Raw genomic sequence first — 72,089 nt, 5'->3', positions numbered from 1 at the left:
GGGGCCACTATGGGAAATAATACTGTGTGCAGGGGCCACTATGAGACATAATACTGTGTGCAGGGGCCACTATGGGGGATAATACTGTGTGCAGGGGCCACTATGGGGGATAATACTGTGTGCAGGGGCCACTATGGGGGATAATACTGTGTGCAGGGGCCACTATGGGACATAATACTGTGTGCAGGAGCCACTATGGGACATAATACTGTGTGCAGGGGCCACTATGGGGGATAATACTGTGTGCAGGGGCCACTATGGGGGATAATACTGTGTGTAGGGGCCACTATGGGGGATAATACTGTGTGCAGGAGTCACTATGGGACATAATACTGTGTGCAGGAGTCACTATGGGACATAATACTGTGTGCAGGAGCCACTATGGGGGATAATACTGTGTGCAGGTGCCACTATGGGGGATAATACTGTGTGCAGGGGCCACTATGGGGCATAATACTGTGTGCAGGTGCCACTATGGGGGATAATACTGTGTGCAGGGGCCACTATGGAGGATAATACTGTGTGCAGGGGCCACTATGGGGCATAATACTGTGTGCAGGGGCCACTATGGGGGATAATACTGTGTACAGGGGCCACTATGGGCATAATACTGTGTGCAGGGGCCACTATGGGGCATAATACTGTGTGCAGGGGCCACTATGGGCATAATACTGTGTGCAGGAGCCACTATGGGACATAATACTGTGTGCAGGACCACTATGGGACATAATACTGTGTGCAGGGGCCACTATGGGGGATAATACTGTGTGCAGGGGCCACTATGGGCATAATACTGTGTGCAGGGGCCACTATGGGCATAATACTCTGTGCAGGGGCCACTAGGGGCATAATAGAGTGCGCAGAAATGTGGAGGAGGGGGTCGCTTGAGGTCTTCAGCTGTCGCCATTCCTAGTTACGCCACTGTTTTATACTGTATAGAGACATAGAGTAAGATGCCATTATATGGGGTACATAGGGGCCATAAAACTATATGGATGCATAAGGGGGCCATTATACAGCATGGGGGATATTTAGGGGGCCATTATAATACATTGATACAGTGTTGGCCAAAAGTATTGGCACCCCTGCAATTCTGTCAGATAATACTCCTTTTCTCCTTTATGTCTCTGGGTAAGAAGTGGGGTCTTCCTGGGTCTCCTACCATACAGTCCCTTCTCATTCAGACGCTGACGCTGGATAGTACGGGGTGACACTGTTGTACCCTCGGACTGCAGGGCAGCTTGAACTTGTTTGGATGTTAGTCGCGGTTCTTTATCCACCATCCGCACAATCTTGCGGTGAAATCTCTCGTCAATGTTTCTTCTCCGTCCACATCTAGGGAGGTTAGCCACAGGGCCATGGGCTTTACACTTCTTGATGACACTGCGCACGGTAGACACAGGAACATTCAGGTCTTTGGAGATGGACTTGTAGCCTTGAGATTGCTCATGCTTCCTAACAATTTTGCTTCTCAAGTCCTCAGACAGTTCTTCGGTCTTCTTTCTTTTCTCCATGCTCAATGTGGTCACACAAGAACACAGGACAGAGGTTGAGTCAACTTTAATCCATTTCAACTGGCTTCAAGTGTGATTTAGTTATTGCCACCACCTGTTAGGTGCCTCAGGTAAGTAACAGGTGCTGTTAATTACACAAATTAGAGAAGCATCACATGATTTTTGAAACAGTGCCAATACTTTTGTCCACCCCCTTTTTTATGTTTGGTGTGGAATTATATCCAATTTGGCTTTTTGACAATTCTTTTTGTGGTTTTCCATTGAAGACAAATTAAATGAAGATAATAATACCAAAGAATTTGTGCTTGCAATCATTTTCTGGAAGAAACTGAGTATTATCTGACAGAATTGCATAATATAGGGGGACATTCTACTTTGTGGGGTCCACTGGTTTGACATTCCAGAACATCTACAGCCATTCCAGTCGGCCTACCACAGCAAAAATCTGGGTGCTGTTTGCTACGGGAGCTTTTACAGGAATAGGGTGAATTCACACTGAGTAAACGCTAGCTTATTCTGAACGTAAAACACGTTCAGAATAAGCGGCGTCTAAAGCAGCTCCATTCATTTCTATGGGAGCGGGGGATACGAGCGCTCCCCATAGAAATGAATGGGCTGCTTCTTTCACTCCGTGCAGTCCCATTGAAGTGAATGGGGAGTGCCGGCGTATACGGCAAGCTCTGCTCATGCCGGAGCGTACACGCCGGCACTCCCCATTCACTTCAATGGGACTGCACGGAGTGAAAGAAGCAGCCCATTCATTTCTATGGGGAGCGCTCGTATCCCCGCTCCCATAGAAATGAATGGAGCTGCTTTAGACGCCGCTTATTCTGAACGTGTTTTACGTTCAGAATAAGCTAGCGTTTACTCAGTGTGAATGCACCCATAGACTGCAAACATAAATTATGCAGAAAATGGGCCCGCTGAGGCTTTGTCACCCAAGGGCCAACACAAACCCGGTACTGGCCCCGTCCCGTTGGAAACAATGCCTTTAACTATAAGACACAAATTTGCAGATGTTGCGATCTACTCAATGTTCTCCTGGTTCCACGTCTTATCCTGTCTCTTGTCTTAGAAGAGGAAGAACTTTCACGTGACAGATTGTCTATCAATGATCCCTTCTCAATGGTCAATGAAGCATGGCTAATCCCTAGGAAGACCAGAAGGGGGGGCTGTGATAGAAGTGCCAGAATTCCCTATATAAATCCCATCACAATCAGAACATGATAGGCGGCTTAATCTATTATCTTGGTCTCCGGCAGATACTTAAGTGTGAGATCCGGATCTGAGTTAAGGCCTTGCTTAGTCTCTGTATATTGACTCTGTAAGGTGATATAGTCCGCAGGTAAACAGCTAAGGTCATACCAAGGGATGGGTGTAAAATATACTAAGAGGTAAAGCGATATCATATTGTTATTTCAACTGGTAGAGTTTCGGTAGACTGGCATGGCTGCCAACCAGTTTTTTTCACTTACAGACGACAAATTGCAGCCGCAGAGGAGTAGAGAGCGTAAAAGGAACATCAACCAGATAAAAAGTGAGCAAAAATCAAAAATAATTAAAAAAATATGAAGGCCATTAGGGGGTTTGGGGTTCCTTCATACAACTGAGGATTAAGGCCTGTAACCTTTCACCTGGCTGACCTGTACCCTGCAGCGCCCTGATACGGGCAATAACCCCGAAATAGCTTCCTGCGGATGGGGATCTCCTCCTCCTGTTTTTGGTAGTGTCCTTTGGATCCTACTATTTGAGTCTAGTGCCGGGTTTTGGTAGTGTCCTTTGGATCCTACTGTTTCAGTCCAGAGACGGTTTTTGGTAGTGTCCTTTGGATCCTACTATTTGAGTCCAGAGATGATTTGGACGTTGCGATGTCCTCTGTGTTTGGACACCTCTCTACCATACCCAGCAGTATATTTTTCAGCATTTTTTCCTACTCTCTGCTCCCTACTCCCTTGAGCCTTGGATACCCATCACCCTGTCGCTGGATCACTGGACAGCCTTTACTAGGTACTAACCACTGAATTCCAAAAACACCTCACAGCACCTGCAATTTTGAAGATGCACCGACCCAGTCACCTGGCCATCACACTATGACCCTCGTCGTGCTTGCTCAGATCCTTCCACTTGACCGTTTTTGCTGCCTCCAACACATTGACTACAAGAACTGACTCTTCGCTTGCGGCCTATTATATCCCACCCCATGATAGGTATTAATGTCAGGAGATGATCAATGTTCTAAGAAGAACCCCGCTAAGACATTGCCTGAAGCTTAGATCCCTTGGAAACCCCTTCCCCGTTTCTCCGCAGTTTGGCAGCAGATTGTGGAGATGTTTCTAACACTCACAAGTACACTTTATTACTTACACTTGTTTTTTTTCTCGCTTCGGCTGAGAACTCTAAAGCTTCTCGAATCTGTTAGAATTGCGCATGATGGTTTAGTATATACCCCCGGGTGACCAGCAGGTGGCACTGGTGATATTTCTAAAAAACAGACTGAACCTTTAACAAAACGGTATGAGTATCTATGTATAGAGAGCAAACACGCCGCATTGTACTGTATTATACCGTAGTACGAGGCTCGTCTGCTTAGTAGATAACCTGGAACCATGCAGAGATATGTAATGGTATACGGAGCCCATTAACCCCTCCAGGGCCAGCTGACAAACAGAAGGGTCCGCTTGGTGCCATGTATTCTGATGTAAGTAAAACACTTGCCCATAGGATCTTTAAGATGGTGGCCGTGTCCTCGACCGTGCAGGTGTTCAGTACCGGCGGACATCCATAGCCGGCAATTTTCGTTTTTTTTATTTTTCCATTCACGGAATCCAATGGCTTAATTTTTGTGGGACAAATTGTTCTTTCTAATGGTCCTATTATTCTGTACGATGCACTGAGGAGCTGGATAAAAATTCAGAATGGGGTGTAATTGGAGAAAAACTGCATTTGTGCGATTTTCTTACGGGCTTCGTTTTTATGGTGTTCACTGTGAAGCCAAAATGACATGGCATCTGTATTCTATGTTTCGGTACGATTTCGGGGATACCTACCATGTTTCCCCGAAAATATATGACCTGTCTTATTTTCGGGGGATGTCTTATGGAACGGCTGACAACCGGCAGTCATGCCGGCACTTCCTTAGCGGAAATAGGTAGTGTAGGGGAGGGAGGGGGGGGGGAGGTATGCTACTTACCTTCCCCATCTTCGTAGCAGTGCTGGTGCTGCTGTTCATCACGGCGGCGGAAATGGTGGGCGGGGCTTAGCGAGGCTTCCGGCAGTTGCGCCGGAGAGCCTCACTTCATGGGCATTGCAGCCAGCTGAACGCTGTGTGCTGTGCTGCGTGTGCACAGGAAAGCCGGCTGCTGCCTCTGCTGTGATACCACTGTTCCTGCTGCGGTGGGATGAGCTGGGAGAGTGAACTCCCCGCAGCATGCAATACTTACCCTAGTGTATGCACAGCGGGTGTCACAGCAACAGGAACAGCGGATACAACGTACGGTATCACAGCAGAGACAGCAGCCGCCATACCTGTGCACACGGAACATCGCACAGTGTTCAGCCGGCTGCAATGGTTTTTGGGGATGTCTTACTTTCAGGGGGTGCCTTATATTAGGCAATTCAACAAAAACCTCCCCCATGCCTTACTTTCGGGGGGGACCTATTTTCGGGGAAACCCGGTCATTTATACGGTTTTATTTACATTTTAACCCCTTAACAAAAATCTAAAACTTTGCAAAAAAAAAAATATTTTTTTTTTTGAAAAGTCGCCATATTCTGACACCCATCATTTTTTTTATATTTCTGCATATGGCGTCTTTTTTTTACAGGTCCCGGTGTACTTTTTTTAGTTATACCTTTTGGGAATTGGCTATTGCTTTGATCATTTATTATTAACGTTTTTATCAGAAGCAAAACAGCGAAAAAAATGGCGGTTCGACACTTTAATTTTTTTTTTTCCCACTACGGAGTTCACTTTATGGGAAAAATATTATCTAAGTTTCTAGAACGGGGCGTTTTTGGTCACAGGGATACCTAATGTGCTCGTGTTTCATAGTCATTTTTAAACTTGTATATGTATTCTAGGGAAACGAGGATGATTTGAACTTTTTTATTTTTTTAGTATTTTTTTTTATATTGCATTGCCTCACATGACCATTGAGACCAATCACCGGCCTCAGGAAGAGACCCGTGATGTCACCAGTGGTGACACCACATGCCATGTGCTGATTGGCCTCAGTGGGTAGCGGAACTCCGAAACACAGCAGAAGAATCGGAACGCATTGGGTAACACTGGAGCATCGGAGACAGGTGATTATGATTTTTTTTTAAAAAATAAAATAAAATTTCACTACCCCCTCGGCTGATTTAAAAGTTTGAAGGATTGTCTATATTTGCCTGGACAACCCCTTTAAGCTATGGACTTCCCTACGCCAAGAGATAATACAATCAGATATGGCAGCCTTAAAATGAGAAAAATATTCATCTCCCGATGAGCGATTTATCATTAAAATAGGAAATGATGTCTTAATGAGTCCGGGGAACGTCTCCCTCTCTATATATTATATATCAGGCAGCAGATCATAATCTAATGTATCATTGCTGTGATTTATGTCCCCTGCTTTACATAGTGCTACACAGATACGTATACAGTATACAGAACGCTGCCTGAGCTCGTGTCTCTCTTACAACACTGCACTTGGCGAAGCTCGCTAAAAATAGACTAAAACTACAAAATTTGAGAGCGAAGAAAACATTAAACATAAGTATTTGTATATCGCCTTGGCGGTGACATCATCCTGCAGTACAGTGCGGAATAGTTACCTCCTTATAGAAGTCTGCGTGTTCTTTGTCTCTTGGGATGGATGGAGTATATAGGAGAGGACGCAGATATCTAGTATGGCTAAAGAAAAACATAAAGAAACATGAAATGAGGGATTAATAGTAATGTCGTATAGCAATATCAGAGTGTCGGACCTATGTGGGCTCTGACATCCTGTGTTATATCTGCACCTGGGGCCCAGCGATAGCTGCTACCGCCGCGCTTTTTTTACTCTTAACAGGTCGTTACCGATACTCCAGCCGGGAACGGGCCGTATTTACTTTATTAATATACTCAGGGGTCTGAAAATTACGATTGGAGGCCTGGGAGAGGTTAAGGAACATAAAAAACACTGTTACTTACCTCTCGGTGCTACATACAGGCATCGGGCCTAGTTGTGTGACGTCCCTGACGTCACTTGACAGGAACCTGCGTCCCGGGTCATGTGATGTCCTGACGCCATTGAAGATGGCTGACACCACGGAGGAGTGCAGCGGAGCAGGAGATAGGTAAGTAGTGTTTTTTTATGTTTGTATCCCCCTCGGTCTCTGATTATTATACTCTGGAGTCGGAAAAGTATAATAATTGCATACCTCCCAACTTTTGAAGAACCGAAAGAGGGACAAAATGTGCGGCGCACGTAGCGCACTGCGGCAAATTTAACCCCGCCCACTTTTGTGTTGACTCCGACCATTCTCATTCATTTTTCATGTGCCCGCACAGTATAATCCTCCTACAGTCACCCGTAAATTATATGTCCCCCCTCTAGCTATCTCTCCCTCAGTTTCATATACACCCTTCATCTGCCCCCAGTTTCATGTCCCCCCCCATCTCTGCCCCCAGATTCATGTCCCCACATCTCTGCCCCCCTCTGGACGCAGATCTGAGTTGAAATCGGGACATACCTCCCTCCAACCGAAATTGTGAATGTCCTGCGTAAATCGGGACGGTTGGGAGGTATGTAATTGTTCATGGGTGTTCATTAAGGGGCATAATACTGTGTGCAGGGGCCACTATGGGGCATAATACTGGGTGCAGGGGCCACTATGGGGGATAATACTGTGTACAGGGACCACTATGGGGCATAATACTGTGTGCAGGGGCCACTATGGGACATAATACTGTGTGCAGGGGCCACTATGGGACATAATACTGTGTGCAGGGGCCACTATGGGGGATAATACTGTGTGTAGGGGACACTATGGGGGATAATACTGTGTGCAGGGGCCACTATGGGGTATAATACTGTGTGCAGGGGCCACTATGGGACATAATACTGTGTGCAGGGGCCACTATGGGACATAATACTGTGTGCAGGGGCCACTATGGGACATAATACTGTGTGCAGGGGCCACTATGGGACATAATACTGTGTGCAGGGGCCACTATGGGGGATAATACTGTGTGCAGGGGCCACTATGGGACATAATACTGTGTGCAGGGGCCACTATGGGACATAATACTGTGTGCAGGGGCCACTATGGGACATAATACTGTGTGCAGGGGCCACTATGGGACATAATACTGTGTGCAGGTGCCACTATGGGGATAATACTGTGTGCAGGGGCCACTATGGGACATAATACTGTGTGCAGGGGCCACTATGGGGGATAATACTGTGTGTAGGGGACACTATGGGGGATAATACTGTGTGCAGGGGCCACTATGTATACTATACTGTGTGCAGGGGCCACTATGTATACTATACTGTGTGTAGGGGCCACTATGGGGCATAATAGAGCACGCAGGAATGCCCGGGGGGGGGGGGGGGGGGTCAGTCGAGGTTTTCGGTGTCGGTCCGGATGGGGGGGGGGGCATGTCAAAAGTTCTCCACAGGGCCCCGCCATTCCTTGTTACACCACTACTCCAGAATGTCTGACTACGACTACAACTTTCCGATCCCAGTTTTTTCGGCGTAATGTGTACGTGTCCCTATACAGTTGTCCATATAGTACAAATTTCTTTGGGGTTTTTTGAGGACTTGTTTAAACATTCCCCTATTAGTAAAGGTAATAGAGTTCTTATCTTTCCTCCATAATCATACAGCAGGGGCACATGTTGTTTCTCAGGTTCTATAATCTTGTTCCATAGGAAAAACATACATTGTACTAAGCCTGTGCTGTATATAGTGTCAGAGAGTGTACGCTTCATAACAGTCTATACATATACTCACTGACAAAAAATACTGCCCCCCAAAAACAAGGTAGAAATGTCGGATTGGTGTAAAATTCATCCTGCAGATATCTGATTATAGATGTGGTCTGATTATACACTGGGCCTTGCCACAAGAGGGTGTCAAAGTCCTATTGAAAAGCTGTCAGAAGCTCCTTTTGGGTAGTGTACCTGTAGGGAGAGGTCGGTGACTGCTCAACACACACAAGGGATGTCTTACACCAGATTACAACAGATTCCTGGGCCTTTCCAATTGGCAGATTTACGCCAATTGGTTATTTATAGGACCGGTCGAGACACCAGATTTACCAACCTATCAGTATATAGGATCTACAGGCCTGGCTGTAACATCTGTGGTAAATGTACTGCTATATACCATACAGAGCCTGTATATACCTCCATGTCCTGCCGTATCTCATCTTGTATCCAGACTACAGGTGTAACATCTGTGGTAAATGTACTGCTATATACCATACAGAGCCTGTATATACCTCCATGTCCTGCCGTATCTCATCTTGTATCCAGACTACAGGTGTAACATCTGTGGTAAATGTACTGCTATATACCATACACAGCCTGTATATACCTCCATGTCCTGCCGTATCTCATCTTGTATCCAGACTACAGGTATAACATCTGTGGTAAATGTACTGCTATATACCATACACAGCCTGTATATACCTCCATGTCCTGCTGTATCTCATCTTGTATCCAGACTACAGGTGTAACATCTGTGGTAAATGTACTGCTATATACCATACACAGCCTGTATATACCTCCATGTCCTGCCGTATCTCATCTTGTATCCAGACTACAGGTGTAACATCTGTGGTAAATGTACTGCTATATACCATGTAACACCTGTATATACCTCCATGTCCTGCCGTATCTCATCTTGTATCCAGACTACAGGTGTAACATCTGTGGTAAATGTACTGCTATATACCATGTAACACCTGTATATACCTCCATGTCCTGAATTAAAGTGTCATGATGGTGACACACCCCATGTGACTCCTGAAACCTAGTCACAGACCTTAGTGGTCCCTAGGGCCTGTGACGTCATCTAGGAGACCAGAAGAAGACCCCAAGAGGTGGCCGAATGCCATGAAAAAAAAAACATGAGTATAAGAGTTTATTCCTATTCCACGCCTCCCCTGAGCCTCCACTTATTATTCTCTGGGGTCTGACAATCCCCCTGAGTTTAATAGCAGTTCTTAGGTGCCAAAACTTCTGAACAAATACAGTTTGCTCAAGAAACAAAACAGGTGGACAAACCTTGAGAATGTTTGTAACACTAATCTCTCAAGGTTCGCCAATCTCTGGTCGGGACTTGTGTAAACAGTCAGATGTGACTTTTCTATACTGCTAACATGACTTCTGTAGAGGTAAATAGGGAGATCCTGCACTCGTGATGGCGAACCTATGGCACGGGTGCCAGAGGTGGCGGTCAGAGTCGTCTCTTTGGGCACCCATCCGTGGAACAAATTATACTGTGTGGGGACCACCGTAGAGCGAATTGTACTGTGTGGAGGCCACTGTGCAGCAGATTATACTGTGTGGGGGCCACTGTGCAGCAGATTGTACTTTGTGGGGGCCACTGTGCAGCAGATTATACTGTGTGGTGGCCACTGTGCAGCAGATTATACTGTGTGGTGGCCACTGTGCAGCAGATTATACTGTGTGGTGGCCACTGTGCAGCAGATTATACTGTGTGGTGGCCACTGTGCAGCAGATTATACTGTGTGGTGGCCACTGTGCAGCAGATTATACTGTGTGGTGGCCACTGTGCAGCAGATTATACTGTGTGCTGGCCACTGTGCAGCAGATTAAACTGTGTGGGGGATCACTGTGAAGCAGATTGTACTGTGTGGGGGCCACTGTGCAGCAGATTATACTGTGTGGTGGCCACTGTGGAGCAGATTATACTGTGTGGGGGGCACTGTGGAGCAGATTATACTGTGTGGTGGCCACTGTGCAGCAGATTATACTGTGCGGGCAGCACTGTGCAGCAGATTGTACTGTGTGGTGGCCACTGTGCAGCAGATTATACTGTGTAGGGCCACTGTGCAGCAGATTATACTGTGTGGGGGCCACTGTGCAGCAAATTATACTGCGTGAAGGCCACTGTGAAGCAGATAGGACCTCATTCGTATGACCATATTTTGCAGGTCTGTAACAGTCCCCAATTGTGGATCTGCACATTATTAAAGTTAAATTGCCGTGTTGGAACTTTGTGATAAATTAGTGAGTTTTGGGTTGCAGTTTGGGCACTCGGTCTCTAAAAGGGACATTATTCATTATGAATGGATTATCTGGATTATAGGACAGCTCAGTGTATTAATAGATGGGTCTGCGGAATATGATGTGACGATATTAATATTAATACAACACCGAGGCATTATTGAATGTTACTTCAGTTTGTTACTGACAGATAAGCCTATGGATCAAGTATTAAAGGTATTGCAGAATATCCGCCATCGCTTCCTACAATAACAAGTAGCGGACACTTCAGTGGATATATTCAGGTGTAATAGTCATCACCTTAGACATAGCCCCTTATACAATGACTATAGGACATGGTGATCTAATGAGGGGGGTCGACGGCTCCTAATCCCTCTCTATTAGTTAGAGCTGAGATCATCCATGAAGTCATTGATTTTTCCATTGATTCCCAAGGCAATGCTCATAATCTCCTGTAGTGATGATGTGAAGAAAATAAGATCTGTAGTGCACTTCACCCTTCTGGTAGTGCAAGACCCTCATCCCCCTGCTTTTAGTAATTGGTTTTAAATTGAAAATTTTCTGTGATGTATCTGAGAGCAGGATGTGATAGAGGAGAGAAGCTGAGCTGTGTGATATATAGGGTTATAGGATAGAGGAGAGAAGCTGAGCTCTGTGATATATAGGGTTATATGATAGAGGAGAGAAGCTGAGCTCTGTGATATATAGAGTTATATGACAGGAGAGAAGCTGAGCTGTGTGATATATAGGGTTATAGGATAGATGAGAGAAGCTGAGCTGTGTGACATATAGGGTTATATGATAGAGGAGAGAAGCTGAGCTCTGTGATATATAGGGTTATATGATAGAGGAGAGAAGCTGAGCTCTGTGATATATAGAGTTATATGATAGAGGAGAGAAGCTGAGCTCTGTGATCTATAGGGTTATATGATAGAGGAGAGAAGCTGAGCTCAGTGATATATAGGGTTATATGATAGAGGAGAGAAGCTGAGCTGTGTGATATATAGGGTTATATGATAGAGGAGAGAAGCTGAGCTCTGTGATATATAGGTTATATGACAGGAGAGAAGCTGAGCTGTGTGATATATAGGGTTATAGGATAGAGGAGAGAAGCTGAGCTCTGTGATATATAGGGTTATATGATAGAGGAGAGAAGCTGAGCTCTGTGATATATAGGGTTATATGACAGGAGAGAAGCTGAGCTGTGTGATATATAGGGTTATAGGATAGAGGAGAGAAGCTGAGCTCTGTGATATATAGGGTTATATGATAGAGGAGAGAAGCTGAGCTCTGTGATATATAGGTTATATGATAGAGGAGAGAAGCTGAGCTGTGTGATATATAGGGTTATATGATAGAGGAGAGAAGCTGAGCTCTGTGATATATAGGGTTATATGATAGAGGAGAGAAGCTGAGCTCTGTGATATATAGGGTTATATGATAGAGGAGAGAAGCTGAGCTCTGTGATATATAGGGTTATATGATAGAGGAGAGAAGCTGAGCTCTGTGATATATAGGGTTATATGATAGAGGAGATATATCACAGAGCTCAGCTTCTCTCCTCTATCTTATAACCCTATATATCACAGAGCTCAGCTTCTCTCCTATGTTATATAACCTTATATATCACAGAGCTCAGCTTCTCCCCTCTAACATATAACCCTATATATCACAGAGCTCAGCTTCTCTCCTCTATCTTATAACCCTATATATCACAGAGCTCAGCTTCTCTCCTATGTTATATAACCCTATATATCACAGAGCTCAGCTTCTCCCCTCTAACATATAACCCTATATATCACAGAGCTCAGCTTCTCTCCTCTATCACATAACCCTATATGTCACAGAGCTCAGCTTCTCTCCTCTATCATATAACCTATATATCACAGAGCTCAGCTTCTCTCCTCTATCATATAACCCTATATATCACAGAGCTCAGCTTCTCTCCTATGTTATATAACCCTATATATCACAGAGCTCAGCTTCTCTCCTCTATCATATAACCCTATATATCACACAGCTCAGCTTCTCTCCACATTTTACATAATTTGACACAACGTTGTCCAATACACTATCCAGTGACATATTCAGACTTTATATCTCTTCTGTATTTTTATTATAATTTATCTCCTTGAAATACATATGTAGAAGTCAATGTGCAAAATACTTCAAAACATATCGACTTTAATCTGTACAATTGAATAATATAAATCTTACAAAGATCTGGTGAAAAACACCAAATTATTTCGATGAACCACAGTATAAGACAACACCATGACCTTCCTTATATTACATGCCCCATTTACATTCATTCTTTCAGAAAAGCAAACTGCTGCCTGGTGTGTATATACAACATGACAAAAGAAAATGAAGGATACATCCCTAGTCTGCCAGGGGGAAGGGGCCCCACAATAGGGCCAGTCTATTGGTATGGGTACATGACACCATAACCCTCCCTGTCCTAAAATGGGAGAGTTTGGCACTTGTTTGCCATGTCTCCTTCAGGAAATAAGGGTTACAGTTGCATATTCTCCTTGGGCGCGGAGCCTTTTACAAGCAGTCCCTCCCATGAGGAACCAAGACTCCCAAAGACCTAAGAACTATGCATTTTTTTTACCAATTTGGATAGGCCATGCTACCCAAACCCAAGCCGTAGAGTGATATACTCTCAAGGTAGTATCCTTATATAAGGGAATATTATTATATTACTATTATATATACAGTATGATTCGATTGACATTTTATACACTAAACTCTATCATAAAACAAAAGTCTATAACACACCGGGCACAAGTTTGCTTTTCTTTCCACTGACGTAAAAAAATAAGTTTCTGCGAGTCATATTTGTTTCACAGCTACCAGTTTTAAAATGACATCACAAAAAAAAAAAAAATACAAAGAAGCGGAAAACACTAAAATCACAGAATTTGTTACAAAAGTGAAAACTGTACAAACAATTATTGTGAAATGTTACACGAAAAAGGCTTGATGGAAGGCGGAAAGGTGGGAAATGAGCATTACCTAGGGTTGTATGGGCTGATGTCTTTAGGGTCCCCCGGATCACATTTGCATTTGGGCCATTCCGTTCCCGTCCATATTTTTCGTGCGGAAACTGAGTGGAAACCACATGGACCCCATTATAGTCTATGGGGTCTGTGGGTTTCCTTAGGTCACCACTTTTTTATGCAGATTAGGTTTCTGTTACCTAAACAAAAATCCATGAACAGATGTGAACCGGGCCTAAAGGGTCACTAACTTTTCAGCAAACTTTGCATAAATCAATAGTACAGGTGATAATGATAAGCTATAATATAGCTTATCACAGAAAAAAACTTTGTTCTCCTATTATCAGGCTGTTTCTCTGCTCCTCCTTCTGCTAAACTGACTTTCACTCTGAAAATTCTGCTATATTCATCTCAAGATGGACTGAAAGTCACATGACTTAGATTATGCTTATGATTATGTTTGCAGTAGTCTATAGAGCGGTAGTAAGGAGGAGCAGAGAGGGACACCAGAAGCTTTCACTTAATTCACAAAAGTACAGTCAGTACTTCTCTATATATGTCCTGCATTGTCTTGAGTTAAAGAGAGCAGATTCTCCTCTACTTCCTGTGCTCTGTATATGGCAGCTAGTCTCCACCCACCAGCTCAGAGAGAAATGCAAGCTACAGATAGAGCATGTTGTGGGGGAAAACTGCCATATAATGCATAATAGAAGCCCTATAATGGCCAGAAATAATGTCCTATTGGTTTAGGCAAAGGTTATAGAATAGATAGGTGTATATTTTAAGTATCTTTACATAGAGCATTTTGGAATATACAAAATCAGTGACAGGTCGATGGCAGGATGATTGAATTTGATATTAACCACCCAAAGATATTGTTATCACCACTTCAATAGACTAGTCTAATTTTGTGTAGAAATCCCCTTTTTCACATCCCCTATTATGGCATTTGGGGTTAGTAGAGATGGTGGTTGGGTCAATAGTCGGGACCTTTATGAAATAAGCAGGGCAAATAATGCCCCAAGCAGATCCTGCCATGTCCATGTCAACAGCTTATTGATATAAGTGACCATGATGTAATACCCCATGTGTCCTGCGGAGGTGCTACACTAGATGTTGGATTCTTCGCAGATCGAAGTCGATCACTGATTGATCATAACCAGTCATGAACTTATTTGGAGATTGTAAAAAAGCAGAGAATCCATTCTATAGAATCTTGACTTGATATTGGGAACAGCTTCATCTAAAAAGTTTACCCCATTCTAAGACTGAGATTGGGCGTTGGCTTGGGTTTACATTGGGTTGAGAGGATTTGCACACGTCCAAGATCCTGTACTGTGCTTGAAGATCACAATTTTGTCTTTTAATTTCAATTTTCGCTCAGGGAACAGAGAGGATTCTGGGTGGTATTAGGACGCCCCGTTATTAAGCTCGCGGCCTCATAACTACATCACTGTACCGGTATAATTCACGTCAATGGGGTTTGGGTGGTTAAGATTATTGCTTTCGACATGGAAAATGTAGCCATGAACATAAACCTCCTAGGTGTCCTTATGGTATGGACTGACCAAAAGGACAAACCATATCCTGAACTGAAACGTTACCAACAATGGCAATACACCAGGAAAAACAAAAATATGATGTTTTTGACAACATTTTTTTTTAGTAAAATCACACGTATATACAGATTCGTTGCCGACGTCAAGACCTCTCGGAATTATGGCAAGGGAAAGTCTCGTGTAGTAGTCTATGTGAGTCTTCGGGTTAAGAGTAAGTTCTTCTTGCTCCAAAGTTGTTTTTTTTTTTTTTTTTTTGGGGGGGGGGGGGGTCACCACAGTTGGACTCCAGAGCAGATAGTAAGGGTACGGGATAAAACATTTGCTACAGCAGGTTTTGACATAGTCAAGATGAGCCGTGCCCTTGTATAAAGCGCTTGTAATATGGAAAGTGCTAAGACCGAGAAACCGATAGAAATGAGAAAAAAAAACAAAAAAAAAAAAATTATGGTAAAAAAAGAGACATTGCAAGTCTTTTTTCTTCGTCCAGTAAAGTGCTGATGACAGAAGTAGGTTGGTATGTGTTTAGTGCTACTCGGCAGGAATGAAAGGTGTCCATGTGTCTCCATCACCGGTCAGGACCTCACACGGGCCCGTGACGGGCTTCATACTTTGCCAAAATGTTTTTGCATTTGCCCAGCTCTTTCCGGAGATCGGCGACCTCCAGCCGTAAGGCAGAATTCTCCTTCTCCAGGAACGAGGCTCGGATGGCGATCTGGTTCTCTTTTAGCCTGCGGGCGTCTCTTGATCTCTTGGCAGCCATGTTGTTCTTTTTACGCCTTGCCCAGTATTTTTCATCCTGCTCATTTGTTCAAAGACAAAATGGAACATGTTAGATTTTGGGATACAAAGGAACGTATGCGACAGAAAAACATGGCTGAGTCTAGGTGGCGACTTCATATCGACAAACTTTCAATTGGCGACCACTACCAAGGTGGACATTGAGTTTTTCTCCGCTCTGGTAGACCTCCCACCTTCTCTATTTCCTTCATCTTACAAGTAATACATTAGTCACCTGAGCCATGTCTACCCTTATATTAACAAATTGCTGCGGTAAATCCTTTAATCCTGGCCTGCTCCATCCAAGGTTGGCAAGACGACATCACGCCCTCCAGCGATTGACTGGCCTAATCTCCTTACCCTATCCCTAGAACCAAGCCGCCATTCAGCCCTCTGTAATAGAGCGGCAGCCGGGATTAAGTACTCCGACAAGAGACGAGAGCAAAGGATGTGATTAAAGCAGAACGCAGTCTCTCGGTTACATTGGCACGAGTACTTCACCGGCTCACTGGTGTTAGAAGATAACATCTCGTCGTTACGGCAGCGCGTGCAGTCACGTTCTTCTAAAGGAATTAACTTTACATGAAAATAAAGGGTTAAAGACTAACATGTACGCTCATGTGAGAGGATTAGTGTTTTCAAGGCTAAAAATATAGATGACTTATCCTAAGCATAGGTTAAGGATATCGGATCAGAGGAGATCTGATGGAGCAGGAAGCAAACAACGCTGTTCTCTGTAAGTGGCCAGACCTGGTACTGCAGCTTAGCTCTCATTGAATTGAATATGGCGTAATCTGATGGGGCCACGAAACAAAGAAAGAGCTGCCCGGTGGGACCATGAAACAAAGAAAGAGCTGTTTGTTGGACCCTCACTAATCTGATACTGATGACCAGTCCTTAAAACCCTTATAAGCTATGAACCATTTTGGGATACAGTATGACATTACAGAGACTCTTTTGTGTCTCTTCCAAAAATCCTAACCTATTACTACGCGATGTGTAAGATGGTACCAATAAAAGGGAAAGTGGAAGGTCCTCGTGCTGGAGCTGATATTAGCTTGTGAAATAGTTAGACCCTGGGCTTGGGTATGTCTCAGCACTGGGATGTCCTGTAGGCCGCTGGAGGGTTGGACATCAGGAGTGGTGGTGGACTGGAGGTCGGGCACTGGAGTTGACAGTAGACTGGAGACCAAGAAACATGATGTGTGGTCTCAGGAATACTGTGCAGGGGGTTGTCTAGGATGTTGGATTATGGGGATAACGTCTATCCTTAGGGAGAGACCACCTTCCACACATCTTAGGATGTTGGAGTGAAGCTCTGGATGGGGAGACACTCAACAAATTGTACCTTCCAAACTATTCGGCTACTACCCATCTGAAGCTCTACCTAAGACCCTATCAATATATTCACTCTTTATTCTCAAGATGAGATAACCTGATTATTGTTGCGTTCGCTCTTTCAGATCGTTATAGTACAATGTTGGCCTAAATGTGTCTATGGGACAGTGGTTAGCATATCTACTGGACCTTCTGAAGATTCATTCGTGGTCGCCTTAGTCATCTTCTGTAGATAAACTATGGTTATGTAATATCTCATCAGATTGACTGTTTCAATATCTATAGAACATGGCCACGTCTATCACCAACGTAGAAGTTGGTCAACATCGGGCAAACCATAACCTTTACTGATACTACTCATGTTGTTTTATGACATGATCATGGACAACGTTCCTTTGTGTCTCCATAGAGATTGAGACAGAGAGTAGGACTATTAATATCTCTGAGGGAATAATGAAGAGAATAATTCAAAGGCGCCAGTGACTTACTGTACAGGAATATTCTCCGACAACACAAGCGCCACCTGCCAAATTTTTATTTCCTCCTCAAATGCCCATCAAGGAACTAATTTTGTAGAACATACATATGTATGGCCCCATATGTTCAATCCTCAACCACATACAGTAGAACCGAGGCTCGGTGTATTTCCATATGAAGGCAACACACAGACAAGGAAATCTGTCGTGAAAACTTCAGACACTAAACCACCAACAGGTCCTTATGTACCAATGGCTTAGGGTCCCCTAGAGAAGGTCTGTCTATGGTGGGTTTTTAAGTCTTTCAGAAAGATGAGTCCATGTCCGTTATCCACTGGTCCACAAGGACCTTATGATGGTTGACAGTCCAAAGTTAATGGGATAGTTTAAGGCCAAACTTTTTAATATGGCTCCATACGAGAGTTGACTATTGGGGTTAGATCCTAGATAAAAGCAACAAAGTTTTGTTTGGGTAAGGTTCCCTGATTTGTCCCCATGGTATCCAACCATGAAGAATTGTCCTTCACACCAAGCTTTATTACAGTCACCTGAATGCAACCCACAAAAACATCTTGTACACCGTTTCCAACTTACCTTCAGATCCTCCGGTATGAAGACCTTGCGGGCCTTCTTAATCATTGGCTGAGGCTTTAGCTCTTCTTCTGAGAACTTGCGTTTCCTAGGATCGAACATCTCTTGACCAGGGATGCTGGACAGGGCAAGATCTGCTGGGTCCGGCTCATAGCCTACAGCCACTTGGATGGTCTCTGGATCTATTGGGCTTGGGGTGTTGCGGTTACCAGGTAAAATCTGACCTGAAAGATATTACCCAATAAAATGACTTAGATTAAATTATAAAATAATCAAAACGTTTTGTGTACTTTGTAGAGAAGCAAAATGAGATTAATGTTGGCCGACCCACTGGTTTTAGTTGGACCAGTCAAACATCTGATGTGTATGAGTGTGTATTGTGTAGTGTGTGTTAGTATTGGGCATATTGACTGATGTGTATGAGTGTGTATTGTGTAGTGTGTGTTAGTATTGGGCATATTGACTTTCAACATGCCTGATCACTTTCTTACAGTAAGCTGAATCAGATCCTCACGGCCTATTAAGCAGACATGCATACTCAGCTTGACCAAGCATGCACTTGTATGGGGTAGTCAAGAAGAACAGCTATTAGCCAAAATAGTACAAGGCTAAAGATTTATGGCCTCCTTGTCCCGCTGCACATGAATAGACTTGACCATACAAGTCTATGAGGTTGGACAAGTCATGTTGCAGATCGATCATACCCATGCAATGCGATCATGTTTCTGGCGGCCTACACATCCGATTTTTAATTTTTACGGTTGTGTGCCTATAGCAGTAGCGTACAAAATTAGTATTTATTGGTCATAGAAACAGAAGAACGGACTGAACTGTAAAGACAGATCCCTGTCATGGTGGACGCCAACAAATCCCAAGGGACTCTATGGACTATGATGGATTGGGTCTGGTATCTGTTACGTTCTCTGTTAGACTCCATTAGGCTTTCAACGTTCGCCATCTTTATTGCGATCGGGTTCAGAAAAGATCGGATCCCATTCGGCGATCGAGCAAATTTCACGATCAGGATCGGCTGGAAAATGATCGGAAATCGGATTTTGAAATCTCAAGATCGTCTCAACCCCAAAAGTGATTTTTGCCATAGAGAAGCATTGACTAGGGTTGAGAGATCGAGATCGGGAAAGATCGGATCCCGATCGGCGATCGAGCAAATTTCACAATCGGGATCGGCTGGAAAATGATCGGAAATAGGATTTTAAAATTGATCCTGAAATCTGAAGATCAGCTCAACCCTAGTTCTTATAGAAAGGTTTGGGCTCGTCTGTGGACTATTTTATCTAGTACATCATATATTCATATATAACCTTTATATATGTGCAAAATATCCAAAAACCTGCATTAAATGTTATCCCATGGAACGTAGAGACAGAGATACAGAGGAAAGAGGAAATCTAGTGATAAATGTATGTGAGATGATGGCGGTCTTTCTATTCCGTCGTGAACCGAACAGCGAGACAATATGAATAATACACACGGCTCCGCACGTCTTTACGGTACATTTAACCAGGCTGCTGTGCTATTTTCTACCTTGTTGCTATGGGATATTCTCTGGCCTGGACACACTCGATGCAGAGCTGATGTCCTTGTCTTCTCCTTATTTTGCTGTATTTCCCCGTCCCTTTAAGTGGCCGCCTTCGGTGATCTACATTCTATATTTGCAAATAATGTTCTAAATATATCTTACATCTATTTTGTTGCTTTCTAACTAGGGTTGAGCGATCGGGATCGGGAAAGATCGGATCCCGATCAGCGATCGAGCAAATTTCACGATCAGGATCGGCTGGAAAATGATCGGAAATCGGATTTTGAAATCTAAAGATCGGCTCAACCCTAAAAGTGACTTTTCCCATAGAGAAGCATTGACTAGGGTTGAGCGATCAGGATCGGGAAAGATCAGATCCCAATCAGCGATCGAGCAAATTTCACGATCAGGATCGGCTGGAAAATGATCGGAAATCAGATTTTAAAATCGATCCTGAAATCTCAAGATCGGCTCAACCCTATTTCTAACTTGATTTCTTGTGACGTAGGCAATAAACATGCTGCTCGTGCCCTTGTTTTGCACATAAAGTGCCCAAGTTGCACGTGGAAGGCTCGTCTAGGAGTTCATCGTTTGCTCCTTTTTTTTTTCGGGAGCCTCCTGGACTTTCCAGGACAGTTAACGAAAAACAGCGTTTCCACAATTTTTCGTGAAGTCATCTATGTTTTTTGTTCAGCATTGCAACAGCTACGTGTGAATTAACCCTTATTCAGCCATGTTTGTTGCAGAAATTTTTGTGCCTGAAAATTTAGCAAGAACGGGAAACCAGAAGAAATCTTTGCACCGATCGCCGTTCCCTGCTTGCTGTTTATCTCAGAAACTCCTCTACCAACGAGACACATTGAAGTCCTCGGCATGCAACACCAGCGCCTGCCAGTAGAGGACGCCAGTCAGTTAGTTTACGGCCCAGCCACATCAATGAGCTGAACTGTCATTAAACAGCTGAAAATCCTGATTAAAAACCCTTTATTCTGGAGGCAGCAATCAGACCGAAAGGGTAGAGAAAGCGGCTGATTAAGGAGTCGTCCAAGTGCTTGATTGGCGTGACTCCGAAATTTGCCAGTGACAGAAATAGCTTTGATGAAATCACGTGATCTCCTCCGAGATTGGATACATTTTTTTTTTTTTTAATCCAAGTTTAACTCCTTCTACAACACAATAATGGCAACCTAGAAGCAAAGAGACACATCAGGATCCGATGCTGACCTGATCCAGTCTATGGACGGCGCCGCTCTTGATGAATAATACCTCGACCTCTGTCTTAGAAAATTAGAATTTTTGAAAAATAATCACTAGTAGGGTTAAGGAAGTTCTGGCGTCCCATCCATGGGGCAAATAGAGACTGCAGTATGTTCTGGCATGGTATGACCTGCTTAGTATGCTGGGACGGACACGTGTAACACCAGTGGATAGTCCGCCACCGGTTAATTAGTCCGCTTCTATAGGTTGGCATGTAAACAGGTAGCTAAATGCGGAAAACAAAACAACATTGTGCCCGGAGATTTATCCAAGCCAGTCCTCATAGCCCACTACCACTGGAGGTTATGTCTCATACATACATGACGAGGTACACCCTCCTCCGCGGTGTGCGCCTGCAAGAAAGTCCATAACACTTCATAGCTGGTGTAGATTTCCACCAAATTTGACACCAGATGGACCTTGGCATAATCTTACCATACCAACTCACAAAATGATGTCTGAAATGTGTGATGGGGGTCTAAAGATTGGTGAGTCCCAGTAGCCAGACCCTAAGTAATCAGGACTTTAACTTCCAAATAGTAAATCTACCCATCTGTAGTTTGGGAAAGTAAAAATGATTTTGGGAGCCATATTAGTTTTACCAAGATTTCCTAGAGACAGGTAAACGTATGGGCCTAATAGAATATAAAGGTAAAAAAGAACTAAAGGACCTCTGTAGGACTGAAGGACCTCTGTAGGACTGAAGGACCTCTGTAGGACTGAAGGACCTCTGTAGGATTGAAGGACCTCTGAAGGACTGAAGGACCTCTGTAGGACTAAAGGACCTCTGTAGGACTAAAGGACCTCTATAGGACTAAAGGACCTCTGTAGGACTGTAGGACTGAAGGACCTCTGTAGGATTGAAGGACATCTGTAGGACTGAAGGACCTCTGTAGGACTGAAGGACCTCTGAAGGACTGAAGGACCTCTGCAGGACTAAAGGACCTCTGTAGGACTGAAGGACCTCTGTAAGACTGAAGGACCTCTGAAGGACTGAAGGATCTCTGTAGGACTGAAGGATCTCTGTAGGACTAAAGGACCTCTATAATGCTAAAGGACCTCTGTAGGACTGAAGGATCTCTGTAGGACTGAAGAATCTCTGTAGGATTAAAGGACCTCTGTAGGACTGAAGGACCTCTGTAAGACTGAAGGACCTCTGTAGGACTGAAGGATCTCTGTAGGACTGAAGGACCTCTGTAGGACTTAAGGATCTCTGTAGGACTAAAGTACATCTGTAGGAGTGAAGGACCTCTGTAGGACTGAAGGATCTCTGTAGGACTAAAGGACATCTGTAGGACTTAAGGACCTCTGTAGGACTGAAGAACCTCTGCAGTAATTAAGGACCTCTATAGGACTGAAGGACCTGCGGAGAAACCGATATGTCCTAGTGAAATTTCTTCTAATTGTCCATGAATCTCCATATTGTGGTTCATCCGGGAGTCTCTCCGTGGTGTAAACATGTTCTTCAGGGCTTATTTGTTGGCTCCAGTCATTCAGGGTGGAGTTGCTAAAAGCAGTTCACAATCCCAATTTTACTTTTAATCCTCTCTAACGTTAAGTCTTTACATGCAGGAACAGGGGCCGCACAGCAGATAGGAATAAGCAGACAGGTGGCAGATTAGATGCGGCTTATGATGTGGGCACGGCCCGAGAGACACGACCAAGCAGCGAAATATCAGGGGTTCACATGGCCAAGTGATAAGTAATGGACGTTTCGAGACCTCTGGACCAATTGGGGTGCCAAATAAATGGTAGTCACTTAGGTGACTTAGGTAGTCACTAGGACTTGTTGTCAGCTAAGGACAAAAACAGCAAAGTAGATGAGATGTGAGCAAATCTTAAAAAAAACCACAAGTTAATTTGCAAGTACTCGGGTGGCAGAAATGCGTGCAATACTGGCATTATGTTTCTGATGTCTTAAGACTCTTAACGGAGGATCATAAAGGGGAGGAAAATCAGATCAGAGCTGAAGGAGTCATATGATGGCACCTGACAGGCCCCGCTGGTCACAATGGGCCCTGTGGCTCCTGAGATTACATAACCATATATCAGCGAATGACGATCTGTATGTCTAATCCACCGATACGGACAGTCACACAGTCTGTGCAGGAACACTCATGAAAGACTATCCTTATCCTTAAAGAAGCATCTTCATATTAAAAAAAACCCTATTATTTGTGTCCCTCAGATGGCCGGTTCGGTCACCTGTCTCGCAGATGTCTCTATGTCATTCGATATCTATTGCTGTTCTCGTCCCTTTAACACGTGCTCCATATTTGTGATCATGACCGACTACCGTGCCGGTAAAGCGTGCACCAACTCATGGTAAAGCGAGCACGTGACCGTATCTGAGGGCTTAGCATCCTATAATACCCGCTGGGCTCAGGGAACCTATTTTTAGATGAAATGACTACATCCAAACCGATGGTGAGATACTGGGAAAGGCAAGAAGGCCGGCTCGCTTCTGTAGGTCCCATATTTTCTTTTGTCAAAGATTCGGCACATGTCAAGGTCCTCTGCTCCGAGAGGGCGCAGGTAGGGCTCTGGTATCTCTTCTGGTCACTTTCAGCTCAGGTGGGATTTAGATGTTTTTGAATGGAGAGGGAAAGCCAAAAAAAAGCAGTATGTAGCCCCAAAAACTAGACATTGCCACTGAGACAATTGGACACTTGGTCACCAGATGGGGATTGGTGGTGGACACAATTAAGTATCCTGAGGTTTGCTGCCATCTCAAACTGGGGTCCTTGGATGGAGTCTGGCCAAATGGAGACATCTCACTTGATATTCGGAACTATTTATTTTATTCAAGTCTCGAATGTGAACGACGCGTTTCAGGGTACACGGCACCACTTCTTTGGGTAAACTGAGACGTGATGTTTGAAACCCAAAAATTTATAGTCCTGAACACCAAGTGAGACCAAGTTAGACCAAGTTCAACGAAGGTTTGTACCAATCTTTTTGACTCCCCTTTCCTTCTTTGATGAATCCATCGTCTTCCCCTATCAGTGAACTGTATGTGCCCACGACATCTTGAAATCCAGGACTTATAGCCATGGCGTAACCTTCTGTGGTCACATCTCTGATATAGGAGGCCACTCAATTCCCTTTGTTCCCCTTCTACATTCTCTCCCCCTCCCCCCCCCCCCCCCATCGCTCTTGTTACCTGATTCTGATCCATTTTTTGTTCATTTTAGATTTGGTTTGGCTTGTTCCTAGGAACCTACCGTCTGTACAACTGAGGAAGGCTGTCACATAGCAAACGTAGTGATGTAGAGTTAATATATGTGCTAAGATGTAGGTCAGAGTATGCTCCATTTACTTCCATAAATTCTAGAAAATGCCACTCAGGCGCTGTTCAGGAAGTCTGATCCGTTAAGCTGAAAAATTTGGGCTAAGTCTGCTCAAAAACAGCTTGTTACGAAACAGCAGAGGGAAACGGAGGTACTTAAAGGGACCGAGCACAATAACGTATATCACAAACGGTAAAGGAACTCATCATCCCCATGAGCCATGTAGTCTTCGTTATAACACATTGATACATATATATCAACATACAGATAGGTCCGCCATTATCTTTCTGAGAATTTCTATCCAAATTCCCACAAACTAATTTGATACAATATCGCCACATGCTAGCAAACCTCTCAACAGGCTGCAAATCTCATCACAACCACTGGGTGGCCACATGTAGACACCTACAGCATGAACAACTCCGGACAGAGTATCACAAAATCTGGTTCTTTTTGCAAGGCCGGTTATTTTGTACCACCCATCTCGTGATATGTTAAACCAAGGAGAAATGTAAGGAAAGACAGAATTTAAGAGGAAATCAGTTTAGATATGAAGAGTAATCGCAATGGGCTAAGTGACGTTGGGAGTCGGACACGTTAAAGAAGACAAAAACAACATGGCTACAAGGTTGACTTAAATACTGATATGTATTGAATTTGAGGGCCTATAGATGTAAGAGGTGTAGAGCCTTAGGCCCCACAATAAGAAAGCAACACCAAAATCACAACCGTGATGCAAATTATTACTATTCTTAAAGGGGTTGTCCAGGAATTGTTCACTTATGGCCTATACTTAGGATAGACCATAAGTATCTTATTCGGGAGCAACAGGTGGTCCCTTCCCTGTTCAGCTCTATGGGGCCGCTTCCAATGCCAATGCCAACTTGGCTCCGTGGCCTATTAGTGGCCAGGTGCCATTACTACAACTCAACTCCCCTTGATGTAAGCCTACTCTATGGAGAGTGATTTACTGTTAGATACGTATGATGGCGGCTTATCTCTCATGAAAACAAGTTGAAATTCAACATACCCGATCCTTATTTCCCTAGAGTTTTGCCATTGGGGATGAGTCGGAACACCACCCTACACACGCCATGAGTTTCCAAAGTCAGTGGGTTTGGCTGACATCCATCTACTATATATGGCCACCTCATATGGTGGGGGATGGAGAACGCTGGCCCACCCTCATACATAAGACACATAACTCCAACCAAAACTCAGGGACTCGGGCGACTTTGCTTGGGCACCTTACGTGGTACAAGAAAACGACGACTGCCATACCAGTAGCTGCTAAGAATGTCGCCTCACCTCTGTCGCACACATTGTCACATATGACGTCCACAGGTTACGAAAATGTTTTGCTTACAAAAATTTGACTACATACTTTTTGTCAAAAAATGTCGAAAAAACCCAATATTGCAAAATCCGATTTTGCCTCAAGTAGCATACCTGTACATTTATAGACACTTACATTTGCATATCGCTCAATAATCCCCTACATATTTCCGGGTCTGTTTTGAAACTTCACGTTTTAGGGTTCCACCGTTCGATCAAAGTCCAATACTCAAAATATTTTCCGTGACCTACTGCAATTTTCTGCCAAGTCTAGATGTTATGATGGGCTCCAAACAAGATCTTAGGGATCCATTTAGCTTGGTCTTTGGTGGAAATGTCATACGATGGCATATTAAAGGAGGTCTACCAAGTTTTCAACTTTTTCCACTCATGGTCCAATTGGTGAAGCTCTGAAGAGCTGCGGAGTACACAACTTATCTTCAGTAGTCCGATACAGATTATAGCGGGAGATAGTGGTCCATCAACCACCGATCATGTGGATAGATGATCATTTTACAACTTGGGACAATCCCTTTGAAGAGGTTATGTGGGAAAAGAGACTTCTTGAAGAGTAGATACTGCTCGAGAAGGGCCAAGTTACTAATATAGCTTCTGGGCCCCATCTCGCCAATTCTGAGCTTTTCTTATTTTCACCGGAGGGCCTAAAGTCTTCTACTGCAACTTGATCTCCTGATGTTCCAACTCTTCATCACATGACCCTGCTCTATTCCGAGTACAAGCAACAAGAGTAGAGCGGGGTAGTCATGTGATAAAGAGTCAGAGCACCAGGACAAAAGGTCCTTGGCAAACCCATGAAAAGCTCAGGATCGGCGTGACCAAAGTTGAGACTTCTGGAAAAGTATGTACACCGCCATGTTTTTTCCCCCCATCAGTTGTCCTATTGGACATGCTGGCATATATGGTAGGTATGGTTCACTCCAAGTCAAGTGAGGCCAGCTAACTTCAGGAGTGGGTTCCTCAAACCCTAGAACTCCAATACTCAAGAAGTCTCCAAGCACCTTCTTGGCCATAATGGTCCATTCGATCATACATGGTGCTGAAGGCTACGAGTGAGGACCTTGGCTGCCGGAACATTTCGCACCGTGAAGTGACACGCCGGATTCACTTCTATAAAACATAGAGTACTAAATTTTTTATTCATTTTTTTTTTTTTTTTGATTGAGCGTGATTATTTTTTCATTACCCATTATTGCTCATCCCCGAGAGACCTTCGTAGCCACAATGCTCAGTCTGGCGGCGAGAGGAGAGACGCAACACAGCGAAAGGGGCGAAACTAAGTTCAACTCCGGTTGACATGAAGATGACTCAGACAAGTTGAATAGATTTGCGCCGCCGCCAATAGATAACACTACAGACCTCTTCTGTTTTTTAGGATGATGCTTCAGATTATTGTCATAGAGAACCTTATAATAGTCCACGGCAGAACCGGCTATTATACCACTAGTCAAAACTCCACAGTTTCCATGGAGACAATGAAAGTAGAAAATTTCCCAGACAAATGTTCAGCTTCTTTTGTAAAATTAGTTGCTGATAAACTTGACAATCTTTCCTTAACCGCTTGTTTGCCAACATTGTTAGACATCTTGACCGTGAAAAAAACTCGTCTTTCGTATAACGGTGCGAGTCAAGTTGTACTTCTAGAATACAGAATTTAGCTCCACTTGTCATCGTCTTAGACGTTCCTTGAACTGACCACGAAAGGGCATTGAGTCCAAAGCTTCAGTTTTTAGAGGACCCATCTGTTTGTAATTGTAACTTTTTGAAATTTTTTTTTACAAAAACTTCCAAATGGGTCAAGAAATATATAAAAAGCAAAAATTGATTTCACCCAACATTCTTATCGGAACCCTTCCAACAGTCTTATACTAAGGTCTTCTTCCTTCTTGGGAATGCCACTAAGTCAATCGGTGGCTAAGGTGGGTCACCCTTGTGGTCAGTGATCATAGGTGTAACGTGAAGCTCCTGGGCCCCAAGGCAAAATCTGTAACGGGCCCCCTACTATAATATATAGAAATAGGTGAACCTCTGAAAGTTTGTTTCGGGTTTAGATGGTTTGGCCCAAAAAGTCATGTCGGAAGTAAAGCTATTATAGTCCTGGGTCTCCTCAGAATATAATAAATGGACGCCCAGAGGAGGTGCAGAAACATAAAGAGTAACACTCATTTTCCCTCACCTCTCCGGGGCATCCTGCTGGCCTCTGGATCCCCTTTTGGCTTCCTGGTGATGTCACAGGCCCGGTGTCACCTGGCGAGCGCCATTATCATGACACTTGTATAATATGTGCCCAAGAGGCTGCTTCATTTGTTCTGTAGTCAGGGGTGCAGAAGATGCAGTCGCACATGAGCCCAGGAGCTTTTAAAGGGAAACCCAACATGTCACCCCAGTCCTGTAGATAGATAGGTTAGTGTCACCAGAACCAGCATATCACCCCAGCCCTGCAGATAGATAGGTTACTGTCACCAGAACCAGCATATCACCCCAGCCCTGCAGATAGATAGGTTACTGTCACCAGACCCAGTATATCACCCCAGCCCTGCAGATAGATAGGTTACTGTCACCAGAACCAGCATATCACTCCAGCCCTGCAGATAGATAGGTTACTGTCACCAGATCCAGCATATCCCCCCCCCAGCCCTGCAGATAGATAGGTTACTGTCACCAGATCCAGCATATCCCCCCAGCCCTGCAGATAGATAGGTTACTGTCACCAGAACCAGCATATCACCCCAGTCCTGCAGATAGATAGGCTAGTGTCACCAGAACCAGCATATCACCCCAGTCCTGCAGATAGATAGGTTAGTGTCACCAGAACCAGCATATCACCCCAGCCCTGCAGATAGATAGGTTACTGTCACCAGAACCAGCATATCACCCAGCCCTGCAGATAGATAGGTTACTGTCACCAGACCCAGCATATCACACCAGCCCTGCAGATAGATAGGTTAGTGTCACCAGAACCAGCATATCACCCCAGCCCTGCAGATAGATAGGTTACTGTCACCAGAACCAGCATATCACCCAGCCCTGCAGATAGATAGTAGATAGGTTACTGTCACCAGAGCCAGCATATCACACCAGCCCTGCAGATAGACAGGTTAGGGTCACCTGAATAAGTATTTTTTCCTTGAGATATCACTGTTTTAGTGAATATACAAATGAGTTCTTTGCTCCAAAAAGGTAATTGACAACAACCTTATTGCTTCTCTTTGACAATATATATATATATATATATATATATATATATATATATATATATATATATATATATATCTTGGCAACAGCGGCACATATTTACACTTGAAAACCACTGTTTGCATTCATTTACTTTTCATTTATAACCCAAACAATTATTACACAATTTGTCTCCAACCTCTGATCTATTATTGCTGAGTAATCACACTTAGTATACGTCAGCTTCCAGTTTGTGAAGGTGCCTGCCCCGCACCATACAATGTGCAACCTTGACGTTCCGCTCTCTATCAAGAGCTCTGTTCACATATGGACTTTTCCCAGCTTTGTGGCTAATGATTATTATGTAACAACAGAAAAAAACTCAACAAGCTGTCCTTTAAAACAAAAACATTTTAGTATTTGTAAAGCCATAATTTTTGCAAATCCTTCCTCCTGTTTCTAACTCATAGACATACCAGGTATCGTAATATTGTTAGATCCTAACCTATCTATCTGCAGGGTTGGGGTGATATGCTGGTCCTGGTGACAGTAACCTATCTATCTGCAGGACTGGGGTGATATACTGGATCTGGTGACACTAACCTATCTATCTTCAGGGCTGGGGTGATATGCTGGGTCTGGTGACAGTAACCTATCTATCTGCAGGGCTGGGGTGATATGCTGGTTCTGGTGATACTAACCTATCTATCTGCAGGACTGGGGTGATATGCTGGGTCTGGTGACAGTAACCTATCTATCTGCAGGGCTGGGTGATATGCTGGTTCTGGTGATACTAACCTATCTATCTGCAGGGCTGGGGTGAGATGCTGGTTCTGGTGACAGTAACCTATCTATCTGCAGGGCTGGGGTGATATGCTGGTTCTGGTGATACTAACCTATCTATATGCAGGGCTGGGGTGATATGCTGGTTCTGGTGACAGTAACCTATCTATCTGCAGGGCTGGTGTGATATGCTGGGTCTGGTGACAGTAACCTATCTATCTGCAGGGCTGGGGTGATATGCTGGTTCTGGTGACAGTAACCTATCTATCTGCAGGGCTGGGGTGATATGCTGGGGTCTGGTAACAGTAACCTATCTATCTGTAGGGCTAGATTAATATGTTGAGTTCTAGTGACAACACCCCCTTTAAGTAATGCCAAACTTTAAGGAAATAACCTTCAAAAATCTCACATTGAAAGTTACTAGACAACACCTTTAGGCCATATTGGCCATATGATCGTGAAGATGTGATTTGTTGAAGTGCAGTCAAGAAGAATAAATATAGACACCCCTACAGCTATATACAGGTGTGAAGGGATATATATATATCGCTGGTAGGTCAGGGAGTAAGTCTGTATCATTTACATATGAACCAGTTTAGAGCCCTACAGCTGACATTGCAGGTCCTGCGGCCATATGGGTAGTGTATATATATGGATATACGGCACCTATAACAGATGACAGGTCTTCTTTAAGAATATCTCACTACAATTAACTTGATTGATCGGTGACCTTAGCCTCACCCCCATATCTGCTCTATAACCTACAGTATGTATTGAAATAAATCTATGCCACATGTTGGACTTTGCCCCATGTAGAGTTTTCCTACACATGTACGACATTGTACCTTCCACCATGCGACGTGTATCCCTGTAAAGCCAAGATTCGGATATGGATTCCAGGCAAGGGGAGCAGAGAATACGCCACGGGAAAATGGATCCGGAACTCAAATTTGCAAGTTTAGTTGCTAATTTATTCCGCAATCCAGGTTGACGGGTAATGTTTTGGTCCCAACCATGCAAACCATTGGATAACCTAATGGTATATGAGCCTGTTGGAGATGTGGCCGTAGCGGCTGGCACTATATTATCACCTAAGGGCACTAAGGGAGTGGATTATGGCGCATAATCCACGTCATAATCCGCCCCCTCACAGTGGTGGTCTATGTAGACCGCCAGGCTATTTTTTTCCGTGAGCGGCAACATGCAAAAGAAGCAGCCTGCCCTTTCTTCAGGCGACTTCCGCGGCTTGTTGATCCTCCTGGCGGCAGCAACCTCCGTACTTGGCCATTCATTTGAGCCTGCTCCGGACAGTTGTGGCGCCAAAATCCGCCTGAACGCTCCCTGTGTGAACCAACCCTTAAGGTGCACATTTGGGCACCTTTTCCATTAGTATGCAATGGTTCCTTACCTGAGCTCCATTCCCTCACCCCTCCTGGACTCCCTTGCGGTGTCCGGCACTTCTTTGGGGGCATCTGCCAACCAACTGAATAATATCAAGTACCCAATGAGGCCTTTGATTGAGTCTGAGAGGCCCCAGAAGAGAAGGCGAACCACAAAAGTTTTTGGGTTGAACCCAAAATTTTTGGAAAATTTGTCAGGCTCCGTCTCTAATCACTATGTCCGAGTCTAGATTTTATTTAATGACTCTTGGAACGCCATCTATAGTCAGATATAAGCTCCATAAGATACTGATTGATTGTGTCATTGTATTACATGACTTAACGTATACTGAGACAGAATTATACTTCAGAGCTGTACTCTCAATTCTGACAGTCATCACGGCTATTGGCAATATGGATAGACATAATATCAAATTGCTATATTTTTTGCAACTTGGAGAAGGGAGATGGCTTTGGAGAAGCCAAACCCAAGAAAAAATTTTTAGAAAGGTGTTGTCTCTGGACAACAATCCCTTTAAGTGTTTCGACACGTGGCAGAATTGTTGCACAAATTTCTGAGACCGAAATTCAGTCTAGTTCTGTTTGGGTTGCCCTGGCCGCAAGCGAGTGAATTTCTGCAACTCCATTCAGATGACAGTCACAGAAATCTCAGCAACAAATGTGCCACGTGTGAATGTCCCCTAAGCCTGCCAAGACGTGAGCGCAGCTCCGGCCTATCGCACCGTACAAGCTGGATCTCGTGAGTCAGGACTAGCGCTGGAAGAGAAATGCTGTCATGGATTTATAAAGAGAATGATAATTTTTATGAAGTTTTGCCCAGGTGATTGCAGATGGTGCAGCCCAACGAATCAGAGCAACGGACACAATGTAACCAAGAGCAACAACATACGACAATCTGCTGGTGAGACAAATGACTAAAACTTGTCACAAATCTGACAAGGAAATGATCGATGACTGTGTCGTGTCGGTCTCAGGAGACATTCCAGCCATAACTTACATTATTCTTATATTAATGGGGCACTGGAAATTTTTGGATTCTCTCTTCCAGTCTCTTTGCGTTGACTGTATTCTATAATGAAGCTTCATGTTGGAGACACTAGATTTGTAATAGAGATGTCATGACCAGGTTTCTGTAGCTACATTATAGACCCGTCCGAGTAAACAATACAGGGATTGTCCACCGTTTCTTAGAAAAGTTCTCTAAAAATGGACAATCACATGGTAAGTAGAAATAAGACCACTTGGTTCCCGCTGTCTGTAAATATTCTTGTTACTGTCCCAACTTCAATATTTGACCTTGTCGACCGTTCTCCTGCCTACCCTAATCTTTGCCTGACTACTTGTAATGACCAAACTCTACCTGACCTGACCTATGCATTGTCCTACTACTTGGTACTGCATCCTCTAGTCTAATTTCAGCTATGGGAGTAGTGATCTAAGGATTCCTTGTGAGGACATCCATACCCCATTGTGGGAGTAACCCACAATCACAAGACTCCATATACACACAGAAATCCAAACCAGGAGAATCCAGTCTGTACACCAAATGGATTTTCTGGTCCGAACATAATCAGGAGACCTATATTGATCTCAACTCTACTGACCTGTACTGTATAGAGCGCAGAGCCTCGAGAACTTCCAAGATGATCGTAACCCAATATGATGAAAGGAGTCCCATCTCTACTACTGCACGACCAAACTCCACCTGACTTGACTTGGTGCCGCAAGTTCTAGAGACATCTCTAGGAGTAACAACCAGATCAGAAAGTCCACACACCATAGTAAACAATTCACAGTCCCTTAGACTTCACTTCGGGGTAGAATATTAGTGACAAGGTCAGCCAACATCTCCGGCTTACCATTCACATTTCCACTTTGAAAGGGATCAGGGGATGCAGAGACCGGTTTAGTTTGGAAGAAGCATTGGAATGGGAACGGTAAGGGTCGGCAAGGTGAATATCACTTTCTTACATTTTTTTGCTTTTTGAAATTTTTTTTATTGGGGTAGAAAGCCCCTTTAATATCATCTGCATTTGTTTTTTTCAGTCTGGACTTGCTAGCATCTGCTGTCTCCAGCCACAACCTGAATTCATTACTGATAGATTCATCGGAGGCTTTCCGCTTGGCAGTGGATATTTTTGTAAGCACGGAGCCATGTAAGGAGAGAAGCAGCTGAAAGGTCTGGGATTGTGTTCTGTGCAGAATCAGTCACATTTTTTGCAGCAATTAGCCTGAAATGAACAACCTTTGTACTGCGAGCCGAGCCGGACTGCCATGCCTTGTTGTACATGAATGATTTCCTCCCGGCCTGATGGAGTTTTTGCAATATCTTAAGTCTATAGGTTTTCTTCTCTCGCTTCACTCGCTAATCTCCAATCTGCTTGAGTACAGGATCACGTTGGAGTTCCCAATCTAAGTCTCTTCCAATGGTCTGCTCCGGATTTGGTCTCACCGTCCCTTGCCTCTTCCGGTGCTCCCTCTGGGTCCTCTTCTGTCCTCCTTGGTGATGTCATGCCCTATGGGGTCACCACTAAGGCCTGTCATTGGGTCTCAGTGGTCACATGGGGTGAACCAATATCGCTACACTGTGTCATAAAGTCACCCAGAAGGTTGGAAGAGAACCCAAAGGGAGTGCCTGACGCCATGATGGTGCCCAGGAGAGGTAAGTCCCTCCACCTTTTATACTCTGATGAGACCCCGGAGTATAATAATTTGACTTCTGATTTGTGGATGACGAATCCCCAAAGCTTTGGGTTCAGGTCAAAACTTAGGGAAAATTCTGTTCGAAAATGGTTTGACCTGAATTGGTTCGCACTAGGGTACACAAGGCAGATTCGTTGCAGAAATTTCTGTGGTTCAAAAATGATTTAATAATAACCAAAGAAGCTCCTTGTCCTGACAACTACAGTTTTTTCATTTTTTGAATGCTATTCTATAGAGAAATAGCGCCCCTCCTGTCCACTGGCCGTACCCGGTATTGCAGCTCATTTACTGTAAGCTAATGCAATGTGTTAGTTTTAAGAACTTAATTTATCAATGTTACTATCATCTAGTCACTATTTTTAACTCTCCGCTCCCTGGTTAAGGTACTTCCTTCCGATCACATGGACTAGGTGTTTATAGCTGGCAGCGCCGTGGGATTACTAAGTGAATAAACAATTCGCTATTACTGTACGTGTTGTACTGTACGCGGCGTCTACTGTACCGCCGTCCTCTCGTGATTCATTGCTGACAGTGAAAGTGAGAGTCGGAGCACAAGCCACTCCACGTGAGAGGAGACCGCACCGCGCACGCCCACGCCCGGGGCACAGAACGTCCCAGCCTGTTGCCAGCCAGCAAGTACTCGTACATCCAGATGTAGAGCACAATCTTGGCAGCTGGCGCCTTGCCGGGATACACACACTGTACACCCTGTCCGGGACGCGCCGGCGCTTCCTCTACTACTCCGCGTGAATGATCTGCGAGCAGAGGCCAGCTTATCTGTAATAAACAAACACCGCCCGAGCCAATACAGCGGGTCATAAATATCTCTAGATATCGGCGATCCACCGTGTACTATATAATACCCAGTGTCTGATAACACGCCCGGGGACAGGAGACGGGACCTCGAGTGACTCTTAGAATAAAAATCCCTAATCCACAACACTGTGCAAAAGTCTTAGGTGGGCACGGAAATTTGTTGTACAGTCAGAAGGCATTCAGAAATAGAAGGGTTAATAGTTTATTTTCGTCAATGAACAAAAGATAGGTCAACCCCATGGTGTGACCTTTGCCCTTTGCCGTACAAGCAGTTTTTGGTAGAAGTGGGCAGGGAGGTTGTTCCCGCCATCTTAGAGAACTAAAGAACTTCTATGGATAGATGCTCCAATCCGTCTCTCCCTTCATGTCATCCCAGACAGACTGGATGATGTTGAGATCAGGGCTATATCAGTGGAGGCCATATTATCGCATCCAGGACTCCTCCTCCAAAGGGCAAAGGTCACACCAAATATTGATGGGCTTTACATTTCTTCATTCACGTCATAACTAGAGATGAGCGAACAGTGTTCTATCGAACTCATGTTCGATCGGATATTAGGCTGTTCGGCATGTTCGAATCGAATCGAACACCGCGTGGTAAAGTGCGCCATTACTCGATTCCCCTCCCACCTTCCCTGGCGCCTTTTTTGCTCCAATAACAGCGCAGGGTAGGTGGGACAGGAACTACGACACCGGTGACGTTGAAAAAAGTAGGCAAAACCCATTGGCTGCCGAAAACATGTGACCTCTAATTTAAAAGAACAGCGCCGCCCAGCTTCGCGTCATTCTGAGCTTGCAATTCACCGAGGACGGAGGTTTCCGTCCAGCTAGCTAGGGCTTAGATTCTGGGTAGGCAGGGACAGGCTAGATAGGAAGGAGAAGACAACCACAACAGCTCTTATAAGAGCTAAATTCCAGGGAGAAGCTTGTCAGTGTAACGTGGCACTGACGGGCTCAATCGCCGCAACCCAGCTTTCCCAGGATCCTGAATGGAATACACTGTCAGTGTATTCCCGTATACCCGATATATACCCCGATACCCGTTCCAACGGTGTGCCCCCCCACCTTCACCCCAGAAATACCCTGCAAGTCCCCTAGCAATAGAATTGGGGCTATATACACCCACAATTTTTACTACTGGTATACAGTGCCATTGTCTGACTGGGAATTCAAAGAATATATTGGGAATACAAATACCCTCATTTCTTGCTACTGCCATATAGTGCCAGTTTCTGACTGGTAATTCAAAGAATATATTGGGGTTACGTGCACCCACAATTTTTACTACTGGTATACAGTGCCATTGTCTGACTGGGAATTCAAAGAGTATATTGGGAATACAAATACCCTCATTTCTTGCTACTGCCATATAGTGCCAGTTTCTGACTGGGAATTCAAAGAATATATTGGGGTTACGTGCACCCACAATTTTTACTACTGGTATACAGTGCCATTGTCTGACTGGGAATTCAAAGAATATATTGGGAATACAAATACCCTCATTTCTTGCTACTGCCATATAGTGCCAGTTTCTGACTGGGAATTCAAAGAATATATTGGGGTTACGTGCACCCACAATTTTTACTACTGGTATACAGTGCCATTGTCTGACTGGGAATTCAAAGAATATATTGGGGTTATAAATACCCTCATTTCTTGCTACTGCCATATAGTGCCAGTTTCTGACTGGTAATTCAAAGAATATATTGGGGTTACGTGCACCCACAATTTTTACTACTGGTATACAGTGCCATTGTCTGACTGGGAATTCAAAGAGTATATTGGGAATACAAATACCCTCATTTCTTGCTACTGCCATATAGTGCCAGTTTCTGACTGGTAATTCAAAGAATATATTGGGGTTACGTGCACCCACAATTTTTACTACTGGTATACAGTGCCATTGTCTGACTGGGAATTCAAAGAGTATATTGGGAATACAAATACCCTCATTTCTTGCTACTGCCATATAGTGCCAGTTTCTGACTGGGAATTCAAAGAATATATTGGGGTTACGTGCACCCACAATTTTTACTACTGGTATACAGTGCCATTGTCTGACTGGGAATTCAAAGAGTATATTGGGAATACAAATACCCTCATTTCTTGCTACTGCCATATAGTGCCAGTTTCTGACTGGTAATTCAAAGAATATATTGGGGTTACGTGCACCCACAATTTTTACTACTGGTATACAGTGCCATTGTCTGACTGGGAATTCAAAGAGTATATTGGGAATACAAATACCCTCATTTCTTGCTACTGCCATATAGTGCCAGTTTCTGACTGGGAATTCAAAGAATATATTGGGGTTACGTGCACCCACAATTTTTACTACTGGTATACAGTGCCATTGTCTGACTGGGAATTCAAAGAATATATTGGGGTTACGTGCACCCACAATTTTTACTACTGGTATACAGTGCCAATTTCTAACTAGGAATTCAAAATGCGCAAGGCTCCCGGAAAGGGACGTGGACGAGGCCGTGGGCGAGGTCGGGGGAATGGTTCTGGGGAGCAAGGTAGCAGTGAAGCCACAGGGCGTCCCGTGCCTACTCCTGTGGGGCAGCAAGCATTGCGCCACTCCACAGTGCCAGGGTTGCTTGCCACATTAACTAAACTGCAGGGTACAAACCTTAGTAGGCCCGAGAACCAGGAACAGGTCTTGCAATGGCTGTCAGAGAACGCTTACAGCACATTGTCCAGCAGCCAGTCAGACTCTGCCTCCTCTCCTCCTATTACCCAACAGTCTTGTCTTCCTTCCTCCCAAAATTCCGAAGCTTTACAGAACAATAACCCAAACTGTCCCTGCTCCCCAGAGCTGTTCTCCGCTCCTTTCATTGTCCCTCAACCTGCCTCTCCACGTCACGATTCCACGAACCTAACAGAGGAGCATCTGTGTCCAGATGCTCAAACACTAGAGTCTCCTCCATCTCCGTTCGATTTGGTGGTGGATGACCAGCAACCCACCCTCATCGACGATGATGTGACGCAGTTGCCGTCAGGGCATCCAGTTGACCGGCGCATTGTGCGGGAGGAGGAGATGAGACAGGAGTTGGAAGAGGAAGTGGTGGATGATGAGGACACTGACCCGACCTGGACAGGGGGGATGTCAAGCGGGGAAAGTAGTGTGGATGTTGAGGCAGGTGCAGCACCAAAAAGGGTAGCTAGAGGCAGAGGCAGAGGTCAGCAGCTTAGGCGAAGCCAGGCCACACCCGGAATCTCCCAAGATGTTCCAGTTCGTACCCAGCCCCGAAAAACTCCCACCTCGAGGGCACGTTTCTCGAAGGTGTGGAGTTTTTTCAAGGAATGCGCCGAGGACAGATATAGTGTTGTCTGCACAATTTGCCTCTCGAAATTGATTAGGGGCTCTGAGAAGAGCAACCTGTCCACCACTTCAATGCGCTGTCATTTGGAATCCAAGCACTGGAATCAGTGGCAGGCAGCAACGGCAGGACAAAGGCCGCCTGCCGTTCACGCCACTGCCACTGCCTCTGCCTCTGCCTCTGCCACTGCCACTGCTGACTGTGCTGGCGATGCACTCCAGAGGACGAGCCAGGACACCACTTCATCTGCCTCCGCCACTTTGTTGACTTCTACCTCATCCTCCCCTGGTCCTGTCTTATCTCCTTCTCCTGCACCATCAAAGGCACCATCAGGCGTTTCTTTACAACAACCCACCATCTCTCAGACATTGGAGCGGCGGCAGAAATACACTGCTAACCACCCACACGCGCAAGCCTTGAACGCCAACATCGCTAAACTGCTGGCCCAGGAGATGTTGGCGTTCCGGCTTGTTGAAACTCCCGCCTTCCTGGACCTGATGGCAACTGCGGCACCTCGCTATGCCGTCCCTAGCCGTCACTACTTCTCCCGGTGTGCCGTCCCCGCCTTGCACCAGCACGTGTCACTCAACATCAGGCGGGCCCTTAGTTCCGCGCTTTGCACAAAGGTCCACTTGACCACCGACGCGTGGACAAGTGCATGCGGACAGGGACGCTACATTTCACTGACGGCACACTGGGTGAATGTAGTTGAGGCTGGGACTGCTTCCCAAACTGGCCCGGTGTACCTCGTCTCCCCGCCTAACATTCCTGGCAGGGACACGAGAAGAACACCCCCCTCCTCCTCCTCCTCTACCGCCTCCTCCTCCGCCACCGCCTCCTCCTCCGCCACCGCCTCCTCCTCCGCTGTTAGATTGACCCCAGCTACGAGTTGGAAACGTTGCAGCACTGGCGTTGGTAGACGTCAGCAGGCTGTGCTGAAGCTGATCAGCTTGGGGGACAGACAGCACACTGCCTCCGAGGTGAGGGATGCCCTCCTCGATGAGACGGCAATATGGTTTGAGCCGCTGCACCTGGGCCCAGGCATGGTCGTTTGTGATAACGGCCGGAACCTGGTAGCAGCTCTGGAGCTTGCCGGACTCCAACATGTTCCATGCCTGGCCCACGTCTTCAACCTAGTGGTGCAACGTTTCCTAAAGAGCTACCCCAATGTTCCAGAGCTACTGGTGAAAGTGCGGCGCATGTGCGCCCACTTTCGCAAGTCGACAGTAGCCGCTGCTAGCTTAAAATCTCTCCAGCAACGCCTGCATGTGCCACAACACCGGCTTTTGTGCGACGTCCCCACACGCTGGAACTCAACGTTTCAGATGTTGAATAGAGTGGTTGAGCAGCAGAGACCTTTGATGGAATACCAGCTACAAAACCCTAGGGTGCCACAAAGTCAGCTGCCTCAGTTTCACATCCATGAGTGGCCATGGATGAGAGACCTTTGTGACATCCTACGGGTCTTTGAGGAGTCCACAAGGAGGGTGAGCTCTGAGGATGCGATGGTGAGCCTTACAATCCCGCTCTTGTGTGTTCTGAGAGAATCCCTGATTGACATCAGGGATAACTCAGATCACACAGAGGAGTTAGGGATAGCATCCGATCCGTCACAGCTGGAGAGTAGGTCCACACATCTGTCCGCTTCACTGCGTTTAATGGAGGAGGAGGAGGAGGAGGAAGAAGAGTTGTCCGATGATGTGATGGTGATACAGGAGGCTTCCGGGCAACTTCGAATCGTCCCATTGTTGCAGCGCGGATGGGTAGACATGGAGGATGAGGAGGAAATGGAGATTGAACTTTCCGGTGGGGCCAGAGGAGTCATGCCAACTAACACTGTGGCAGACATGGCTGAGTTCATGTTGGGGTGCTTTACAACCGACAAGCGTATTGTCAAAATCATGGAGGACAACCAGTACTGGATCTTTGCTATCCTTGACCCCCGGTATAAAAACAACATCTCGTCTTTTATTCCGGTAGAGGGGAGGGCCAATCGCATCAATGCTTGCCACAGGCAATTGGTGCAGAATATGATGGAGATGTTTCCAGCATGTGACGTTGGCGGCAGGGAGGGCAGTTCCTCCAGTAGGCAACCAAGTTCTCACCGGTCCACACAAACGAGGGGCACACTGTCTAAGGTCTGGGACACCTTGATGGCACCCCCTCGCCAAAGTGCCGCCACGGAGGGTCCTAGTGTCACCAGGCGTGAGAAGTATAGGCGCATGTTGCGGGAATACCTTTCCGACCACAGCCCTGTCCTCTCCGACCCCTCTGCGCCCTACACGTATTGGGTGTCGAAGTTGGACCTGTGGCTTGAACTTGCCCTATATGCCTTGGAGGTGCTGTCCTGTCCTGCCGCCAGCGTCCTATCTGAGAGGGTGTTCAGTGCAGCCGGTGGCATCATCACTGACAAGCGCACCCGTCTGTCAGCTGAGAGTGCCGACCGGCTCACTTTGATAAAAATGAACCACCACTGGATAGAGCCTTCATTTTTGTGCCCACCTGTGTAAAGCACCCCAACATGAAACTCCATGTCTGTACTCAACCTCTCCAATTCCTCCGCATCCTCATACTCATCCACCATAAGCGTTGCACAATTCTGCTAATACTAGGCTCCCTCCAACATGATTTCCCCCAACTCTGCTGGTTAGAGGCTCCCTCCACCCTGATTTCCACCAACTCTGCTGGTTAGAGGCTCCCTCCACCCTGCTTTCCCACAACTCTGCTGGTTAGAGGCTCCTTCCACCATGAATTTGCCCAAACTGGGCTGTTTAGAGGCTCCCTCCACCATGAATTGGTCCAAACTGGGTTTTTTAGAGGCTCCCTCCACCATGAATTGGTCCAAACTGGGCTGGTTAGAGGCTCCCTCCACCATGAATTGGTCCAAACTGGGCTGGTTAGAGGCTCCCTCCACCATGAATTGGTCCAAACTGGGGTGGTTAGAGGCTCCCTCCACCATTAATTGGTCCAAACTGGGCAGGTTAGAGGCTCCCTCCACCATTAATTGGTCCAAACTGGGCTGGTTAGAGGCTCCCTCCACCATTAATTGGTCCAAACTGGGCTGGTTAGAGGCTCCCTCCACCATGAATTTGCCCAAACTGGGCTGTTTAGAGGCTCCCTCCACCATGAATTTGCCCAAACTGGGCTGGTTAGAGGCTCCCTCCACCATGAATTGGTCCAAACTGGGGTTTTTAGAGGCTCCCTCCACCATGAATTGGTCCAAACTTGGCTGTTTAGAGGCTCCCTCCACCATGAATTGGTCCAAACTGGGGTGGTTAGAGGCTCCCTCCACCATTAATTGGTCCAAACTGGGCTGGTTAGAGGCTCCCTCCACAATTAATTGGTCCAAACTGGGCTAATTAGAGGCTCCCTCCACCATGAATTGGTCCAAACTGGGTTTTTTAGAGGCTCCCTCCACCATGAATTTGCCCAAACTGGGCTGTTTAGAGGCTCCCTCCACCATGAATTGGTCCAAACTGGGCTGGTTAGAGGCTCCCTCCACCATGAATTTCCCAAAACTTGGCTGTTTAGAGGCTCCCTCCACCATTAATTGGTCCAAACTGGGCTGGTTAGAGGCTCCCTCCACCATGAATTTGCCCAAACTGGGGTGGTTAGAGGCTCCCTCCACCATTAATTGGTCCAAACTGGGCTGGTTAGAGGCTCCCTCCACAATTAATTGGTCCAAACTGGGCTAATTAGAGGCTCCCTCCACCATGAATTGGTCCAAACTGGGTTTTTTAGAGGCTCCCTCCACCATGAATTTGCCCAAACTGGGCTGTTTAGAGGCTCCCTCCACCATGAATTGGTCCAAACTGGGCTGGTTAGAGGCTCCCTCCACCATGAATTGGTCCAAACTGGGCTGGTTAGAGGCTCCCTCCACCATGAATTTCCCAAAACTTGGCTGTTTAGAGGCTCCCTCCACCATTAATTGGTCCAAACTGGGCTGGTTAGAGGCTCCCTCCACCATGAATTTGCCCAAACTGGGCTGTTTAGAGGCTCCCTCCACCATGAATTTGCCCAAACTGGGCTGGTTAGAGGCTCCCTCCACCATGAATTTCCCAAAACTTGGCTGTTTAGAGGCTCCCTCCACCATTAATTGGTCCAAACTGGGCTGGTTAGAGGCTCCCTCCACCATGAATTTGCCCAAACTGGGCTGTTTAGAGGCTCCCTCCACCATGAATTTGCCCAAACTGGGCTGGTTAGAGGCTCCCTCCACCATGAATTGGTCCAAACTGGGCTGGTTAGAGGCTCCCTCCACCATGAATTTGCCCAAACTGGGCTGTTTAGAGGCTCCCTCCACCATGAATTTGCCCAAACTGGGCTGGTTAGAGGCTCCCTCCACCATGAATTGGTCCAAACGGGTTTTTAGAGGCTCCCTTCACCATGAATTGGTCCAAACTTGGCTGTTTAGAGGCTCCCTCCACCATGAATTGGTCCAAACTGGGGTGGTTAGAGGCTCCCTCCACCATGAATTTGCCCAAACTGGGCTGTTTAGAGGCTCCCTCCACCATGAATTGGTCCAAACTGGGTTTTTTAGAGGCTCCCTCCACCATGAATTGGTCCAAACTGGGCTGGTTAGAGGCTCCCTCCACCATGAATTGGTCCAAACTGGGCTGGTTAGAGGCTCCCTCCACCATGAATTGGTCCAAACTGGGCTGGTTAGAGGCTCCCTCCACCATGAATTGGTCCAAACTGGGCTGGTTGGAGGCTCCCTCCACCATGAATTTCCCAAAACTTGGCTGTTTAGAGGCTCCCTCCACCATTAATTGGTCCAAACTGGGCTGGTTAGAGGCTCCCTCCACCATGAATTTGCCCAAACTGGGCTGTTTAGAGGCTCCCTCCACCATGAATTTGCCCAAACTGGGCTGGTTAGAGGCTCCCTCCACCATGAATTGGTCCAAACTGGGGTTTTTAGAGGCTCCCTCCACCATGAATTGGTCCAAACTTGGCTGTTTAGAGGCTCCCTCCACCATGAATTGGTCCAAACTGGGGTGGTTAGAGGCTCCCTCCACCATTAATTGGTCCAAACTGGGCTGGTTAGAGGCTCCCTCCACAATTAATTGGTCCAAACTGGGCTAATTAGAGGCTCCCTCCACCATGAATTGGTCCAAACTGGGTTTTTTAGAGGCTCCCTCCACCATGAATTTGCCCAAACTGGGCTGTTTAGAGGCTCCCTCCACCATGAATTGGTCCAAACTGGGCTGGTTAGAGGCTCCCTCCACCATGAATTGGTCCAAACTGGGCTGGTTAGAGGCTCCCTCCACCATGAATTTCCCAAAACTTGGCTGTTTAGAGGCTCCCTCCACCATTAATTGGTCCAAACTGGGCTGGTTAGAGGCTCCCTCCACCATGAATTTGCCCAAACTGGGCTGTTTAGAGGCTCCCTCCACCATGAATTTGCCCAAACTGGGCTGGTTAGAGGCTCCCTCCACCATGAATTGGTCCAAACTGGGGTTTTTAGAGGCTCCCTCCACCATGAATTGGTCCAAACTTGGCTGTTTAGAGGCTCCCTCCACCATGAATTGGTCCAAACTGGGGTGGTTAGAGGCTCCCTCCACCATTAATTGGTCCAAACTGGGCTGGTTAGAGGCTCCCTCCACAATTAATTGGTCCAAACTGGGCTAATTAGAGGCTCCCTCCACCATGAATTGGTCCAAACTGGGTTTTTTAGAGGCTCCCTCCACCATGAATTTGCCCAAACTGGGCTGTTTAGAGGCTCCCTCCACCATGAATTGGTCCAAACTGGGCTGGTTAGAGGCTCCCTCCACCATGAATTTCCCAAAACTTGGCTGTTTAGAGGCTCCCTCCACCATTAATTGGTCCAAACTGGGCTGGTTAGAGGCTCCCTCCACCATGAATTTGCCCAAACTGGGGTGGTTAGAGGCTCCCTCCACCATTAATTGGTCCAAACTGGGCTGGTTAGAGGCTCCCTCCACAATTAATTGGTCCAAACTGGGCTAATTAGAGGCTCCCTCCACCATGAATTGGTCCAAACTGGGTTTTTTAGAGGCTCCCTCCACCATGAATTTGCCCAAACTGGGCTGTTTAGAGGCTCCCTCCACCATGAATTGGTCCAAACTGGGCTGGTTAGAGGCTCCCTCCACCATGAATTGGTCCAAACTGGGCTGGTTAGAGGCTCCCTCCACCATGAATTTCCCAAAACTTGGCTGTTTAGAGGCTCCCTCCACCATTAATTGGTCCAAACTGGGCTGGTTAGAGGCTCCCTCCACCATGAATTTGCCCAAACTGGGCTGTTTAGAGGCTCCCTCCACCATGAATTTGCCCAAACTGGGCTGGTTAGAGGCTCCCTCCACCATGAATTTCCCAAAACTTGGCTGTTTAGAGGCTCCCTCCACCATTAATTGGTCCAAACTGGGCTGGTTAGAGGCTCCCTCCACCATGAATTTGCCCAAACTGGGCTGTTTAGAGGCTCCCTCCACCATGAATTTGCCCAAACTGGGCTGGTTAGAGGCTCCCTCCACCATGAATTGGTCCAAACTGGGCTGGTTAGAGGCTCCCTCCACCATGAATTTGCCCAAACTGGGCTGTTTAGAGGCTCCCTCCACCATGAATTTGCCCAAACTGGGCTGGTTAGAGGCTCCCTCCACCATGAATTGGTCCAAACGGGTTTTTAGAGGCTCCCTTCACCATGAATTGGTCCAAACTTGGCTGTTTAGAGGCTCCCTCCACCATGAATTGGTCCAAACTGGGGTGGTTAGAGGCTCCCTCCACCATGAATTTGCCCAAACTGGGCTGTTTAGAGGCTCCCTCCACCATGAATTGGTCCAAACTGGGTTTTTTAGAGGCTCCCTCCACCATGAATTGGTCCAAACTGGGCTGGTTAGAGGCTCCCTCCACCATGAATTGGTCCAAACTGGGCTGGTTAGAGGCTCCCTCCACCATGAATTGGTCCAAACTGGGCTGGTTAGAGGCTCCCTCCACCATGAATTGGTCCAAACTGGGCTGGTTAGAGGCTCCCTCCACCATGAATTTCCCAAAACTTGGCTGTTTAGAGGCTCCCTCCACCATTAATTGGTCCAAACTGGGCTGGTTAGAGGCTCCCTCCACCATGAATTTGCCCAAACTGGGCTGTTTAGAGGCTCCCTCCACCATGAATTTGCCCAAACTGGGCTGGTTAGAGGCTCCCTCCACCATGAATTGGTCCAAACTGGGGTTTTTAGAGGCTCCCTCCACCATGAATTGGTCCAAACTTGGCTGTTTAGAGGCTCCCTCCACCATGAATTGGTCCAAACTGGGGTGGTTAGAGGCTCCCTCCACCATTAATTGGTCCAAACTGGGCTGGTTAGAGGCTCCCTCCACAATTAATTGGTCCAAACTGGGCTAATTAGAGGCTCCCTCCACCATGAATTGGTCCAAACTGGGTTTTTTAGAGGCTCCCTCCACCATGAATTTGCCCAAACTGGGCTGTTTAGAGGCTCCCTCCACCATGAATTGGTCCAAACTGGGCTGGTTAGAGGCTCCCTCCACCATGAATTGGTCCAAACTGGGCTGGTTAGAGGCTCCCTCCACCATGAATTTCCCAAAACTTGGCTGTTTAGAGGCTCCCTCCACCATTAATTGGTCCAAACTGGGCTGGTTAGAGGCTCCCTCCACCATGAATTTGCCCAAACTGGGCTGTTTAGAGGCTCCCTCCACCATGAATTGGTCCAAACTGGGCTGGTTAGAGGCTCCCTCCACCATGAATTGGTCCAAACTGGGCTGGTTAGAGGCTCCCTCCACCATGAATTTCCCAAAACTTGGCTGTTTAGAGGCTCCCTCCACCATTAATTGGTCCAAACTGGGCTGGTTAGAGGCTCCCTCCACCATGAATTTGCCCAAACTGGGCTGTTTAGAGGCTCCCTCCACCATGAATTTGCCCAAACTGGGCTGGTTAGAGGCTCCCTCCACCATTAATTGGTCCAAACTGGGCTGGTTAGAGGCTCCCTCCACCATGAATTTGCCCAAACTGGGGTGGTTAGAGGCTCCCTCCACCATTAATTGGTCCAAACTGGGCTGGTTAGAGGCTCCCTCCACAATTAATTGGTCCAAACTGGGCTAATTAGAGGCTCCCTCCACCATGAATTGGTCCAAACTGGGTTTTTTAGAGGCTCCCTCCACCATGAATTTGCCCAAACTGGGCTGTTTAGAGGCTCCCTCCACCATGAATTGGTCCAAACTGGGCTGGTTAGAGGCTCCCTCCACCATGAATTGGTCCAAACTGGGCTGGTTAGAGGCTCCCTCCACCATGAATTTCCCAAAACTTGGCTGTTTAGAGGCTCCCTCCACCATTAATTGGTCCAAACTGGGCTGGTTAGAGGCTCCCTCCACCATGAATTTGCCCAAACTGGGCTGTTTAGAGGCTCCCTCCACCATGAATTGGTCCAAACTGGGCTGGTTAGAGGCTCCCTCCACCATGAATTGGTCCAAACTGGGCTGGTTAGAGGCTCCCTCCACCATGAATTTCCCAAAACTTGGCTGTTTAGAGGCTCCCTCCACCATTAATTGGTCCAAACTGGGCTGGTTAGAGGCTCCCTCCACCATGAATTTGCCCAAACTGGGCTGTTTAGAGGCTCCCTCCACCATGAATTTGCCCAAACTGGGCTGGTTAGAGGCTCCCTCCACCATGAATTGGTCCAAACTGGGGTTTTTAGAGGCTCCCTCCACCATGAATTGGTCCAAACTTGGCTGTTTAGAGGCTCCCTCCACCATTAATTGGTCCAAACTGGGCTGGTTAGAGGCTCCCTCCACCATGAATTTCCCAAAACTTGGCTGTTTAGAGGCTCCCTCCACCATTAATTGGTCCAAACTGGGCTGGTTAGAGGCTCCCTCCACCATGAATTTGCCCAAACTGGGCTGTTTAGAGGCTCCCTCCACCATGAATTTGCCCAAACTGGGCTGGTTAGAGGCTCCCTCCACCATGAATTGGTCCAAACTGGGCTGGTTAGAGGCTCCCTCCACCATGAATTTGCCCAAACTGGGCTGTTTAGAGGCTCCCTCCACCATGAATTTGCCCAAACTGGGCTGGTTAGAGGCTCCCTCCACCATGAATTGGTCCAAACGGGTTTTTAGAGGCTCCCTTCACCATGAATTGGTCCAAACTTGGCTGTTTAGAGGCTCCCTCCACCATGAATTGGTCCAAACTGGGGTGGTTAGAGGCTCCCTCCACCATGAATTTGCCCAAACTGGGCTGTTTAGAGGCTCCCTCCACCATGAATTGGTCCAAACTGGGTTTTTTAGAGGCTCCCTCCACCATGAATTGGTCCAAACTGGGCTGGTTAGAGGCTCCCTCCACCATGATTTGGTCCAAACTGGGGTGGTTAGAGGCTCCCTCCACCATTAATTGGTCCAAACTGGGCTGGTTAGAGGCTCCCTCCACCATTAATTGGTCCAAACTGGGCTGGTTAGAGGCTCCCTCCACCATGAATTTGCCCAAACTGGGCTGGTTAGAGGCTCCCTCCACCATGAATTGGTCCAAACTGGGGTTTTTAGAGGCTCCCTCCACCATGAATTGGTCCAAACTGGGGTTTTTAGAGTCTCCCTCCACCATGAATTGGTCCAAACTGGGGTTTTTAGAGGCTCCCTCCACCATGAATTTGCCCAAACTCTGCTGGTTAGAGGCTCAATCCACCCTGATTTTCAAAACAAATGTTGGTGCCAACCTCAACTTACTACAAGGGCCAAATTCACTGCTGGTGACAAGCTCTCCTCACTGCAAGTGCCAAATACACATGTTTCAAGGTGTTTTCCTACTGTCAGAGAGGTGGTATTGAGTGTGTAAAGTGTGTAGTTGTTAGGCTGTGATGTTGGGGTAATAGAGGGTCTTTGGTGTGTTAGATGCCCCCAGACATGCTTCCCCTGCTGTCCCAGTGTCATTCCAGAGGTGTTGGCATCATTTCCTGGGGTGTCATAGTGGACTTGGTGACCCTCCAGACACGGATTTGGGTTTCCCCCTTAACGAGTATCTGTTCCCCATAGACTATAATGGGGTTCGAAACCCGTTCGAACACACGAACATTGAGCGGCTGTTCGAATCGAATTTCGAACCTCGAACATTTTAGTGTTCGCTCATCTCTAGTCATAACCTAAACGATTAACCCTTTCAGTTCTAAAAGCATTCTTCCTAGGATTCTCTCAGCTGACTTTCGGGATGGCTTCCAGCCTAACACTGACCTGACTCCCGATCTACCATGGACTCTCCGCCCATAACAAATCCCGAACTGCCAAGAGGTGCGCTTGAATTCCTATAATATGTGTATGGGGTCTCTTAAGGGTGTTTCCCAAAATTTAGGTATCAATGACTTATCCCTAGTGTAGGATATCAATATCAGATTCAAAACCCAGCACCACCTCAGATTAATGGATGGCTACGCTACATAGTATACAGAGCCAGAAGCAGACAGCGCCATCTACTATGTAGTGGCCTACCCTGATTACTACAATTAAGGTGCCTTTCAAGTAAATCCAGCAAAGCAACTACACAGTGAACAGAGCTTATTCCTTCCTCCTCCATCCACTATGTAGTACTAATGCCTCAGTTGCTAATAACCACAGATCAGTGGATATGTCAGTAGTGTTACTCCCCCTATTGATGACTTATCCTTAGGATATAATAAACAGCTGCGATGCCAGAACTACACAGTATACAGAGCCAGAACCAGAGCGCTGTGTGGCAGTCTGCTTCTAAATACTACAGCTCAGCTCTCTTTCAAGTTAATGGGAGATTTGCATGGACACTACACAGTGGATGGAGCTGTATGCTTCTGGCTCTGTACACTGTGTAATCATGATGCTGTGTTATAAACTGATCAGTGGATATGCCAGTTGTGACAACCCCCAGTTTTTAGATATTGACAACTTTTCCTTAGGGTAGGTAATCAGCTGTTATAAGCAGTTGCGCTGCCAGAACTACACAGTATACAGAGCCAAAACAAGAACGCTGTGTGGCCGTCTGCTCCTAAATATGGTAGCTCAGCTCTCTGTCAAGTTAATGGGAGCTTTGCATGAACACTAACCAGTGGATGGAGCTGTGTGCTTCTGGCTCTGTACACTGTGTACTCATGGTAATGTTCTATTAACTGGATCGATGGAAGGTCCAGTTGTCACAACCCCCAGATTTTAAGTATTGATGACTTATCCTTAGGATCAGTAATCAGCTGTTATAAGCAGTTGCGGTGCCAGAACTACACAGTATACAGAGCCAGATCCAGAACACTGTGTGGCTGTCTACTCCTAGAAACAACTCAGCTCTCTCTAAAGTTAATGGGAGCTTTGCATCATGGACACTATACAGTGGATGGAGCTGCATGCTTCTGGCTCTGTACACTGTGTAGTCATGGTGGTGTGCTATTAACTAATCGATGGAAGTGCCAGTTTTCGTGACTGCAACTAAGGATAGGACTCCATATCTAAAGCCTGGAAAGGTTGGATGCTTGTTTTGCAGTGTTTTTTTAATTATAGATATAGGTATACGCCACAGTCGTTGGTCGCACATGTTATACATTATATAACCAGACCAGTATATGTTTCTTCCAGCTCTCGGGAAGCCTCCGGTGTCCAGACATACAGAAATCTATTAGTACCCTGCATTGGCTTTGATAAGAAAGGCCTTGTTGTTCTTTTCAGTGTTTGTCCATACGCCTGTTGGCTGCAGGATAAATTCACTTTTCTTCCACTGAAGGCTAATAGAACTGAATGTTCTGTGAAGACCTTGTGACCAGGGTCAGACGCGCGTGACGCAGCCCCGAGGGACGGGATTATTCCTTTAAATAATTCCTGCTTGTTGATCCACCGCAACAATAAAACCACTGTTATGTTTTCTGAGACTGATATGATGGGATGAAATAATGAGCTGAAGGAAAAGTCCTTCAAAACCTCAAGTGTTAAGTGGTCTCACCGTAAAGGGATTGTCCAGTTTTTTGTTCTGTTTACTTCTAATCTGACTTCTATATAAGCGATATCAGCACCGAGACCAGTGATTGAGCCCCAGTGATCGGACATGTTGAAATTCCACAGCCTAATCCTTCTTTTCCAACATCTGCCATTGGGTCAAGTCCAGACGCCCTGCACATTTATTGATCAGCTGACAATCTCAAGCATATCGCCTTGACCCCCCTTCATGATACAAATGTGCCCTAAAACAGGTCAATTTCCAGAAATGCCCCAAAAAATCAAAAAGTTTGGAAACCCACAAGTATTTTTGCATGTATTTTTTGCACTGTTTGTTTGAATCCTTCACACTAGCACTTGGGTTTCCGTCCTTCCGGTCCTCTTGGGTTACAGGTTCTTACACTGGTAGACCAGAAGAACGGACAACAGAAAACTCAGGTACCCTTCACCGATAGCATTGTGGTCACTCTAAAGACAAGAGTTGACCGTAAGGGCTTCCAGTAACAACATCAAGAGCCACCATGACCATCTTGTCTTGGATAAACCCCTCCAATCTATGGTTGGCCAAACTAAACATCCACACTCTACTTCATTGAGGTGACCAAACTTATTCACATGGCCCCATTGGATTTTGCTTTTTTGAGTGTTGGCGAGCTCAACCAAGAACCACGAGAACTTCCAAGTCGTATAAATGTTGCTATCAACTAACACTGATAGCATTGTAGTCACTCCAAAGACAAGGGTTGACCATAAGGGCTTCCAGTACCAACATCAAGACCCACCATGATCATCTTGGATAGACCCCTCCAATCTATGGTTGGCCAAACTAAACACCCACATTCTACTCCATTGAAGGGACCAAACTTATTCACATGGCCCCATTGGATTTTGCCCCTTTGAGTGTTGGCAAGCTCAATGTTGACATGTTGGAGATTGCATTGAGATCGGTATAGTAGTCCCTTTAAGATTTCTACTTGACTTACATACGGTAACTACTTCCTTCTATCCTTCCTATCTATGGTTGGCCAAACTAAACACCCACACTCTACTTTGTTGAAGGGTGGCTCCATTGGATTCTGTCCTTTCCAGTTTTGGCAAGCTCAACGTTGACATGTCGGAGATTGCATTGAGATCGGTATAGTAGTCCCTTTCAGATTTCTACTTGACTTACACATGGTAACTACTTCCTTTTAACAACCACAAGAACTTCCAAGTCATATAAGTGTTGCTCTCAGCTAACACTGATAGCATTGTGGTCACTCCAAAGACAATGGTTGACCATAAGGGCTTCCAGTACCAACATCAAGAGCCACCACGATCATCTTGTCTTGGATAGACCCCTCCAATCTATGGTTGGCCAAACTAAACACCCACACTCTACTTCGTTGAAGGGACCAAACTTATTCACATGGCCCCATTGGATTTTGCCCTTTTGAGTGTTGGCAAGCTCAACATTGACATGTCGGAGATTGCATTGAGATCGGTATACTAGTCCCTTTCAGATTTCTACTTGACTTACACACGGTAACTACTTTCTTCCAAGAACCACAAGAACTTCCAAGTCAAAGGTTGACCATAAGGGCTTCCAGTACCAACATCAAGACCCACCATGATCATCTTGGATAGACCCCTCCAATCTATGGTTGGCCAAACTAAACACCCACACTCTACTTCGTTGAAGGGACCAAACTTATTCACATGGCCCCATTGGATTTTGCCCTTTCGAGTGTTGGCAAGCTCAACATTGACATGTCCGCGATTGCATTGAGATCGGCATACTAGTCCCTTTCAGATTTCTACTTGACTTACACATGGTAACTACTTCCTTCTAACAACCACAAGAACTTCCAAGTCGTATAAGTGTCGCTTTTATGTGCGGACAGCCTTGATGAAGTGCTAATGAAGAAAGTCCAGCAAACACTTAGCCGGGGATGTGTGCGCCCTCTGTTCTCCTCGCAGTTTTAAGAGAGAGCACAAGGTAGAGCCATGTGTGCCGAGCGTGGAGTAATCCGCACTCACATGAGATGAAATGTGAGCCGACGTCCTGAAGAACCATGCGCTCACACATGTCTCAATTACAGGCTGGGAAAGTAAACACGGGAGAGGCGTGTTAAGTGCGTGTGCACACCTGTTCATTATCCCGCCATACAAATACGGCTTAGGGGGGAGAAGGTGGGTTTATTTTTTTTTACTTCATTTTTTTATTCTCTGCTGATAATCTGTTTTCTAAATGTACAATTAATTGTTTCGCTGCGATCGGCTCTGAGTATATTTAAGGAGAGCTTTATGTCTAATCCGGCCATTCTTAGCTATGCGGAGAGCTATACTTAGTGGCGATTAGTGAGAGTGCTGTCTTGGCTCACCGCAACGCTAAGCCTCGTATTGCAAAAGACAAATTGGTTTTGTTCTGACTAATGTACGCGAATACAACTAGATATACAAAGAAGTCAATATATATGTGTAATGTTTGAAACGTTACATCATTACTACACCTCTAGTGACTATTATTCTGGTCATGGGGATTGTTATCTGACCATCGACGTTCACCAACATTAGTTCCCAAAATTGGTTGCTTTCTTAAACCTCCGATTATAAAACAACTTAGTCCAGGTGAATATAAGAAACTTTGTAATAGATCTTATTAAAGAAATCTGTTTCCTTCTTCATTTATTGGGTGGAGTTACTTTTCACATAGAAGTCTATGGAGAGGGGAAGGAGGAGGAGGCTCGAAATGACACACTGGGCTCTTCTGACGCTGCTATGTTTCAAGATACCACTGCTCAGAATAAGGCAATACAACTAATAACACCCCTCCATAGACTTCTGTGTGCAAAGTAAAGAAGGGTATGGATGCTATAGGAAATTTGGACTATTAATTTATGAAAAGCTGCTTTATAATTGGAGGTACTCTTTAAGGGTTGACGGGGTTTACTAAGTAGCTTGGGCACATACCTAGCCAAGCTTCCCTTTATACACCACTCATTCTCACATCTCGTGGATATCATTATACATAGTGTAGCCAAATGTTAAAGGGAATGTCACATTGCAAATGGTGTCCAATTTGCAGACAGAAATAAGCGGGTTGATATTTATATTCAGATGTAGGACCGCCCACTGGACCCCTACACCCAGAATGAGCAGGTTATACAGAATCTTTCCCCATAAACCTGGGTATCAATCCGCTCCGCTCCTCCTGCTCTATAACATGCTGCCAAGACCCATTCTTATTTTATAAAAGCCTCCCGACTCCGCCCTGGCATCAGAAGAAACCAAGATTGGGCATGTCGTATATCAACATGCCCAATCCTTTTTGTTCCGAGGGGAGATAAGCCACGTCTAGAGGAGTGCAGCCTCTAACCCGACCGAGTCCAACCTGTATATCTATAGGGGATGGTGAAGAGCTTACAATCAGGTGATCGCCCTTCATCTATCTGAAGGTATAGGACTAGTTTTATAGTTCTAGATAATTATATAATCCCTGGTGGAAATATTTTCTTGCTTTTCAGGCTTTACAGCCTCCCTATATCATTACGTTTCTAAGAACTAAAATATATCAACAGCGACCTTGAAATCCAGGAGAGAGTCGACAAAATTTAATTACTGTGCAAGCTGTTAGTTCCCATAGAAGCCGGAGAACTATCATCTATCACAAGGACAAACCACTTAGAAATCCATCCTTATGTCCGTATCACAACAAAGACAACATATACTGTATATACAAATGTCTAAAAAGTGCAAATATACCTACAGTGCAGAACATTAGGGGGTGTTCACACCTGCAGAAGTTTCCATACCATGCATCATAGGGAATTCTACAAGTCTCTGTCAGATAAATGGGAATGTCTCAGAAATTGGCATTGTATGTGAATTCACCCTAAGAGTAGAACACAATCTGCAAGTCACAGGCGCTGCAACCTGAAGATTTTGTTCTATAGATAACAGGCGCTGCAACCTGAAGATTGTTGTCTGCAGATCACAGGCACTGCAACCTGAAGATTTTGTTCTATAGATAACAGGCGCTGCAACCTGAAGATTGTTGTTCTACAGATCACAGGCACTGCAACCTGAAGATTGTTGTCTGCAGATCACAGGCGCTGCAACCTGAAGATTTTGTTCTATAGATAACAGGCGCTGCAACCTGAAGATTGTTGTCTGCAGATCACAGGCACTGCAACCTGAAGATTTTGTTCTATAGATAACAGGCGCTGCAACCTGAAGATTGTTGTTCTACAGATCACAGGCACTGCAACCTGAAGATTGTTGTCAGCAGATCACAGGCGCTGCAACCTGAAGATTTTGTTCTATAGATAACAGGCACTGCAACCTGAAGATTTTGTTCTATAGATAACAGGCGCTGCAACCTGAAGATTGTTGTTCTACAGATCACAGGCACTGCAACCTGAAGATTGTTGTCAGCAGATCACAGGCGCTGCAACCTGAAGATTGTTGTCTGCAGATCACAGGCGCTGCAACCTGAAGATTGTTGTCTGCAGATCACAGGCACTGCAACCTGAAGATTGTTGTTCTATAGATAACAGGCGCTGCAACCTAAAGATTGTTGTCTGCAGATCACAGGCACTGCAACCTGAAGATTTTGTTCTATAGATAACAGGCGCTGCAACCTGAAGATTGTTGTTCTACAGATCACAGGCACTGCAACCTGAAGATTTTGTTCTATAGATAACAGGCGCTGCAACCTGAAGATTGTTGTTCTACAGATCACAGGCACTGCAACCTGAAGATTGTTGTCAGCAGATCACAGGCGCTGCAACCTGAAGATTGTTGTCTGCAGATCACAGGCACTGCAACCTGAAGATTTTGTTCTATAGATCACAGGCACTGCAACCTGAAGATTGTTGTCTGCAGATCACAGGCACTGCAACCTGAAGATTTTGTTCTATAGATAACAGGCGCTGCAACCTGAAGATTGTTGTTCTACAGATCACAGGCACTGCAACCTGAAGATTGTTGTCAGCAGATCACAGGCGCTGCAACCTGAAGATTGTTGTCTGCAGATCACAGGCACTGCAACCTGAAGATTTTGTTCTATAGATAACAGGCGCTGCAACCTAAAGATTGTTGTCTGCAGATCACAGGCACTGCAACCTGAAGATTTTGTTCTATAGATAACAGGCGCTGCAACCTGAAGATTGTTGTTCTACAGATCACAGGCACTGCAACCTGAAGATTGTTGTTCTACAGATCACAGGCACTGCAACCTGAAGATTGTTGTCAGCAGATCACAGGCGCTGCAACCTGAAGATTGTTGTCAGCAGATCACAGGCGCTGCAACCTGAAGATTGTTGTCAGCAGATCACAGGCGCTGCAACCTGAAGATTTTGTTCTATAGATAACAGGCACTGCAACCTGAAGATTTTGTTCTATAGATAACAGGCGCTGCAACCTGAAGATTGTTGTTCTACAGATCACAGGCACTGCAACCTGAAGATTGTTGTCTGCAGATCACAGGCACTGCAACCTGAAGATTGTTGTCTGCAGATCACAGGCGCTGCAGCCTGAAGATTGTTGTCTGCAGATCACAGGCGCTGCAACCTGAAGATTTTGTTCTATAGATAACAGGCGCTGCAACCTGAAGATTGTTGTCTGCAGATCACAGGCACTGCAACCTGAAGATTTTGTTCTATAGATAACAGGCGCTGCAACCTGAAGATTGTTGTTCTACAGATCACAGGCACTGCAACCTGAAGATTGTTGTCAGCAGATCACAGGCGCTGCAACCTGAAGATTTTGTTCTATAGATAACAGGCACTGCAACCTGAAGATTTTGTTCTATAGATAACAGGCGCTGCAACCTGAAGATTGTTGTTCTACAGATCACAGGCACTGCAACCTGAAGATTGTTGTCAGCAGATCACAGGCGCTGCAACCTGAAGATTGTTGTCTGCAGATCACAGGCGCTGCAACCTGAAGATTGTTGTCTGCAGATCACAGGCACTGCAACCTGAAGATTTTGTTCTATAGATAACAGGCGCTGCAACCTAAAGATTGTTGTCTGCAGATCACAGGCACTGCAACCTGAAGATTTTGTTCTATAGATAACAGGCGCTGCAACCTGAAGATTGTTGTTCTACAGATCACAGGCACTGCAACCTGAAGATTTTGTTCTATAGATAACAGGCGCTGCAACCTGAAGATTGTTGTTCTACAGATCACAGGCACTGCAACCTGAAGATTGTTGTCAGCAGATCACAGGCGCTGCAACCTGAAGATTGTTGTCTGCAGATCACAGGCACTGCAACCTGAAGATTTTGTTCTATAGATCACAGGCACTGCAACCTGAAGATTGTTGTCTGCAGATCACAGGCACTGCAACCTGAAGATTTTGTTCTATAGATAACAGGCGCTGCAACCTGAAGATTGTTGTTCTACAGATCACAGGCACTGCAACCTGAAGATTGTTGTCAGCAGATCACAGGCGCTGCAACCTGAAGATTGTTGTCTGCAGATCACAGGCACTGCAACCTGAAGATTTTGTTCTATAGATAACAGGCGCTGCAACCTAAAGATTGTTGTCTGCAGATCACAGGCACTGCAACCTGAAGATTTTGTTCTATAGATAACAGGCGCTGCAACCTGAAGATTGTTGTTCTACAGATCACAGGCACTGCAACCTGAAGATTGTTGTTCTACAGATCACAGGCACTGCAACCTGAAGATTGTTGTCAGCAGATCACAGGCGCTGCAACCTGAAGATTGTTGTCAGCAGATCACAGGCGCTGCAACCTGAAGATTGTTGTCAGCAGATCACAGGCGCTGCAACCTGAAGATTTTGTTCTATAGATAACAGGCACTGCAACCTGAAGATTTTGTTCTATAGATAACAGGCGCTGCAACCTGAAGATTGTTGTTCTACAGATCACAGGCACTGCAACCTGAAGATTGTTGTCAGCAGATCACAGGCGCTGCAACCTGAAGATTGTTGTCTGCAGATCACAGGCGCTGCAACCTGAAGATTGTTGTCTGCAGATCACAGGCACTGCAACCTGAAGATTTTGTTCTATAGATAACAGGCGCTGCAACCTAAAGATTGTTGTCTGCAGATCACAGGCACTGCAACCTGAAGATTTTGTTCTATAGATAACAGGCGCTGCAACCTGAAGATTGTTGTTCTACAGATCACAGGCACTGCAACCTGAAGATTGTTGTCAGCAGATCACAGGCGCTGCAACCTGAAGATTGTTGTCTGCAGATCACAGGCACTGCAACCTGAAGATTTTGTTCTATAGATCACAGGCACTGCAACCTGAAGATTGTTGTCTGCAGATCACAGGCACTGCAACCTGAAGATTTTGTTCTATAGATAACAGGCGCTGCAACCTGAAGATTGTTGTTCTACAGATCACAGGCACTGCAACCTGAAGATTGTTGTCAGCAGATCACAGGCGCTGCAACCTGAAGATTGTTGTCTGCAGATCACAGGCACTGCAACCTGAAGATTTTGTTCTATAGATAACAGGCGCTGCAACCTAAAGATTGTTGTCTGCAGATCACAGGCACTGCAACCTGAAGATTTTGTTCTATAGATAACAGGCGCTGCAACCTGAAGATTGTTGTTCTACAGATCACAGGCACTGCAACCTGAAGATTGTTGTCAGCAGATCACAGGCGCTGCAACCTGAAGATTGTTGTCAGCAGATCACAGGCGCTGCAACCTGAAGATTGTTGTCTGCAGATCACAGGCACTGCAACCTGAAGATTTTGTTCTATAGATAACAGGCGCTGCAACCTGAAATTGTATTCCACAGGCGCTGGCCAAGGTCTCAAAATTTTATTTCCTTCTATCCAACTTATGCCTCTCAGATCATTAATAGTCACGATTATTTCTATTCCTATTATGCTGTACACTTATATGGCCGCCGAGTGTGCCAGTGGCTATGCTTTCTAGCTATGTAGACAGTATACTTTGCACCCAACATATTTGTAGATTCTGTCACTGACATTACATCCTCTGACTCATAACATGTGTTAATATAAGTACATGCTAATATCATGAGTCTGATAAAGGATTGCTGGGGAGCTAAGAACTTGCCGAAATAGGGAAGTTATATGGGAGACATGATTTGTGGTGAATGCCACGGTGCAGGTAGGGATTCTTTACAGTAAAAGTGACAGAGCTGTGGAACGTGCGACCCTAATGGCAACATCTAATATCAATTAATAACATAAGAACCAGATCAAATAGTTAGATGGTTGTAAATTCATCAGACTTTTAGAGGAGACCAGTGTCGAGATGATTAGACTCACGGCTATGTGACCAAGGCAAAGAGTAGACAAATTTTTGGTATATTTTGTACTTCAATCCACTCGTGACCACAATTTGTGACCCAACGTGTTAAACAGACATGATACAAGCTTTGCTATATAATGTAAACTCTGTTCAGAAGTTCTTAAACAGGAATTCTACATATACATTGCAATAAAGCTACACTTTTCGTTGCACATTTTGTTGCGTTTTTTGAAGCCAAAGCCAACAGTGGCTTCAAAAGAAGTTGGAAATAAGATGTAAGACCTTGTACTTCCTTCTGCTCAATCCACTCCTGGCTTTGACTCAAAAAACTGCAGCAACATCTGCAACAAAAAATGGAAATTTTCCACCAGCTTCAGCCTAAAAATGATGTTCTAATATATCATAAAAGCACGTCAGAAGATCAGTTAAGTTCTGTCCATCCATCTGGCCATGGCTATTACTTCCAACCCCCAATACACATGCACACTCGGCTCAGTTAATCTAACATGGTGCTAATAGACACCTCCAGGGAGAAATATATCAAACCAACTTTCCAATCTTCCCCCCAACACCCAAAACCAAGGGGTCCCTATGCAAAGAAGATGGTCAATGACTCCTCTAGTTCGGATGACATTAATCTAATGTTATGGCCACCTTAAGGTTGGACGTCCAAAGATTTCCCAAATCATAGCATGCCAAACCCATTTACCAGTACTTGGAGATTTTTAGCTTGATGGAACCTTCTAAATCTGGGGATTTACTTAAAATGTATCCTATAGTCGTAGTGACACAAATTTCCGAGTGGGACCAAATGGTGCATTGGCTATGTAGACATCTTCTTAGGATGCCGTTTTTGACGAAGAACCATCAGTCAAACATGGATTTGGAAAAAAAAAATGGTGAAACTTCTCCAAAGCGCCATCTCATTGAGAAGAACATCCACCAAGAAGACCAACTAGAAGACATTTTAGGTGGTTCTTACTCTTCTCCTTCCTGATGGATCCATTTATGGTTCTTGCTCAAAAACTACACCTGAAACTACATCTGAAATGTCATGTGTGAATCTAGCCTTCTACCAGGAAACATTATATTCATCTTTCCTTGCTTCTCAAAGTTTAAGAAGAGTCACAACTTTTTCTTAGAGGGCTTTTCTCACATTTTTATAACGCAAGGCTACAAAGCCCACAATGACACGACGATACTTGGCTGAGAATAACACATTGTCACTTAGACCACTCTCAGCCAACCAAGACATTTTGCTAACCTGCTAAAGGGTTAAGTGATGCTTGAGTTGTCTTGATGCACTCAGCTATTTAGAGTCATGTCTTTATAAGGACACAATGCTACAACAAAGCCTGGTGGATTTTACAGAAGAGAGTGGGTGCACAATCCATGGTTACAGGCAGCCTTGAGAAGGACACATCTGTCATAACCTGGTCTTCAAGCTAAGAAAGTGATTGTGAAAAACAGGAGCTAAAAATGGTCACAAACATGTAGAGCGGAGTGCAAGGCAAACCAGAAGACTGGAGAAGGGTTCGAGGAACGTACACTGAATTTTCAGCTCAGACAACCACCCAAAATCTCATAATATAAAGTGTTCTCGTAAGGGAATTGTCTACTTCAAGAAGATGGCGCAAACTATGGTGGAACTGGAAACGTGTCACAGTCCATCTGATCTGGAAGACGGGGTGGGTCTTCTCAAAGTGGTGGTCTTATGGGGTATATAAGGAGTCTAGATAAGTTTCATGGGGGACATGGTCTTCAGATGTCGAAGAGACCAAGTCATGTATAACCCTGGTTTTGAGAACGATGGGTTTTACTGAATGTGTTACCAGTTTGGTAATCTGACCGAATATACAAATTGTCAGGGACTGAAATGGACCTTTAGGAGGTAGTGTTAGGTTTCCGGTAACAGTTATAATAGTATCAAAGGGGGTTGAGACCTCGAAATGGTTCTTTCATCATAAAAGCCAATGGTGTTCTATAGGGTTGAGCGATCGGGATCTGAAAAGATCGGATTCCGATCGGCGATCGAGCAAATTTCACGATCGCGATCGGGATCGGCTGGAAAATGATCGGAAATCGGATTTTGAAATCTCAAGATCGGCTCAACCCTAAAAGTGAGTGACTTTTCCCATAGAGAAGCCTTGACTAGGGTTGAGCGATCGGGATCGGAAAAGATTGGATTCCGATCGGGATTGGGTAGAAAATAATCATTAATCAGATTGTAAATCAATCCTGAAATCTCAAGATCATCTCAACCCTAGCGTTCTACCATCACAGACTTATCTAGCATGATATTCACCTGTATGACGTATCTATCACCGAATTCACTGGATTACCATGGTTAGGGATACCTGCTTTTACAAGATGTCTTTTCTTACCGTTCCACTTGGCTTGAGATATCCTAGGATGAACGATGACTAGTCATCTTATACCAGCCATCTCTGGATATCTCAAGCCACCTGGAAAAGTAAGAAAGGACAATGTGGACTTCTAACTAAGTAACTAAGTTATTGTAATGGTCTCGGTTTTGAGACCATGATGGTGTTATGGTAGAGAAATTCCAATGGTGTAACATATAGCCTCGTCATCTCCATAGATATGTATTGTACCAGGTATGGTTCACAATTGGTGAGATAATGGTCAAGGAAGAACATACGGCAAGTCATTACATGTGAAATGTGGGGAGTCCTATGAATCACAGGAAAAACGACATGTCATATTGGAAAGTTTTGAAGAAAGAATGAACTTACCAGGTCTTACTGGACTGTGCATACAATTTTGGGGCACCAACCCTGGTAAGACGGAAGTGGACGCCCGATTGCTGAGATCAATGACCGAAGGTGATGTCACCGGAGCTTGTTGGAGAGGAGGCTGATGAGAGCTCAGGTCATGCGAGGACTGACTTGGTGGAATACCGTTTTCTGAGAGAAACTCTTCCAGGTCCATGTACTCCAACTGGAAGGTATCTCCATCATACGGCAAGGTCTTGTCCCAGAGCGTTGGCCCCAAGAAAGCCGACTGTGGGACAGTAGAACCGGTGGTGTCATCTTCAAGCTTCTTTTCTTTGTCTTTTTCTTTACAAAAGGCTAAAGGGGTAAAGATGGAACCAGTTAACATCGGAGCATGCTATATATGACAAAATTGATATTTTTTCGATGTCGTCGTGTCAGGCGTCTGACACCAACATAATGAAGTCTATGGAAAGGCAATACAAGAAGCCTATGGAAATATTGTAATTTGCTACTTTTTTGTGTTTCAGAAGATTTTGGGTGAGAACTTTAGCCATGGGCAACATGATGGTGAATATATAGAATATAAGTAGCACAAACGAAACATAACTAATATGAATATAAGCATCATACATAAGGAAGCATGACTTCGAAAGAACTAAAGGCACCCAAAAAAGGTAGAGAAAGAAAGTTTTTGAGACGGTGCCTACATTTCTCTCCAGATTTACCAGCTCTAATCTTATTAAGTGATCTGTTAAGTCGAGATCATGTGTTCGCCCGCTACAATCGCCCCCTTTACTTAACCATCGTCATGCCGTACAGATTAGTCAGTGCTCATAGAAGACCCAACTATCACTCCGAGCACTAGACAAGACGGGTTGAGGATCTATCACCATGGATGATGGGCATGTGGTGGAACATGGACAACTTCTAAGAAGCAAATATATTGAATGATCCAATATATTGTGTTACTTCTTGCTACTAAGTTTACATGCAGATTGACTTTACCCCAATTAGGTATACAGGAGACGATATATAAGGTCTATCCCTATCTCATCCCATAATTTGTACTCATCACCCCACGTTTTCTATTCTTTGACCCTACAGTACGCCGCAACCGCAACAACAAATCATCTCGACATCTACAGCTCTGCTACATTTAAGTCGAAAGCGAAAATCCTAATCTCTAACAATGCTAGTAATCTGTAAATGTTACCATCGTCGTGATGTAGCGGTAGTTTTAGAGGATTCTCCAGCAGAGATTTCAGGACCCCGTAGGTTGGAGGTATAAAAGTTGGGTTGAGCGGTAAGACCCTTGACATCTTCTCCATCTTTGATCTTGTGAAGGGATTTCAAGGTGGTGAAGTCAGGAATAAGCAGGCTGACCCGTGCACTGGATAGTACGGATAGTTGTGCAGCCCGGTGACCTGTCACACTGCTGCTCCTGACTCTCCCACTGCAAACCCAGATCTGTGCTGCGAAGCTGCGATCATCCCCATCTCCATGTGCAGCAGCTGACAGGCGTGACATCACCGCCACACCCCCCTCCCAAAAAGGAATAGCTGGGAGGGTTCTCATACTGTTCTACTTACTGTACACGGATCTCTTGCTTCTCGTCGCCGCCTCTTTGCTTTTTTCTTCCCTGGCACTTGTTACTTGCAACTTTGTATCCAGCGATATTGTGCATGTTCTAGAATACCATGGAAGTAAATCATTATATCCTATAGGGATCGGAGCGCGTTATTGATGCCTTATTACTGCCCCGAAATAGCATTGGTCTATGTTCTCAATCCATGCATGGTCCAGGGTTGTGGAGTCGGAGTCATGGAGGAAGGGTTGGAAAAAAGTTACCCCAACTACGACTCCGACTACAAAATAAATGGTTTAATGATATTATAGAATTATGAATATTATAGAATTAGATGTATAGTTTGTTACATAGTTACCGTCTTAGGAATCAATCACACGATTATTAATGATGTTATACGATTATTATTATTATCATTATTATTATTATTATTATCCATAGTGATGTCAGACCCCATAGATCAGATATTGATAATATATCCTGTGGATAGATCTCATTATGAAGCATGCATTAGGGGCTGTAAAATCCCTTTAAGATGATAAGATGATACACAATAGATGTCTGCTTTCCCGAGACTTTATAGCAGGGACAAACAAACCATTGATGTAACTGCACAGGGGCCCTGTAGGTTAGGAGGTCCTGTATGTTAGGGGGACTTGTAGGTTAGGGGGCCTTGTAGGTTAAAGCACCTTGTAGGTTAATGGGCCTTGTAGGTTAGGGGGCCTTGTGGTTAGGGGTCCTGTAGGTTAGGGAGTTTTATAGGTTAGGTGGCCCTGTAGGTTAGGGGGCCCTGTAGGTTAGATGACCTTGTAGTTTAGGGGGCCCTGTAAGTTAGGGAGTCTGGTAGGTTAGGGGACCCTGTAGGTTAAAGCGCCTTGTAGGTTAATGGGCCTTGTAGGTTAGAGGGCCCTGTAGGTTAGGGAGCCCTGTAAGTTAGGGGGCCTGTAGGTTAGGGGGCCTGTAGGTTAGGGGTCCCTGTAGGTTAGGGGGCCTTGTAGGTTAGGTGACCTTGTAGTTTAGGGGGCCCTGTAAGTAAGAAGCCTTGTAGGTTAGAGGGCCCTGTAGGTTAGGGGGCCTTGTAGGTTAGGCGTCCTGTAGGTTAGGGGGCCCTGTACGTTAGGGGGCCTTGTAGGTTAGGCGTCCTGTAGGTTAGGTGGCCCTGTAGGTTAGGTGGCCCTGTAGGTTAGGGGGCCCTGTAGGTTAGGGGGCCCTGTAGTTTAAAGCGCCTTGTAGGTTAGAGGGCCCTGTAGGTTAGAGGGCCCTGTGGGTTAGGGAGTCTTATAGGTTAGGTGGCCCTGTAGGCTAGGGATCCTGTAGGTTAGGGAGTCTTATAGGTTAGGGGACCCTGTAGGCTAGGGATCCTGTAGGTTAGGGAGTCTTATAGGTTAGGGGGCCCTGTAATTTAGGGGACCTTGTAGGTTAGGGAGTCTTGCAGGTTAAGGGGCCCTGTACGTTAAAGCGCCTTGTAGGTTAATGGGTCCTGTAGGTTAGGGGGTTTTGTAGGTTAGGGGGCCCTGTATGTCACTTTAACACCATCTTTCTACGTTGTATTAGATTGCAGGTAAATGCTTAAACTCATGAACTTCATGGCTAACAATTACACACAGAGGGCGCTCTATGATAAGATAGTGGAAGACAAGGGGCCCATAACTGTTCTTGCACAGGGTCTATGTCCTACCCGGCCATTTACTGACCTCCCCCTGCCTCTTCTCCCTTACATATGCATATTGTATTCAGCTGAGGGTGCATGTGTTCTCAATAAGAAGAGAGGAACCATCAGCTGCCTGTAGTCGGGAGTCAGGACACCCCCATATAATGTATTAGATGGCCAGCCGCATCTGATGAAAGAAACGCATTGGGTGTTCATTTTCTGTGTATGGTCAAAGAACATCAATGTGAATGATATTGTTAGATTTTTTGATAAGTTACCAAGCTTCAGGTTAGTGTCCCTTTAATTTCTGACTTATCGACCGGTGACCTTGTGTCCCCTATAGCCATATCTTATTGCCAACTGTGGTTCCATACCTAGCTCCCGCTCCTGCTATCTCTTGTAGACTTCTTTATTGTAGCTGGAGTAGTGCACCGCAGCTGTGTTGCGCATGCGCCTCACTTCAGCACATGCGCGGTGCAGCCCAGTTGTACCTCCCTGGTTTCAATGAAGAGCCTTGGTGGAGCCAGGAGTCACAAGAGTCAGATAACTATAAACTTTTTTTTTTTTTTTTTACAATTGTGGTCATATTTAATGTAAAATGATTTCTTAGGCATCACATGGATAATGTATGCTTGTATGGAGAGGGTTAATCATCCTGACCACTGGAGAGACTGACTGACTCACAATCTGGGGGCCATTTGATGTTTTTGACTCCTCGCTGCATGTGCCGTGCATCAAAAATCACTTTGTAAAAACGTGTGTACCATACCCAGCGTGTGACACGAGACGGGCACATGTTCTTTCCGGTTATCACTCCCTAGATTGTGAATGAAAACAAGGATAATTTGTCCGGATACAAAATGTACAGTACAGGAGCGGCTGAGTCACCCGAGAAGGTGCTGCACCTGCAAACAGGAGCCTGGACCCGAGCCACCGAATACAGCAAGAGGAGGAAGCGGCAGCTGGGAATGTTCACTGTAAACCGCAACAATGTATCATATTTATAGATACTGTATATAAAGTGTATACGTCAGGGGTATTTATAGTTACTGTATATAAAGTGTATACATCCGGGGTATTTATAGATACGGTATATAAAGTGCATACGTCCGGGGTATTTATAGAGACTGTATATAAAGTGTATACGTCCGGGGTATTTATAGATCCTGTATATAAAGTGTATACATCAGGGGTATTTATAGTTACTGTATATAAAGTGTATACATCCGGGGTATTTATAGATACGGTATATAAAGTGCATACGTCCGGGGTATTTATAGAGACTGTATATAAAGTGTATACGTCCGGGGTATTTATAGATCCTGTATATAAAGTGTATACGTCAGGGGTATTTATAGAGACTGTATATAAAGTGTATACGTCCGGGGTATTTATAGAGCCTGTATATAAAGTGTATACGTCAGGGGTATTTATAGATACTGTATATAAAGTGTATACGTCCGGGGTATTTATAGATACTGTATATAAAGTGTATACGTCCAGGGTATTTATAGATGCTGTATATAAAGTGAATACGTCCGGGGTATTTATAGAGCCTGTATATAAAGTGTATACGTCCGGGGTATTTATAGATACTGTATATAAAGTGTATACGTCCGGGGTATTTATAGAGACTGTATATAAAGTGTATACGTCCAGGGTATTTATAGATGCTGTATATAAAGTGAATACGTCCGGGGTATTTATAGATCCTGTATATAAAGTGTATACGTCAGGGGTATTTATAGAGACTGTATATAAAGTGTATACGTCCGGGGTATTTATAGATGCTGTATATAAAGTGTATACGTCCGGGGTATTTATAGATACTGTATATAAAGTGTATACGTCCGGGGTATTTATAGATACTGTATATAAAGTGTATACGTCCGGGGTATTTATAGACACTGTATATAAAGTGTATACGTCCGGGGTATTTATAGAGACTGTATATAAAGTGTATACGTACGGGGTATTTATAGATACTGTATATAAAGTGTATACGTCCGGGGTATTTATAGACACTGTATATAAAGTGTATACGTCCGGGGTATTTATAGAGACTGTATATAAAGTGTATACGTACGGGGTATTTATAGAGACTGTATATAAAGTGTATACGTCCAGGGTATTTATAGATGCTGTATATAAAGTGTATACGTCCGGGGTATTTATAGATACTGTATATAAAGTGTATACGTCCAGGGTATTTATAGACACTGTATATAAAGTGTATACGTCCGGGGTATTTATAGATACTGTATATAAAGTGTATACGTCCGGGGTTTTTATATATACTGTATATAAAGTGTATACGTCCAGGGTATTTATAGAGCCTGTATATAAAGTGTATACGTCCAGGGTATTTATAGAGACTGTATATAAAGTGTATACGTCCGGGGTATTTATAGAGACTGTATATAAAGTGTATACATCCGGGGTATTTATAGATACTGTATATAAAGTGTATACGTCCAGGGTATTTATAGATACTGTATAAAAAGTGTATACGTCCGGAGTATTTATAGAGACTGTATATAAAGTGTATACGTCCGGGGTATTTATAGATACTGTATATAAAGTGTATACGTCCAGGGTATTTATAGATACTGTATATAAAGTGTATACGTCCAGGGTATTTATAGAGACTGTATATAAAGTGTATACGTCCGGGGTATTTATAGAGACTGTATATAAAGTGTATACGTCCGGGGTATTTATAGATACGGTATATAAAGTGTATACATCCGGGGTATTTATAGATACGGTATATAAAGTGTATACGTCCGGGGTATTTATAGATACTGTATATAAAGTGTATACGTCCGGGGTATTTATAGAGACTGTATATAAAGTGTATACATCCGGGGTATTTATAGATACTGTATATAAAGTGTATACGTCCAGGGTATTTATAGATACTGTATATAAAGTGTATACGTCCAGGGTATTTATAGATCCTGTATATAAAGTGTATACGTCAGGGGTATTTATAGAGACTGTATATAAAGTGTATACGTCCAGGATATTTATAGATACTGTATATAAAGTGTATACGTCCGGGGTATTTATAGATACGGTATATAAAGTGTATACGTCAGGGGTATTTATAGAGACTGTATATAAAGTGTATACATCCGGGGTATTTATAGATACGGTATATAAAGTGTATACGTCCGGGGTATTTATAGATACTGTATATAAAGTGTATACGTCCGGGGTATTTATAGAGACTGTATATAAAGTGTATACGTCCGGGGTATTTATAGATCCTGTATATAAAGTGTATACGTCCGGGGTATTTATAGAGACTGTATATAAAGTGTATACGTCCGGGGTATTTATAGATACTGTATATAAAGTGTATACGTCCGGGGTATTTATAGAGACTGTATATAAAGTGTATACGTCCGGGGTATTTATAGATACTGTATATAAAGTGTATACGTCCGGGGTATTTATAGATACTGTACATAAAGTGTATACGTCCGGGGTATTTATAGAGACTGTATATAAAGTGTATACGTCCGGGGTATTTATAGATACTGTATATAAAGTGTATACGTCCGGGGTATTTATAGACACTGTATATAAAGTGTATACGTCCGGGGTATTTATAGATACTGTATATAAAGTGTATACGTCCGGGGTATTTATAGATACTGTATATAAAGTGTATACGTCCGGGGTATTTATAGAGACTGTATATAAAGTGTATACGTCCGGGGTATTTATAGAGACTGTATATAAAGTGTATACGTACGGGGTATTTATAGAGACTGTATATAAAGTGTATACGTCCGGGGTATTTATAGAGACTGTATATAAAGTGTATACGTCCGGGGTATTTATAGATCCTGTATATAAAGTGTATACATCCGAGGTATTTATAGATACTGTATATAAAGTGTATACGTCCGGGGTATTTATAGACACTGTATATAAAGTGTATACGTCCGGGGTATTTATAGATACTGTATATAAAGTGTATACGTCCGGGGTATTTATAGATACTGTATATAAAGTGTATACGTCCGGGGTATTTATAGAGACTGTATATAAAGTGTATACGTCCGGGGTATTTATAGAGACTGTATATAAAGTGTATACGTACGGGGTATTTATAGAGACTGTATATAAAGTGTATACGTCCGGGGTATTTATAGAGACTGTATATAAAGTGTATACGTCCGGGGTATTTATAGAGACTGTATATAAAGTGTATACGTCAGGGGTATTTATAGAGACTGTATATAAAGTGTATACGTCCGGGGTATTTATAGATACTGTATATAAAGTGTATACGTCAGGGGTATTTATAGATGCTGTATATAAAGTGTATACATCCGGGGTATTTATAGAGACTGTATATAAAGTGTATACGTCCGGGGTATTTATAGAGACTGTATATAAAGTGTATACGTCCGGGGTATTTATAGAGCCTGTATATAAAGTGTATACGTCCAGGGTATTTATAGATGCTGTATATAAAGTGTATACGTCCGGGGTATTTATAGATACTGTATATAAAGTGTATACGTCTGGGGTATTTATAGATACTGTATATAAAGTGTATACGTCCGGGGTATTTATAGAGACTGTATATAAAGTGTATACGTCCGGGGTATTTATAGATCCTGTATATGAAGTGTATACGTCCGGGGTATTTATAGAGACTGTATATAAAGTGTATACGTCCGGGGTATTTATAGAGCCTGTATATAAAGTGTATACGTCCGGGGTATTTATAGATACTGTATATAAAGTGTATACGTCCGGGGTATTTATAGAGACTGTATATAAAGTGTATACGTCCGGGGTATTTATAGCTACAGTATATAAAGTGTATACGTCCGGGGTATTTATAGCTACAGTATATAAAGTGTATACGTCCGGGGTATTTATAGATACTGTATATAAAGTGTATACGTCCGGTGTATTTATAAATTCTGTATATAAAGTGTATACGTCCGGGGTATTTATAAATTCTGTATATAAAGTGTCAGCCAGTTTGTTATAAAGCAAGCCTTGTTATAAATTTTCTAGAAATTTCAGATCCTGCCAAACTTGATATTTTTGGGGTTTGCAACCTACGAACCACTGGGGTCTCTTTAAACCCAAGGAAACCACCAGGGAAGATGAGTAAACATAACAAACAGTCTTACTCACATCTCCTTGGCTCTTGCTTCCTCTGGTGTGGGTCACCATCTATTTTGGGGTCTCTTCTAGTCTCCTGGGGGACTATAAAGGTCCCAGGTTACCGCTGGGGCCCAATAACAGGGTTGTACCAATGATGTTAGGCCTCATAGACAGATCATAACATACATGGGGGTCTAGACATTGGGGGAAAAGAAGTAAGGGGCATGTTTGATTTCAACATGCCCAATCCTGTTCCCAGGGTCGTCTGGCTGTGACTTACTCCCATCTTTCCACTGAAGACACTCAACTCGGGAATGGAAAGAAATGGCTTCTCACCAAATGTATGTTTAGCCATCGCCGATCGGAAGGGCATGGCCAGCTTTAGCCTCCCTCTTACTGTTCTTAACATGAAATTACAAGATGTCTCTTCTCTAACTCTTCAATCCCAAGACAAAATCCCAGCAGGCCTTCGTGTGCATGTCAATTAGCACCATTGGTCTTCTTCTCTGTAAGTAAATCTCAGTTGTTTCTGAAAGTATATTTTTGCTCCTACTATTATTACCCACTTGCAAATTACGCCGGCCGTCACCCATGTCAAGAGCAAAGTAACCTTTATAATTGGAATAGTCATTTGCCCATGACTCATGGACGCAACGAGTTTGATCCTTATCCTTTCCGAGCCCCATCCAACCGTGAAATATAGCAAAAAGTTCCTGTCAATAAAACCGTACAACCCGATGACAGTGTTTTGCTCGGGAACAGGTGCATGAAAATATTCAGACTTTGAGAGTAATTACCAATCATTATTGGGCTTCGTTCAGTGTCATTGTCTGCCGAGATCTCCAGTGCTCGATGAGAGATAGAATAGGAACCTTGGTGGCTCTAAAGAAACACATTAACCAGTAATTGATGCCTCTGAATACAAGTCATACAGAGCATCAGAGACTGTAGGCAAATCTTTACTCATTACGGCATTTATTTATTCTGACTTGGTTAAAAGCGAATCAAATAGACACGGCTTGAAGACTCGGGTGGGGGGGGGATCTTCAGGTCCTCATCAACCTTTACTTGAGTTATAAGATGGGGCGACGCTATAGAGAAGACTGAAGAAGGTTCTACTGCTAAGAAAAGACCACAAAAGAGCAAAACACTCCAGAGAAGAGGCTTTCATTAAAAGCCGTGAGTAGATGAGGCCAACGATATATTAAATTGAGCGTATCAAAAAGTCCAAGAGCTCTACAGAAGGATGACAAGCACGAGAGAGCGTTCGTGTTCCCTTTCATGGTGGTGGAGCAGCTCCGATTCAGTTTTGCTAACTTTGTAAAGAGACATCGTTCCAATAAGAAGCCTTTCAATTCTTGAGAGATCATCTCGTGTGTCAAAGGAGGTCTCTAAAGCTGGCAATGCACATCAGACTTTATGGCTGAATTGGACAATTTTGACCATTTTGGCACACAATCAGCCAAAGAAAATGTCCAAATTTTAAGGTGTAGCATTAGGTAATTTTCACAAATGAGAAAAAAAACCAAAATTCACCTCCCAGATCCCACCTCTCCTGTTCCACCTCTTCCAGGTTCCCCAAGTTTCTATTTCCTGATCATTCTCGACAAACAGGAATTGACCATTCAGCCAATTCATTGTTACCTGACATGTCCCTAATACCCAGTACTCTTGTTCAACCCCTTCTTGGTTCCCCTTTAGGGATCTGCTTCCTGGTCCTACTTGAAAACCAAGAAATGACCATTCAGACTATGGCTACAGAGTTGACCTGTCTCATCTTCCCACCCAGATCCCCCACCATACCTGTTCTTCCTCTTCCTGGTTCCCCTGGTCTCTCTTCTTGATCCCTCTTGACAAACAGGGAATGACCATTCAAGCAATCATTGGTCACAGAGATGACCTGAATCGCCTCCCAAATACCTCATGACTCCTGTTTGACCCCTTTCTGGTTCCCTACACATGTCTCTATTTCCTGGTTCCTCTTGACAATCACGAAATGACCATTCAGGCAGTCAATGGTTACAGAGGTTACCTGACTCCTCTCCCAAATACCCCACTACTCCTGTTCCACCCATTCTTGTTCCCCTTTAGGTTTCTGCTTCCTGGTCCCATTTGAAAACTAGGAAATTACCATTCAGACTATGACTGACTATAGCATTGACCTGCCTCATCTCCTCTACCAGATCCACCACCACACCTGTTCCAGCTCTTCCTAGTTCCCCTGGTCTCTCTTCTTGATCCCTATTGACAAACAAGAAATGACCATTCAGCCAATCACTGGCCATTCAGCTCCCAAATACCCCATGACTCCCGTTTTGCCTCTTTCTGGTTCCCTACACATGTCTAGTTCCTCTTGGCAATCATGACATGACCATTTGGGCAGTCATTGGCCACAAAGATGATCTGCCTCATCTCACCTCCCAGATCCCCTACTACTCCAATTCCAACTTTTCCTGGTCCATTCCCCGGTCACTATTTCCTGGTCCCTCTTGTAAAAACAGGGAAAGACTGTTCTGCCTGTGCCAACCACTGACCATCACCATGACCCATCTCGGCCAGTGGCTGGCTGTACAGCATATTCTATGTCTCAAGAGATATCAAGAGGTAGAAACTAGAGTTGAGCCGATCTTGAGATTTCAGGAACGATTTTAAAATCCGATTTCCGATCATTTTCCAGCCGATCCCGATCGTGAAATTTGCTCGATCGC

General features: G+C 44.8%; 1 protein-coding gene across 2 annotated transcripts; it reads right to left on the bottom strand.

Annotated features, from left to right (window-relative positions):
- Positions 1-15,574: 15,574 nt before the first annotated feature.
- On the bottom strand, positions 15,575-62,506 carry HLF (HLF transcription factor, PAR bZIP family member). 2 transcript variants are annotated; one of them, XM_075279399.1, is made up of 4 exons: positions 62,220-62,506; positions 61,025-61,360; positions 18,496-18,716; positions 15,575-16,109 (listed from the first exon to the last, which is right to left on the bottom strand). In XM_075279399.1, exons 1-4 carry the CDS (start codon positions 62,332-62,334, stop codon positions 15,891-15,893), a joined length of 891 nt encoding a protein of 296 aa, XP_075135500.1. In that variant the 5' UTR covers positions 62,335-62,506; the 3' UTR covers positions 15,575-15,890. The 2 variants fall into 2 exon arrangements, with proteins under 2 accessions (XP_075135500.1, XP_075135501.1); XM_075279400.1 differs by having other exon boundaries at positions 15,575-16,106.
- Positions 62,507-72,089: the final 9,583 nt, after the last annotated feature.

Source organism: Leptodactylus fuscus, chromosome 6, assembly GCF_031893055.1.
Source record: "Leptodactylus fuscus isolate aLepFus1 chromosome 6, aLepFus1.hap2, whole genome shotgun sequence".
Taxonomy (NCBI): domain Eukaryota; kingdom Metazoa; phylum Chordata; class Amphibia; order Anura; family Leptodactylidae; genus Leptodactylus; species Leptodactylus fuscus.
The sequence above is the reverse complement of the archived record's forward strand: the minus strand, read 5'-3'. Positions and strand labels throughout refer to the sequence as shown.

Excerpts from the sequence above, each read along its gene's own strand:
- HLF (XM_075279399.1), bottom strand. The coding sequence starts at position 62,334 with ATGGAGAAGATGTCAAGGGTCTTACCGCTCAACCCAACTTTTATACCT. Across the intron at positions 61,361-62,219 it reads ACCGCTACATCACGACGATG|CCTTTTGTAAAGAAAAAGAC; the intron begins GTAACATTTACA and ends TTACCCCTTTAG. Across the intron at positions 16,110-18,495 it reads TCATACCGGAGGATCTGAAG|CAGGATGAAAAATACTGGGC; the intron begins GTAAGTTGGAAA and ends TGAACAAATGAG.